The following is a 72089-nucleotide window of genomic DNA, read 5'->3' as shown; positions in this document are numbered from 1 at the left end:
AGCAGGGGTAACGGAAAGGGAAATATCTGAAAATAGGAGAAGTTGCAGTTGGTGTGGCTCAGGATTAGTTATTTATATGCAGGATGTGTAGCAGGCTTCAGCATTTGAGGCACAGGAAAACCAGTGCCATAAGTATCTTGCAGAAATGCTGAATAGAAAATTTTTAAGCATCATGTGCAGTGTTTTTTTCACAGTCTCCAATGTTCTTCATAGCTTACAGGCTCAAGACTAACAACGCTCAGCAAGCAGTGAATAGTAGGCACTGTTGTACTCTGCTCAAACAACCTGATAGCATTATCAGTCACCAACTTTTTTAGGAAGGGGAATACTATTGCAGGATCATGTCCATGACTGAATCCAAACACAGCTTCTAATGGAGAAGTTGTTTGGATCAAATTTGAATGTTTAGACCATAACTTGTTTTAAGCAAACCACTTAAGGGATTTGGCTCCAAACTGATCTGACATTTCTTCGGTCACAAGATGTATCCTAGGAGCGACTCTGAAGCTTTGCTGACTATTTCACATTTGATCATTTTTTCTTAATTCATTGAGTAAAGATGCTTGATTCTATCATTGCTGTTAGCTAGCATTGATATAAAAGTTAAATAAAGAGCCTCTGGTAATATTCCCTGTGTCTAATTTCCACATGTGAACACATTTCCACTTTTTGTGTTGTGGTACAGATCACAAAGCAATTTTGGTGTGGATTAGCAGGATGCTGGCTGGTGCCCATCCTGCTGTCCCCAGTGCAGGAATGGAGCAGCTGAGGAGTAGAGAGGGACATCTGAGGGCAGCCTCAGCCACCATGGCAAGACAAGGCTGTGGTAAAAAGGCCAGAGACAGGCTGGGCCTCCTGGGGACACAGTAGGGAATTCAGGTGCTTAAACGGTAAAAAATCCATTCCTTGAATAAAATACACATGTTCAGAAACATATTTTGCATTTTCTGGTTATCATGTAGCATGATCCTGGGTTTGTAATCATAATATACAGATTTTTTTATTTATAGTTGATGATTTTTTCATGCTGTATATATTTTATTTAATTGCATTTTCATGTTGGTAGTCATATACATTATAAACTGTTTCCAATAGAAAAAAATTCATTATTCCTGTAAGTATTTTCTTTTGCTTTTCAAAAAAGGGAAGAATGTGTTCATATGTCTTGAGTATAAAACCAGTATTTTTTAAACAAAAAGTATCACTTAGTTGTTGGGGTTATTTACCTGACATTATGCATAGCCATGGTGCATATGTACTGTTTTTCTTAGGAGATGCTCAGTTTATGCCCTGCAGCAGAGCCATAGCAGCAGCTCCTTTCAGGAATTGTAGATGTCAGGCCTGACTTCATTTGTTTCATCATTTAGAGATACCTGATGTTGCTCAGCCCCAGTCTGTGCATCATGGGAAAGTGAACTAAAGAGAACAAGAGAGAATCAGAAGTAGTAACTGTTTTCTTAGGAGAAGGGGTGTATTTTGAAATGAAACATTTAGATCTAAAATTGGTTGACGTATGTGGCTAATATGACAGATTTTGTTTCAATGTTCATGGTTTTATGTATTTTGTTTAAAATGTCAGTGCCACCATAGTTTGTGTAGAAAAATATTTGCTTTTATATTTTTAAGTACTTCTAACAAAATTATTTCTTTTAAATAGCTATGTCTCCCACATACTAATATAAGTAAAAAAGTAATGATTTACAAAAAAATTACTAAATAATGTGAATAAAATACTGTGAAAAGCAGAAACTCTTCTTTTCCCAGTATTTTAATAATAATGTTTCAGAATAAACCTGAGACAAAGGCTATTTTTTCAGTGCTATTTTAATAAAATCCCTAAATGTGGATACCTCTGCACTTATCTGGAGAGCAACAATGAATATCAGTTAGGGTTCACAGTCACAGGCATTTTTGAAGAAAAAGTGCCAGTGTAGGTGAGAGCAAACAAATGTACCTCTCTAGAAGAATGATGTGATGGCCTGTAGGAGTTTCTTATTTGAATGTTTAACTGAGGTACTTCTGCAGCAGAATAGACACCATGTACACAGAGCTCAAACCTAGTTGCAGTGGCTGTATGGAGACATAAGCTAGACAGAGTTCTTAATCTCACCACTTGCTGGAAAATATATTGAAAAAGTTCTCTAAACCCATATTAATCCTGTCCTTTAATACTGGCAAGGCTTGTGGCTTTTTAGGTTCTGTTTTCTTTGTGTTTCCCTTTAAGAGCAACATTCCCCTTTGAAGCAGGCTGACATCCACCACAACAACTCCTGTTGTCAATGTCATACCAGTTTTAATTTCAAATGGCTGAAATTCTGATCCCCTAATAGAATAGTTACCACATGAATGAGCAGATGCTGACATGAGGAGCATCTGATGCTTTATAAATGAATGCCATCCAAGCAAAACATCAGAGGGATTAGATATGTTTAGGAAGTTAAACATCTGCAAAGGTGACTTGTTTGCAAATTGTTAAGAATAAAAGCTTGTTAATTGTCAGAGGACCTTGGCATACACATGACCACTCTAGGTCTAGGCCTCCTTGGGATTGTGTGTTAGCATCAGAGATATGTACTCCCAAACACTTTTGGCAAGGAGAACTCCCTGAAGTTTATGTTCAAACAATGGATCTAAGCAGAACTCCAACATCAAAACACACACTGTGAATATCTCAGCCTAGATGCCTCTAATTGCCAGGAGGTAGTTTGAAAAAGTTCAGGTCTCCATGTTTATACCACCATGTCTTAGAATGAGGGATTGTGGAAATGCCCCCTCTATGCAGGACAATGCAATAACCTCCTGACAAATAAAAACACTTGTTATAAAGCAAACATGATGTTATGGAGGTAAACATTTGGAAAGTTTGTATGTAGGTTATGCTTCCTGATTGCATTATTCTGTTTCTCTCTCTCTCCCTAGACCAGTACAATTATTTCTAAGCTGTTATAGACATCTGGAGACCCCTCACACCTCTTCCTGAGTGAGCTGTGACAGACCCCACATAATATTTTCTTGTTCAGCATAGGGAAAATAATGGCTATGGGCAGAAACCAGATCTGAGAATTTTAGATGGAGACTTGGAACTGAGGTAAAACAGAAGGTACTGCAGATTTCTGTTTCTAATAACTACTAAGTAAAAGTTGAAGACCAACCAAACTCAAACTGGAATAATTAACCCAGGAAATTCTCAGTGGGAAGATGGTACACTGACTAATGTGTGAGCAAGCTTTGTAAATAAAAGGCTTTAAAACTGCCTGATGTTGACTATAAAGAGTGAGGCATTGCCCTTTTTCAAAGAAACCAATTTGCTGAGGGTTGCTTCGTGAGGTTGAAGGGGTGCTTCTTTTAGGTTACACATCACAAATTAGAGTTGCCATTTGAGAAATAGAAGGTGTATTGATAGTAAACAGGTGGCTGCTGTTCCAAGGAGATTTGTTTAGTACCATTTTATGACTGAGCTGATGCTGTGACACATTAAGTGGAACTTGTCACTCTCCCATCTGGTCTACACAACTGCTGGAGGCGGAATCCATTTAGGAAGTTGTACATTTCTTGCAGCTGTTCCTGAATGTTTCATAAATAACTAACAGAAACCACTGATTCATTTGGCTTTAATAAACCTATCTTAGGGGAATCATGTCATTGTTCATGGAGAAAATTGTACACGTTGCATGGCATTTAAGGGACTTGTTACGAAATTATAGTGCTTTACAGCCATACTTAGTGCTAATGGGAAAATTGTCAAGTACAGATCAGAACTTCTTTTGGCCTGATTATAATTTATCTAAATGACTGCACTTGATAAAGAGTCCTTCATGCTAAGTAAAATGCTTTTTTGCCTGTGGAACCCAATGGTGTCTTGTTTTCATCCCCCTGTGGATGCAGTTTATCCTTGGGTCTTATCTGGAGGAAGCAGTTGTTGCAGAATGCTGTGTTCACTTCATACATCATTTAAACTGGTTTTGTTATTGATGAATTGCTTTTTTAATTCACAGATGAAAGTGAACATTATAAACAAGGCATTCCCATATTAGCTTTTCAGTGCTTTGCCCAATGGGCAATTTAATGCGACATCAAACGCGATAATAGCTGAATGACAAAAAGAACCTTTCCCATGCTTGTTGGCTTCTAATAGCTTGATTTCATTTTTAATAGGCTGTTAATCTTCAGCTAGTGTTTTGCTCTGTATCAAACATTTTGCTGCAGTAAGCTGGGTTGTTTGTCTACTTTAGGTTTGTGTTGTGTTCAGTTAACACTCCCTTTGGAAGGCATTTGGTGCACATAAAATGCCTGAGATTGACTTTGCAGTAGGAAATTTTGACTCCCCTTGACAAAACTTTCCTATCTGTCATGATGTGACAGACTAATAAAACTACTCATGTGCTAAGTTATAATGATATCTAATATGTTGACAATAAAAGAGTATCACCTACTGAATTCAAAGTAAGCAGTGTGCTGCATAGAAAAAGAGAGACACCATTGAGTGTAAAGGAGGTCTTAAAATGTATTGCTGTCTATCTTAGGGAGAAAAATTAAATACACTGTAGTGAGCTGTATGACCTGAAGGAGACACACATTTCAGGTACAGTTACTGTCCAGCTAGCCTGTTACATCCACAGTACATATGGAAAGGCTGTAAAAACTGTGGAGAGCTTTGTGAAGTTTATGCAGATTCTTTTTCTAGACAAAGGAAGAATGTCACTGATGGGTTTGTACCATGTTAACAGATGGAACTTTTATTTTTGCTCATCTGGAGTCTGATTTATTTTGGATACTCACTTGATATTTGTAGGGTACTAAGCTCAATTTCCTCTCAGAACTGTCACTAGCTAGAGATACCCAAGTTTGAACAAGCTTCCATTCTGTGATGTGAGTATTTTCTTGACTGACAAATGACTGTCAGAGGGATAGGAGAAGTTCTTTGGTACCTCCTGTGCTGCTCAGTGAGAGTCATCAAAGCATCCAGAAACCTTGTCTGGTGTGCCAGTGGGTAATGTTCTCTTTCTTCCTCATCAGGTACTGCTCTTCATATTTCCAAGGATTATTTAAAAGTTTTGAAAGGTTCCTACAGACTACAGAGGGAGACACCTGCTGATTTACTGGACCCTGTCCCACTCGACTGCATAACTGACAATCAAAAATGGATCAATTCCCCTATGAAAAGCACCTGTTTGAGGGAGGGGGAAATAATCAGCTAGTGTAAAAAAAATGCTCCAAAACATCTGCTGTTCCCAACTTCCCTGATGGATAATTTCAAGTCCGCAGTTATTAAATAATAACTTATGCCTGTTTGTGTCCTCATTTGAAATAATTCCTCCTCCTGCCTGGTGCTTACCTAGTTAGTGTTAAGTAATCAATTAATTTGCCTTGCCTCAGGCTTTCATTGTGAAATGTGTGAGCACTTAGCCTAGTGGTCAGCTGAAATGGGAAGGTAACAGATCTGTTTTACAGTTCAGATCTGTGATCAGTGTTGGATGAATTCATTATGTTGCTTTGGACCCAAGCTGAAAGCATGAACCAAAGGTATAGATGTTTCTCCAATATATATCTGTATGGCTGATGTCTTCCATTACCATCCAGTTCCTAGCAGTATTTATTTCTCAAACACTATTACAACAATATCTGCTGCTAGATGACTGTAGGAGACCTCTAGCTCTGCTATGATGGACTTTCTTCTAGTTTTAAAGTTTTTAAAACAAAGCAGTTAATCTTGATACATGCTAGCTCTGTTTTTTTTTCCAATTGAAGCACTCCATTCAGTGTTTCCTGTACCTTTTCTTCCTAATCAATATACCTCCAGTATATATTCCAGTCTTCTGTGTTTTTGCTGTCACTGCACAGTTAGCTAGCTCTTGGGCACCATTAACATTTCCATTTTGTTATTATCTTTTCATTATATAGATAAACTTCACATTTCTTTCAAAGCTAACACATATTACTGAACCAGAATACTTGGAATACTTGTTTCAGCTCACTTGCCTAGTATTACTGTATTTTTATCCCTTGTTTTTCACCTCTAGCATTTCTTTATTCATATATATATTAATATATATGTATATATATGTTGATCCCTATTTCCCCTGTCTTCTCCTTTTACTATATTTAAAACTTTTAATTATTGGGGTTTCCACCTTTTCTCTTCTTTTTTAGTATAATAACTCTTATACTCTTATCTCATTATATCCCTACCTTTCAAAATGTCTCAACATCCAAGAAACATTTAAATATCTTCCTCTGGGTCTCATTAATTAGTGTTCTTTTCTAAAAGTGTTTACATAGAAGACAAGATTTCCTCGTCTTTCTGTTGTGTGGTGGGACTATTGGTAAGAGAAATCTACTTTGCTGGATATGAAGATTAATTTTACACATTCAATTTACAAAGAAGCTACATAAAAGTAGTTACTAATTTTCCTGATGGAACCTTAAGGGACCTTAAAAACTTGTCTTCTTACATAGTTAATCTAAGGAATATACTAAATCTTACAGAAAAATTGGGACAGATCATACACCTCAGTTTCTGTACAAGCAGTCAATTTGAACAGGTTATCATCAGTGTCAGAAACAGCAGCTGTTTTTCTCCTACTTCTTAGTTTAGAAACTGGTATAATTTGATAGGTCCCTAAGTTCTGTGATGAATGGACTAAGTGTAATGATGAAAATGTAGGTATTTATTCTTCCCTTGGCAATGAGTTAATTCCAGAATCCACATGTCAAACTGCAAGATTTTTCTTCTACTTGGGGCCATTTTAGACTTCACTTTAAATCATGTATGGCATTTCAATGGGTCATAAAGAGTAATAGTTTTCCTTGTCAAAGCATCTTTCAAACAAGTCTGAAAAAGATAGAGGGCTTTGAAATGGAAAAATGCAGAGCTGATTTACAGATGCTTGAAGAACCACTTATCACAGATGGAATAAAATCTGCAGTGCAGACACATATATGTTCTCCAGAATATATTAATCACTGATAATTCCTGCTTTATCATTTCAGACTATTTCCTTGCAAAAATGCAACTCAGTTAATACTTGGTTTCTGTCTGAGGGCTAGGCTAAGCATGGTTTTTTCATATGCTCTAACCAAATATGTCAGGGATGATTATCATCAGTTTTGTGTGTAGTTGCCTGTGTATGGGGACAGGACTCAGCAAATGGCTTTCCATAACATCTTCTGAAAAAGAAACTGAACCTGAGCATGTTTCCTTATAATCCTTCTTTTACTAGGTAGCTTGTGTTTAATTTACAAAATCATTGCTTTTTCTGTTTACATTTCACATGTGGTTGTCTGTTTTGATTTCATTGATTTCTGCTAGATTTCGTCTTCATTCTGCTGTTTAATTATTGTCCTAATGAATGTTCTCTTTCTCTTTTTTCACTCATTTTCTAAGTTTTTTTTCTGATTGCTTTGATGGGCAGAAAATGACAAGTCAGATTTTAATTCAATTATTGACTTTGTGCGCAAAAGATAATCAGATCACGTCACATCTAAAAATATAGATATATCTTGATTTCCACCTGATGGATCTGCAATTCTATGTCACTTATGATTTGCTTAGCCAATTCTGGGTCCTCTTTTTCAGTATTTTTCAATATGCAAGCATAAACAGTATGACGAAACATTTAATGTGCAGAATCAAAAATGAAAAAAAACAAATGTGTCCTTTTCATGTGCTCTCCAATTAAACGTATCCTACCTAAATATTATCTAAAATGCTATGTAGAAAGCTACTTTTAAAATGGAAAATATTGCCATTTTATATGATAAAATGTTCTCCCAAAATGTAACATGCAAAAGCATTTAATTTCTTTGAGTGAGGTGAACAACTCTTGTCTTTGCGGTGCTAACCTTACAGCTGCAGCAGATTTCAAGGGCTATGATTCTTTCCATTAGAATATATTTGCTTTGTATTGATTACACAAAAAAGTAATGTATTCATTAGTAGAAGCATGGCATCACAAATAATACTTGTCTTAAAATCATTAAATATAAACAAAAGGTTAAATCTTCTGTAATATCAAGCTAAAAAATCAAATCAGGTTTCTTGCTGTGTAATCCTAAAGGAAAAGCTCTCAAGTTATAACACAGTTTTAGTAAAAGCAGTGTTTCTTATCAGTGGCACAGCTATTGGAAAAATGCCTGATCTTGCATTAAAGGCATTCCAGAAACAGAGTCAAGGTAGTTCAGCTGGTTTCGCTCAAGCTGTGTGGATGAATATTGTGAGCTAGAATGTGATCTTTCTTGTACCAATGTAGTAACTTATCAGGGTTTTGGAAGAGCTATCTCAATTTGACTGCAATCACATGCAGCTGCTCTATTTCAAGAGATCCCTTGTTAAGGTGGCCTTCACTAATAGATGTTGATGACTTTCTCTGGGACTTAATTTTCTTCCTAGACTTCTTTCTATAAATATTATATCCTGTCCAATTACGCTTTGCAGACAACTCTAACTGGGGTGGCAGTGTTGATCTCCTGGAGACTAGGAGAGCCGGCTGGATTCATGGGCTGAGACCAGCAGTATGAGCTTCAATGAGGCAAAGTGCTGGGTCCTGCCCTTGGGTCACAAAAAGTCCCTGCAGCGTTACAGACTGGGGGCAGAGTGGCTGGAAAGCTGCCCAGCAGAAAAGGACCTGGAGATGCTGGTCAACAGCAGCTGATCATGAGCCAGCTGTGGCCAGGTGGCCAAGAAGGCCAATGACATCTTGGCCTAGAGCAAAACCAAAGTTGCCAGTAGGACTAGAGAAGGGATTTTGCCTCTGCACTTGATACTGGTGATGCCACATGTTGAGTGCTGTGCTCAGTTCTGTGCCACTCACTGCAGGAAAGACATTTAGGTGCTGGAGAATGTCCAGAGGAGGGCAATGGAGCTGGTGAATGATCTGGAGAGTCAGGAGCAGCTGAGGGTCCTGTGATTGTTTAGCCTGGGGACAAGGAGCCTTGGGGTGACCTTGTCATTCTCTCTAACCACCTGAAAGGAGGTTGTCACATAATAGGGGTCAGTATGTCATGCTACAACCTCCCCAAGCCACTAGTAATGGGTCATGAGGAAGTGGCCTCAAGCTGTGTCAGAGGAGGTTCAAGTTGGGCATCAGGAGGAATTTCTTCACGGAAAGAGTGGTGAAGCACTGGAATGGGTTGCACAGGGAAGTGGAGTCACAGTCTCAGGAGGTGCTCAAGAAATGACTGATGTGACACCTGGTGCTAGGGTTTAGTTGACAGGTGGTGTTTGGTCAACATGTGGCCTTTAATCTTTTACCCAGATATTTCTATGATCCTTTCTGTATGAAACCAGCTGTTTAACAGGCTTCAGGTGTATATCTCATAAATACCTTGCATGTGCCCAAGAGCGGAGTAGCTGTTGTGCTATGACACTTTTAGAGGAGGAAGAAATGATTTTTTTCTATTCTACTGTTTACCATTCCTTTATAAAGATGTAGTTGCTTCTGAAAAATACACAGCTTTTTTTGGCTTTCCAATACAACATTAGACTGCATAGTATCTTGTGGGTTGACCCTGGTTGGGCGCCAAGTGCCCACCAGAACTGCTCTATCACTCTCCTCCTCAAAATGGACAGAATATAATGAAAGGCTCATGAGTTGAGATGAGGACAGGGAGAGATCACAAACTGATTACTATCATGAGCAAAAAAGCCTAGACATGGGAAAGTTAATTTAATTTATAACCAATCAAAATCAGAGCAGTATAATGAAAAGTAAACCAAATCTAAAACCACTTTCCCCTCAGCCCCTGATCCTTCCCAGCTCTAACTCCTCCTGCTCAGCAGTTCAGAAAGACAGAGGGTGGAGGCTATGGTCAGTTCATCACAGGTTGTTTATCTCGCAGCTTCCTCCAGGGAGAGGAGTCTTTCCCCTACTCCAGCATGGGATTCTTCTGAAGAAAAAAGTCCTTCATGAACTTATCCAATGTGAGTCCTTCCCATGGGCTGCAGTTCTTCAGGAACTACTCCAATGTCAGTACCTCCCATGGGGTACAGTTCTTCAAGGACAGGCTGCTCCAGTATGGGGTCCCCATGGGGTCACAAGACCTTCCAGGAAACCACTTCATGGGCTCCTCTCTCCATGGGTCTGCAGGTCCCTGACAGGAGTGCTTTTCCAGTGCTTTTCCCAGCACTGGCTTACCATGGGACCACATCCTTCTTTTGGGCATCCACCTGCTCCAGTGTGGGTGTCCTCCCCATGGACCTTCATGGGCTACACGGGTACAGTTGCTTCACCATGATCTTCTGGTGCCTGAAGAACGTTCTTCCTCTTCTTCCTCACTGTCCTTAGTGTCTACAAAGTTGTTCCTCATATATTCTCAGACCTCTTTTCTATGAAAGCTGAATTACTTCTGCACAACAACTTTTGTTTTTTTCTTTCGTAAGTATCACAGAGGCTTTACCACCATCTCTGGTGGGCTCAGCCTTGGTCAATGGTGGGTCCATTTTGGAGCAGTCTGGCATTGGCTCTGTTGGACATGGGGGAAACTTCTGGGAGCTTCTCACAGAAGCCACCCCTGTAGCCCCCCCCACACTACCAAACCTGGCCACACAGTTCCAGCATATGTTTCTTTTAATGTGAATTTTTTTGGATGTGTGAACTTTGGTACCATACTCCTGGCATGTTTGATTTTCACAATAGATTTATAGTTGTAGAGCAGATGATATTTTGACCTGCAAGTAGGTGTTGATGTGAAATATTTTTTTCCACTTCTCATCAGATGAAACCCTAGACTTTTCAAATTACAAGCCAAATATAAAGGCTCCTAGGTTACATTGTCAGGAATAAACTGTTGTCATTGCACTTGAATATATCACTAGAATACTAATGGTCATTGAAATTGTTTAAGCTATTAAAGCTCAGAGAATTTTCGGTTATTATGGATTAGTGAAGGAGCAATAGACTACATAGATCTTTGGCCTAGATGTCTGCTAATGTCTTTTATAGAGACCTTTACCACTGTCATATTTCACATGAATGTTTAATGGCACTTTTTTTTTTGTAAAATCTCCTATGCATGATTTAAGCAGTGCTAATTGTGGTGTTCTTGGTCACTGTCCAGTCACAACCAAGACTGTTTCTTTCCAGTTGCTGTATCCCATATGGCTTATGCCTTCTTGATTATGCACCTTAATGTCTTCTGTTGTGTTGTGCAAATGTCATTAATCACAACCAGCAATAAGAGTATCATCATGCGAATTAATTAAGTCCTAATAACCTGCAGCTTGGCCACAGATGACTCAAACCCCAAAGCAATTTTTACATTTCTGACTATTGTCATCAGACTATTCTGGCATCTGGCATGAGCTACTCTGTTAGCCAAGATCTGAGGAATATTGGCTCTGTTAGCACTTTTGACCCTTATTTGAGGGTGTAGCTACTCAATGTTCATGGGTGAGTGCATGAGGATATGTTCTGAGTATCACCTCTTGCAGGGACAAAACCTGCTCAGCCCTTACACACATCTTGACCGGGTGCTGTGTTTTTCAGGTACATTTAAATATAGAAAATAGCAAACCTGGCACTTCCTGACCTGGCAACACCTGGTGGAGTCCAACCTGGTGGAGTTTAATAAGCAAGGCCCAAAGCTGTTAATCTGCAATATATCTTGGATTTAATCTTTTTTTTGATGAAAATTAATTTTAGTTGATTATCCTGTGTTTGCCATTCATTTTCACTTAACTACTTTATCCATATTTAAAGCATATTCTCAGACTCTTGCAATTAGCTGTGCCATATGTTCGCTTCCTGCTATACAACATTAGGCTGTGTTTCACCACTTTTGGGTCTAGGTATCTTCATTGTACAATACCACAGCTGCAATCTGTAGGCATTTGTTAGTCCTTTTGTGGACTACAGACAGTTCATTAGTCTTGTATACAGTCACTGACCAGTCACACTAGTGAGTCACTTCAGCTGTGCAACTACAGCTGCTCGATTTTATCCCATGAGCTTCAAATGCCCTAATGAGTGTAAGATAGTAAAAAAGAGGACTAGGTTTTACAGAGAAAGGTCTGCTTTAATAAGCACTGAAAAAAAAAAAAAAGAAATAAAAAAGAAAAGCTAGTGTTTAACAGTAGACTATTATAAGACAGAAAGAAACAGAGTGCTCATAAAATCAAACAGAAATTCTGAAGAGGGAAAAAAATCCTCCAGATCTTCTCAGAAGTGCTTTGGGAATACATTTGTCAATGATTAAAGGTTTCAGATTAATAACAGAATACAGTGCATGCGACAATTCATGAATGCAAATGGCTTTACATTATGTGATGTCTGAAACTTTTTCTTCATGCATCTCTCTAAACTTTGTGATTTTCTGTTTATTCTACAGTGCTTGATGAGCTCTCCCTTAAACCAATGGCAGGTGAATATTTTCTTGATCAAGTTTTAAGATCATTAGTGACCATGCAGCAGATGGAGAAAGCACTAAACCTTTCCACCCATCTTTGGTTAACATTAATTAGATACTTTATGCTTTATAGGATGCTAAAATACATGCAGTGGACTGCAGTGCAATGGGAAGAGAAATGCAAGATTAACTGTGCATGAGGGCACTCCAATGTGCTGAGAGAGTATGTTCAATGTTTGCTGACAAAGACCTGTCCTGGTTTCAACTGTGACAGAAGTAGGTTTTTTTTCCTTAGTAGCTGGTATAGGGCTGTGTTTTGAATTTAGAATAATGTTCATAACACACTGATGTTTTAGATATTGCTAAGTAGTGCTTGTCCTAACTCATGGGCTTCTCAGTGTCCCATGCTCCGCCAGCAAGGATGTGCAGAAGAAGCTATAGCTGGCCAGCTGATTCCAGCTGGGCACGGGGATATTCCATGGGATGTCCAGGATATAAATTGAGGGGGTTTGGCTGGGAGCTGATGATCACTGCAGGTCATCAGTCAGTGGATAGTGAGCAGTTGTATTTTGCATAATTTATTTCTCTTGGGTTTCATTCCAATCTCTCCCTTCTTGTTATGACTTAACCCCAGTCAGCAACCATGCACCACCCAGTGGCTTTCTCACTCCAACAATTTGGAGTAAAATGGAAGGGTGAAAGTAAAAACTCAGGGAAAATTTAATAGTGAAAGCAAAAGCCTTACACATTCACAAAGCAAAACAAGGAATCCATTCACAGCTTCCCATGGGGTGACGTTCAGCCATCTTCAGGAAAGCAGGGTTCCATCATGCATAATAGTGACTTGGGAAGACAAACTCCATCACTCCAAATGTGTCCCAAATCCTCCTGCTTTCCTCTCCTTTATATGCTGTTCATGATGACATAAGGTCTGGAATATCCCTTTGGTCATTTGGGGTCATCTGTTCTGGCTGTGTCCTTTCCCAGCCTCTTGAGCACCTCCAGCATCCTTGATGGTGGGGTGAACAGCAGGACAGTCCTTGACACTTTGCAAGCCCATTTAGCAATACCAAAAACATTTATTATCTCTTCAGTACCAATCCAAAACACAACTCCACACCACTTCTTGTGAAGAAAATTAACTCTACCGCAGGCCAAACCAGCCCAATTCTTCTCATTGTGATTATTGTGATTATTATTATTATTATCATCATCATTATATTTTTCTTGTTTCAATTGTTAAAATGTTCTTATCTCAACCCCAGGGTTTTACCTTTTTTTTTTTTTTTTTTCTATTCTCCTCCCCATCCCACCACAGAGGGAAGGTGAGGGGTGGGAGAGTAAGCAGCTGCATGGCATTCAGTTGCTGGCTGGGGTTAAGTATGACAAGTCCTTAATTCAGAACTTTCACTCAGAGTGAGAAGGGTCAACAGGTGCCATTCTGTTAAAAGTGTGTGACAGCTGTAGTGCAGCTTAGAGTTGCCCATAAGTTGCAAGACTGAATTCTGGTCTAATTATCTCATATATTTGGCCTGTAAGATTCGAGCCCATTAGGCCTTTGAACAATAAATTTTGTCCTTAGGAATTTACTATTGAAAAATGTCTCATTATGTTCTTATTTGAAGATCCTATGCAATAATGAGACAATAGTTAGAGCTCATCATCAGCTTTAATTATATTGTATTTCATGGTCTGAATTCCTAGAAGAACAGGAATAACACTGGAGTTTTAGGACTCTTTTGGATGCTTTTGTGATGTTTAGGGAGTCACAAAACATTTGCAGATTATTTTCATGGGACTTGAGACTGGCTGATATGAATTGGACAGAAGGAAAATACCACCTAGATCAAGGTTTCATGACCACTGGCTGATATGGGCTGGTTTATTTACTGAGAAGGAAGTTTTGATGTAAAAACACTAAAATACTCATCTGAAAGTATTTTGATCTGTTCCCAAGGAGTTTCAAAAAGAGGACTAAATCTGTGCAGCAGAGAAATCTGCTTTGTTCTTTTCTAGTTATGGAACCTAGTCAGTCAAAACAATGATTGTCTCAAGCTAAACAGTTACTGTATCCCCATGTATGCTTTAGGCAAATACTGTGTTTCTTAAAAAATGCTAACAGTATATTCATTTGGTGAACATCAGTTTTATGCCAGGAACTAAACTGAAGGGAATTTCATGATGAAATATATGACAGAAGGCTTCTCAGCGCTGAATTTTATACGATTATGTGGTTCTGTAGTTGCATAATCATGTTTCTAGTATATGAGAAATATATATATTTCCCATATATATAAAAGTCTCAGCTGGGGAATTGATTGCACCTTAAATTACAGTTCCTACTGCATTTCGGAAGGCCACAGGTTTAAGTACATTATTCTGCCATGGGTTTGATTTAAGCTAGTGCAATAGCTTTTGCAATTTTCATTATGCTCTTTGCCCTGAAAAAAAGATTTGTCAAGAGAACAGATTCATGTCATGTTAGTTTGTGTCCCTACTACAAATTGTGATAGGAATAAATGACCAGATTTTAACTACCCAATATGTTATGTGCAGTGTGCCATTTTAGCTTCTATCATGGCTTTTCATTGGATAGACACTTTACTGTCACATACCTATCAATTAATGCTTGTATAAGGATTAATGGTGTGGTTATCAAATCAGAAGGAAGCACACTGAAAAGGTTGTGCCATAGAACACAAAATTTTAATTCAGAGAATAGGACTCATTATCTTTTAACAAGAAGGAAATGACATGATCAATCCATTTTTCAAAATTAAGCTTGCTTAAAATTGGTGCTGAATGGTAATTCATATAAGAGATGACTAGCTGATGGCAGGCTCTCCCCAAAACTCTTAGCTGCTCATGTCTAAATACCTGGGAATGACTGGGATGAGCAAATCGCTCTGCTATTAATATTCATAATTAACACGATATAGTCAAGGGCACAGTCAGAGTGAGAAAGAGTGTCTGAGAAATATGCATAGGTAACAAGTAAAATGAGATAAATTTGATACCTGAACAGCCAAATGTAGAGGCAAAGGTAAATGCTGGTCACTGTTGCTGAAGTCTGGAGCAGTAGAAGTGGGGTTGTAGTTTACTTACCTGTGGACAAATATGGGGGTTCAAATCTGTTTTTCTGGAATACGTGTACATTTGACTTTAGGATCTGTCCAGATAAATATTTAACCCTAAGCTGATGCTTTCTGTCAATTTAACAAATGCCTGAAATGTTGGCAGTTGCAAAATGGTTCAGCTTTAACTGGAATGATGAAAATTGTACTTCAGGCTATGTCTAGCGTAGTAAAGATGATACTTCTCTGGTTTATGCTTGATGTAGCTCCATGAGTCTAGACATGAAGAGACCCCTCAGTGGGAGAGTCCTATGATGTTGTATGGCAGAATTAGATTTAAACTCACATGGACGGATTGTTGTAACTCACACTGAACTCTTAAACTCTGATGAGGAATTTTGAGAGCATATAGCTATAAAATGAATAAATACATGTATGCGTAGCCTTTGCCTTCTTGCTGTCAATAGGCCTATTGTATGGAATTTTTCAGGAGCGCACTTACAGAACTGAAGTAGAAATGAACAGCTATGCTGTCTAGTTATTTAAAAGTTATATAAACATTTGTCTGAGCTTCTTCTCCTACCTACCTACCTACCTACCTACCTACCTACCTACCTACTTTTCTCCAAAGGATTAAACTCCTCTAGAGTTTTTTCTGCCTCTTTCTGATCACAGTTGAAGTGTACAGGATGTGCTGCCAGTCTCCCTGATTCTGTATTACCTGAGATCTGTAGACAGGGTTTGGCATCTGAGATTTGACAGACGAGCTCTTCAGTCTCGTATAGATTCATGATGCGTGTGATAGGTTATAATTACTGCCACCTTACACATTTCTGCTGAAACTGATCCTTCCTGTCTCGCACAGCTCTTGCTCCTAAAGCCTCACCCAAAAAGCCATCTGTGATAAGGTACCACTAAATAGGTAATGCTCATTTGCAGCTCTAGCCACAAACCCATCTGCTTCTCAGGAAGCAGTCCATATCTTTTGGGATTTTTAGGTGCTTATGTCACTACTGCAGAGTCAGATAGAGAAAAAGTTATGAAGCAGAGTTATGATAGTTTTTTTATTTCTTAGACTTGTTTTGAAAGCCTGATGTTTGGGTTCAAGAGAAAGGGTATGGCCATATTAGTACCTAATGAGTAGTAATTGCAGGATTTATGGTAGTTATTATAATCCGAATGGAATTTTTGCACACTTAGTAATTAACCATTTGAAAAAAAAATAGTAATTAGCCGTTTGTAAATAACACATTTGAAATAAAACAGAAGATGTGCAATTATTTGGCCTGCAAATGTTTTGTTTTGGATTATCCTTATAATTCAGTATCACTGAGATATTATGAAAACATGTAAGTAAGCCAGAGAATCCTGTTTTATTAAGCACAGGTGGACATGTAAAGGAAAACTGAACTGTAGCATAATTGTCTGAAAAATGTAAGTGTAAATAATTAGAAAATAATATTAATTTTACAATTTTTAAACTTCAGTGTAGATGGAACACAAAATACTGCTGAAAAATGTATAGGAAAGATTTAATGATTAGGTAAAATATGAAATATATGTTCCTAACTGAATCACAGAATATCTTGCAAAGTGGAAAAGCCCTACCAGAGGTGACACCATATAGATATTAATTGCATTTAAAATTTTTAGGTAATTTCTTGTAAATGAAAGGCCTGCTAAAGTGGCTAATATCTACATCTATCTGAGGTAAGCCTGTATAATACCTGAAAATGGATCAGCCTGAAATGCCTATTTTTGAGAAGTAATGTGGAACCAGTAACAGCAGCATATCCTGGAAAGGAAGCAGTGGAGATTTTAAACCCAGGTTCAGTGCTTGTCTCACTTCAATACATATCTGCGAGACACATGTGAAACATTCCTTTCAATTTATATCTATCTGTCACTCTCCAATTTATACATATTGAGGAGAAAAGCACCTACTTTAACTGCTCTTATCTGATTCCAACTGCATGGAATCTTTTCTGTCTGAACATCAGAATGAAGTATACCCAGATAATCTTTCTGTGGATGGCTGAATGCGTGTGTCTTAGAACAGAACTTTACCCTATGAGCTAAATAAATCCCTTCATTAAAAAATAGAATTACATCAGGGTGTAATTTGCTCTGTGCACACTATTCAGGTCTATTTTAGATTAAGTGTGATTTCTAACATCATTCTAACATGAATATGAATGCAGTCTTAAAACTTCTCATAACATGAGATGTGAGTCAGAAATCAGATGCAGATGATTAGATGATGCATCCAAAAGCAATTAAGCTGCACCTTCAGTGCACCTGGACTGGGTTGGAGTCACCTGTGGTCCCATCAGCTGGCAGCACGCTGGACTCAGATAATGTGCTTTTTCCTCCTTCACTTCCTCCTTCACTCCCAAGCTTGTTATGAACACCCTTAATGGACATATCTCACACATAGTAACAAATTTCTTAAACTGCTACATATGGTTGTGAGATTTACCCTCTTTCTCCCCGGTTACTATGTAGTTCATCATCATAAAAACAGCTTTTTATCCTTGATATTAAAACAACAAAAAAAAGCAGCCATGTTGATCTAAACATAGCTGTAGATCAAGATCTACTCATTATAGAAGAATATTTTCATAGGAAACTGACATTCATTTTGATTTAGAATAGTAGATCAAGGTTAAATTTCTATCGAAAATAATTCCAGTGTGTATGAAGTAGGAGGATGATTTCTGTCTCCTTTGCTAACAACTCGCTTTCAGATCCTGGGTGAGGGTCTTCGTGAATTGCTGTACTGAAGTCTTCAGTGTATCAAAGTTTGGGATGACATCTCTCAACATACTGTAGACCTTGCCCATTAATGCCAGACATGGGAAGGAAGAGAAAAGAAATACCTCAGAATTTTTACAGAAATTGCCTGCCAATTCTTGGGATGTTTTAACTTATTCCTTAATATTCTCATTTAACTGGCTTAATTTTGTTTTGAATATGTGCTTTTATGTTTATTTTTTTGCTCAGTGTGCAGCCTTTCCATTAATTTTAATGGGAGTTAAATGTGTACAGTCAAAAGAAAATTGCAATCTGGAAGCATCTAAAAACAAACAAGGTGTTAGCAGCCTTTTCAGCACCAAGTATGTTTTCATGTTAATAAATTGGCTACAAGAAAAAAAATCCCATTTCAAGGGATTCACACTGTCAAACAATTAAATCACAGCATAACATATTAAAGCTGATTCACAATGATGGGAAAACTTCTATCAGCTCATCTAGCAATTTTGGTAGTATAAAAGCAGCAAGTAAAGGAGCATCTCGGTCTGTCTCATTTCCTGTTAGCAATCAAGTTCAGAGTGTTCAAACAGAAGGCCAGATATACCTTTGCAGTAGTAAAGCTGAATGATGGGAGGTTTTTTTACTGTTGACAAAAGAGCAAGTATTGTGACTGTTTCAAGATTAAAGAGAAAATCTCTAAAGATGTACTCAATTTGAAGGGAATGACACCGACTCATAGGGATACTTTGAAAAAAATAATGGCCATATAATGTGATTTTAGTGTGCAAAGTTCAAAGAAAGATGGAAGTGAAACAGCCAAAAAAAGGTAATGGGAATAAAATTTAAATAATTATTGCTTTTGCAGAATCCCTTCTAGTAGAAAATTTTTATTAGGCATAATTAGTTTCGATTAAATATTTGTCCTCTCTAATGTCTACAAAATTTGCAGGCATTTTTTACAGCTTTTATAGAAGGATTTTGAAAATCATATTGCACACAGCATGAACAGAGATGTATCTATCCCTTTGGTGTCTACTTGAGAAAGGGCCAATGTGTCTGGGTCCATCAAGAAGGCAAAGCATGGCTTTGTGGTCTTGTTGCCTGATCGATGCTGCAACATACCAGACTTTTTTCCCCCTCACCTTGATGTGATTTGAATTCCACCAACTCATTCTTCTGGGGAGAGAAACTTTTGAAATAGGAGCTGGGCAAAATATTTTGCTGAGTGCTCTGTCCTGCTGCACATGGAGAGAGGAGTTGGTTAAGGAAAAGGAAGAAACATTGTCTCATGCACCATATTTACAGGGTATGACTTTTTAATTGATGGGAAATTGTGACATAGTACGGCTGCACTAAAAACATCTCGCTTTTCAAAATTATGAGTATTCTTCATCATTTTTCAATTATGATGATATTAAAACACTGATATGTAATTATATCTATGTTTTGTCAGTGGCAGTGTTGACCTTAATGGTACATTATGCCAGTAAATTACCATGAAATGCCAATTTGCTGTGCTAACACTGGGCAGTATTCCCTTTTCAAAAAGGTTTGCACATATTGCATTATTCATAAAATGTATTGTGAAAAACAACTAAACCTGAGTTAAGCTGTTGGCTCAATATAGCATAAATACATAAAAATGTCAAAGTCCTGGAAAATTTGATTTATGTTTTGCACCTCAGGCAAATACCAGCTAAACATATAGTTTTCAAATTTTTGTCTTTTTCTGCAGGGAGTATTTTTTCAGTTGCTAAGGAACAACTAGCTGAGAATATATGGCACTGATGAAGATTTAGCTAGTTCTTATTAGCTCATAAAAGCAATCATGTTATTTTGGTCCTTGTGCTGCAGTGGGAATCTTGAAAACTAGTTAATTTTATTTAAGTAATTACACTGACAGTTCTATGAAATCTGCATGAATTTTTGCAAGAAGAGGGTAGAAATCAGAAATAAGGATCACAAATTTTAATATTTATGAAAGCCTTGAAACCGGCGTGGCTTTACATTTACAAAATGCTGTTATGATACTGTTAAAAAATAGTTGATTTTTAATAACCTACCTACTAAAATCCTTTCTCTAATAAATAGACCAAGTTCATTTTCTGTGTTTTTCTTTCTGAAAATAGCTGCATCTTGAGACAGGGCTGAGATAAACACCCCTGGGGCTTCCCTGCACCCCAGGGACTCTGTGCTGGGCAGTGTGGGGCCGTGGCCAGGGGTCTTCCTCAGCTCACCTCTGCTGGGGGTACAGCCCTGCACCCAGGCTCACCTGCCACCTCTTTTCTGGGGAGAGAAACTGAGAGATGAATGGGGGTGGGAGGTAGAAATATGTGAACTTGTGAATGTACTAGGCAGGTCGATTTAAAATTACATTTTCTATAATACACCCACTGGGGCACAAATGTGGTTAGATGGAAAAGGAATATATTTTTTACACTGTGTATATAAATCCTGAAACTATTGTCCTAGGATAATGGCTTGAAATATAATCCAGAAAACATCATTAAACAAAAAGGCAGAGATACAGTTTTTGACACTGCATGTTTCTGAGTAGTTTTTTAAAGGTAGAGGGAGCAATATTAAGAGAAATATGATTTCAGCTTGCTTTATCGTTTTCCTAAGTGGTTGCAATTGGCCACTTGTAGTCACAACTGCCGTGGTCTGCTCAGTATGTTGTACCTTATGTTCCTACTGTGAGATGATGCTAAAAACCAAACATTTAAATGTTTTCCCATCATTTTCTATAAAAAGACCAACTATAGTCAAATGGTTTGTGACATTAGTAAAAAGTGAGGACAGGGAAAATATTATCCCCTTGAATGAAGGAGTGCTTAGATAATTTGCATATCAGCTCTGGTAAGACACACCGCAAATAACAAATAAATAAACGGACAGATAAATAGAAGATAACTGGATTTCAGCACACAGGATTAAGGTTAGATATTGGAACAAAACTCAACATTTAGAAGAACAAATGGATTAGAGTGGTCTACCAGTATCACTGGTGACAGTAAGGGATCACCATGCCTGAAGAAATTTTAGAATAGCTTAGATAAACATCTATCAGCACTGACACTGTGCAGTGGTTTATGCATTTAGGCAAGAAGCTGTTTTGATCAATCAGCCTGTAGTCTTTAAAATATGAAAAGCTGATAAGTGTAATGTTTGTAGCATAACAGCAAACCCCATACAAATCTATCTTATAAAACATGAGAAAACCTAAGTAGAAATTTGACTGCTATTCATATTTTGATTTAAGTTTTTCTTCCCACAGATTAAAAAGTACAAGATGTTCCATAGATTTATTCTACTCTTCAAAATGTTTCAGCTAAAAGTGTTATTAGGTGAGCTAAATAGTATCTGAAGTCCTTAACAAATGTGTGGTTCTGTAAGCAATGCCCCCAGTATCTGAATAGTTGATGGAGACACATGGTCAAACCCAGCAGCCTACCCCTAACTCTTTTGTAACTGTCATTCTCCATTAACTATAAAATGAGACAGAATTAATGGTATTTAGAGCTTTGGAATGAAGGTACATCTAAGGTTTTCACACAGGGGCTCTGTGAGGAATGCTATGGGTTGATCTACACCTATTTTGGTGGATAGAGGGGTCTGCGATTTTGATGCATTATATAGCTTGACCAGAATAGTTTTTTTCCAAAGAGAAGAAAATCTATAGGCATTAATATTTATGTTGTACTATGAGCATTTTGTTAGTAATTTAAAATCACACATAAATTGTTTAGACATCTGATGAAATGGAGGGACTAACTTAGTCAAAGTAATTAAGCAAGCACACCCAACGAAAAGCTGTATTCTTGGTAAGATTGCAATGTGCAGAGAATTTACAAAAAGAAAAAGCCAAGCAAAAAGAAAAAGCTAATAAGCAAAAGTGAGAACACTCAGGTAGATCTTGCTGGGGAAAAAAAAAAATCCATAAAATAATAAGGGTAAAAGAGTTTCTTTCAGCAACCTATTCCAGTCTTGTATATGTGAGATGCGAAACAAAAAATCCTATTGGGAATATAAAGAAAAGCTTCTAGAAAATAAGGGACTAACTTCCTCTTTTCCTTTTTGTTGAAGTTTTACTTTATTTCAACCAATCTATATGTGTTACCAGGTTCAATTCATACACTGATAATGGCAACAGACATCAGCTTTATAAAGGACAGTTGTGAGCTTTTGATTTTGCTGAGAGTTTATACCTCTTCTGAGCTCAGTGCTGGAGTTACTAATATGCTGTTCCCACCATAGCTTAATTCACAGTCCCCTCTAAAGAAGACAAAAGTAGGTTTTTCAGAAATACAAGTAGAAAAGCATGTACAATTTCTGGGAAGATAGTTTTGCAAAGTCTTTCAGAAAATTTTGCACTGTGGCAATGCAGTCTCCAAAATTCCTATCTCACATTTTCTCTCAGTAAGTTAGAAATTGTTCCCAAATTTCAGTCTCTCCCGCACCTCTCTGGGCTTCTTGGGACAGAGAAGAATGGATGGGCTGCACCAATCCATTAAATACCCATGCTTGGAGAATGTCCCTGTTAGCCATATCCAGTGTTTTTTATAGTGGCTTTTATACCATGTGACTCAAAAAACAGATAATGGAAAACCTGACAGTTTGACAGTTATGTTTTTATTTGAGATTCAGATCCCTTAAGCTACATTTGGGACTATTAAGAAAAATTTTCACATTCAACTCAAAGACTAAACCAGCAGGCGCTCTGGAATATAACAGGAGTAGTATACTCCATAGCAAAAAAAAATGCTTTCATAATGATTTACATGTTTACAATATAACAGTGGCTAATGTGCAGTAAAGTCAAATCTCAGTAAAAATGAGCTAATTAAGTCTGATTTTAATGCTGAGAAAAAGAAATAAGCATCATGCATGGCTGATATAAATATTAATTGCCAGCAAGATGACATATAAAAGCATAATATTCTGTTATAATAATGAAGCAAACCCTGAAGTAGCAGACTGCTGTCACCACTGCATATACACTGTCTATACACTGTCAGGCCATGGGAAACAGTTGCAAATCTTGTAAATAAGGTCTTATTAACTGGGGAAAAAGACCCCTTTTCTATTTCACAGTTCTAAAATGTGTCATAGCACTGGAAATGCCTTTGTAATTTACTCTCTGTGTGTTTGCTTGTACATGAGTGGAATGAAAGAAAACAGTTTCTCAGCATCTGTATTAAACCACTAATTTATGGTCAGGTTTTTTTTTTGATAATGAGATAAAATTACCCTCAAGAAAAAAAAAGGCTTCTAGAAAAAATATAAATATTAAATAATTCTTAGGTTCTTTCTATCAGACACATATTTCTGTGACATAATGTCAAGTGAGCGACACATTCTGTGCATTAGTTGTCTTGCAGTTTCATTCATATTTCTTTTTATTCAGAGTGCCAAAATCAGTACTTTTGAATGCTGCTGGAAAACAAGAGCATTACAAAGTTAGCTTCAGAGTTTCACTGCTTGCCTTTATCTGACACGAGTTGATATTGATCGTTGAAAAATCATAGCATTTCTTTGTACTGCCACAGTGATGTGCTTGCATGCCTAATGCCAGAGGGTGCTGGGCTAAATGCAAACCACATGCTCTCTCTGTAAGACACAGGGAAAGGCTTTTTCTTTTATTGCCCTACACACCTAATTAAATACTCTAGCTCTGCTTCTCAGCTGATGTAAATTGAAGTTTTGTTGAAGTCGACCTAGTGACTTAGTGAAGCTCTTCCTACTCATAACGGCCCATGATAATGTTCCTAAAATATTTACCAAAGTATTGCACCAGCTTTGACATTCTAGATGTGGTAGGAATGCCATACACCAAATGTTGCAGAGTAACTTCTTTCCAGAGCAGTTCTACTGATTTCTGAGGGTCTGCTTGAAGAGTTAAGTATTCTTATCTATGTAAGATAGTCCTGATTCAACTCTTAAGCCATTCAGATAAAAACAGAAGTACATGGCTGCAAAGAAAAAAACATATAAAATCTTGGCAATTGACTCCTGCCTGCATGCCACTGGTGGATTCTCATGTGCAAATGAAAATATCAGGTAGGTGATTAAACAGACTTTGTTATGGTGTTTCTACACAACACAAATGATGCTCCTGCAATTGCATTCCTTAGAGGGTGATTCTTATTCTACTGAAAGTATTAGCTGTGCCTTTGATATACTAATTTCTTCTGCAAACATGTCCAAATTATTGTTGCCTGATGGATCCTCTGTATAGTATAATTTGAATCACTTTACTTCCCAGTGAATACAAACTATAATAATGAAAAGCACTTACTGATAAAGTTTAATATTTATAGTTAAAAATGTATTTTTATCAATCAATCTAATAAAAATTCACATTTTATTAGATCTGATAGAATGAAAAAAATCTAGAGTGTTTTAAGATAGAAAGTTGATTCTAATAAACTACATTCAGATAGGTTTTTTTCTTAACAAGACAATCTAAAACATATACATTATCAGGGTTGTTTTTAACATTCTCTAGCTTCTTGCTTTTAAGATCATTCTGTCTATGAGGGTTTTTTGCTGGGCTTGGTGTCCAGCAAAAAATTGGCTTGGACTTTTTGATAGCCTAGGGATGAGTTAAGTATAGCTTTACTGCTTTTGAGTTCTCTGCCAGAAAATATTATTTTATTTTTTTTTCCTGGGTGCTTCATTAGACTGTGACTTTTGCAGATTTACGAAGGTGTGTGCGTGACTTTCATCAATAGAGCACCCACACACACAAAATCTATAACATTGATGAGACTGGAATGATTAAATAAGTATGGGGAAGAGAAGTACATCTGGATGGCTCCCACATTAGACATCTGAATGACAACAAATACATGATGACAGCAGAAGGAAAAGAAAGTGGAGTGTGGGTTGTTGCAGCCTGCAACCTCAGGATCTTGTCCAGGGAAGCAGCAGGGTTCTGGGGACCAGCATGAAACACCAACGAGACGGGCTCCCGTTCATGAAACCATTTATTCAGCATGAGAACAAACTCAGGTCCAGAACAGAGCCCCGAACAGAGGCACAGCAGGGGTTTTTGAGGGACAGAACCGAGGGTTTACACCTTTGAGGGTGGAGTTCAGGGTCAGGGACCATTAGAAACACAGCAAGGGAGAACCCCCCAGGGACTCAAACCCAATCAGAACTCCTGGGCCGCCCTTCACAAGGGGTTTGGGGTGGAACAATGTTAACTCTTTGCCTCCCTGAGGCCGCTGCAACATCTGCTCCTTTTTTATTTTTTTTTTTTTTTTTTTTTTTCAAATTTTAATTAGGAGCTTAAAATGTTTCCAAACATACACCTTAAAATCTCACTTCTTCCACAGAGCACCCACTTTGCTTTGTGGGACACCAATAGCTCAATCACAAAACACATTAGGCAAACAGAAAAAAAACAAAATTAAAAAGAAACACTTAAACCTTGGACCACGCCGGGCAAATTAAACGGTGATGGTACTTAATACAAACATAATATTTTTTTTGTTCAGTCTCTTCCAGTTTAGGATTCTTTGTTAGGAAGGGTGCAGCTCTTAGATCTCCTCTCACGAGGGGCAGAATTCTTCGATCTCCAGCTTCGGCTCCGGCTCCCATGTGGGCGTCGCCCCTTTAGATGATCTCGGTGTAACACTGGCTTTCGGAGCTCGGTTACAGTTTCGATTTCCCCAGAGGAGGTGTTGCCCACGATAGAAAAGCACAGCCCCCAGGGGTGGAGCACCGAACAAAGGGATGGGGCCAAGCAGGAGTTACTGGGAGGTTCGGGAAGGGAAGGTTTGGGACCGGAAAAGAAGGAGCAAGGCGGGAAACCAGGGATCCCAGACCGCGTGGCCGGCGCCATCTTGGGATGGGGGGGGAGGCCGGGACGGACTTTCCCGGACAGGGAACGGGAATATGGAAAGACAGGGGGTGAAGGAGGACACGGAACGGCGGGCAGACGGCAGCAACCCCGAGCCATCTTAGCTTTTTTCACCCTTTGTCCTGCCCTTAGGAACAGAGGAAAGGGGAAGGTACAGGAAGGTATACACCAAAAAAGGAACTCCACAGAAGACAAAAACAGCCCACCGGAAGATCCATACCGTCCATAATCGTCCATAATGTTGATATAATCGTCCATAATGTTGATATAATCGTCCATAATCGTCCATAGTGTTAATAGAATCGTCCATAATGTTGATATCGTCCATAATACGTCTCGTTGGGTGATGTTGGGTGCTTGTCTCAGCGTCTGGTCTCGGCTCCCCCACCTCCGTAATCCCTTTTCTTCCCCCATGCCCGAGGCACTCTCAACCCAGTCTCCCTGCCAGGTACTCTCGAGTCCTCCTTTCCAAGGCGGGGGTCTCGCCGGCTCTCAAGCCATCAGCCGGGGACTTACGAGGTGTCCATGGAGCCGCTCCTGCTGTTCTCCTGGATGCCACGCATTCTCTCACCATTTGTTGCAGCCTGCAACCTCAGGATCTTGTCCAGGGAAGCAGCAGGGTTCTGGGGACCAGCATGAAACACCAACGAGACGGGCTCCCGTTCATGAAACCATTTATTCAGCATGAGAACAAACTCAGGTCCAGAACAGAGAGCCCCGAACAGAGGCACAGCAGGGGTTTTTGAGGGACAGAACCGAGGGTTTACACCTTTGAGGGTGGAGTTCAGGGTCAGGGACCATTAGAAACACAGCAAGGGAGAACCCCCCAGGGACTCAAACCCAATCAGAACTCCTGGGCCGCCCTTCACAAGGGGTTTGGGGTGGAACAATGTTAACTCTTTGCCTCCCTGAGGCCGCTGCAACAGTGGGTGAGAAAAATCTGGAGGCAAAGAATTAAGTTTAAATGCACCAGTCTGTCAGATCATGTGTCTTCTGCAATATTTTTCCTCTTCTCTTCTTAACCATGTGACAAAGATAAAGAAAGTTGCCTTCATCTAATACTGAAATTTGTTAAGATAAGGATATCAGTGCTCTTAGATAAGGATATCTCTGTACTCCCTCCCCCATGCACTCCCCAGCACCATCCTCTCCCCTCCCCTCCGGGTTTCAAAGCTTAATTCATTGTACAGCTTTTACTCAGCAGCTTTTCCAACCAAGCCTGGCTTCTGGAGGCAGATGAAAAGCAGCAGCACACACATACAAGTCTAGTGGGCTTGCCAGAAAGTTTGTTGAAAAAAACTAAACTTTGAAGTTGAAGGCACTAGTGCTGGTGTGATTTTGCAGCTCAGGCTCACAGCTAGCCTCACTCTTTGTAAATTCAAAGGCTACTAAAGAGACAGAGAAGGTTTCTGTGAAAAGTAAACACAGTGCAGATATGCTGTTTAGTCGACCTACGGTCAAAGACAATCAATGTGTGGCTTTCTTTTCCCTTAAATTTATTTCTTTTCTAACAGCAGCAAAAGCAAGGGTTTCAAATATGCAAATATTATAGTTTTGTATATTCTTAGATTAATCAAGAGGGCCTTCTCTGTTAGACATGAAAGATCCATAATAATGAAATAGTAGCAACAAAAATGTTTGTCCTGTGATCTGTTTCAAATCTAAAATATTTGAGAACAAACTGCTCTGAATAAATATAATAAGCAAGGGATTAAGCTGGAGTTCTTGGGACTAAGGGATCCTGGAAAATGACAACCTCAGTTTCTTCCATTATAGAATATATAAATTCGCAAGGAGGTACAGGAGTGAACAGGAATCTGTGTGCCAGTGATGGGTTGCTGTTCATTGTACTTTCAGAAATCCCTTTTCAAATGCTGATAAACTGTAGTCTGCTGCTATTGCTCGTGGCATTGGCAGTGTTACACACCAATTACCTGTCAAAGGTATTTTCAAAGCAAATATGCAGCTTCTTGATTTTTGGCTTTATTCCTCCTACAAGCCAGAAAAAGGAAAGTAATAACAGGGTATGTCTGAACCAAAGTGCATTTTTTTTTTCAAATGAAGAAAGATCGTATTTGTTATTTTTCACATTGAGAAGAAAGTTTAACTGTGATTACTTGAAATGTTTATTCTCCAGCATTTGTACAGGGAGCCAAATGGTTAGAGCATTTTTTCATCATCCCCCCCATTCCCAAGGAGACACTGGGGACCTGTGCCTCTCCCATGCAGCTGGGTGACAGTAGTATCCTGCCTCTCCTCTTCACTGCTTTGGAAATCTGCCCATGGAGAAAAAAAAATCTGAGCCAGAGCTGACAGTGTATTTAACATAAAATAATTATTTTTATTATTGAGGTCAGCTGAAGCCACATTCTTGGGTACCATGGCATTCACCAGAAATGCTGTGCCTGGCTCTAACTATCCTGCAGCTGTCACAACTATTGGTAGCATTTTGCTGTAGAGACAAAGGACCATTCACTTGCCTGCTGCTTTGATGCCCACTTCTAATGAGAGCAGAAGTCAGCCAAGAACAGACAGTGTTTGGGTACCACCAGCATGTTCCACTGGATGCTTCAATGGGCCAGAGAAGACAACAATGTCTCACAGCATCATGGGTGAACAGCTGTGTCCACTGACTTGTGCTGGGTTTATTCCAGCCTCTGCAATGGTGACCATCTTCTGGAAAGAGGGGAAAGGTGGCCCAATGTTTTCAGCTTCTATTCAGGCTGGCCAGATAGGGGTGGAGTAATTTTGGTTCTCTATATTCCTCCAGTTCTGCATGTGCAAAACAGCTAATCATAATCTTAAGGCATGTTATTGAGCCAGGAGGAGGACAAATTATACTGTTGACATTAGGATCCTAAAGCTGAATTTTGTGTAAAATTTTCCTTTGTATGAAATTAATATGCCTCCTGGGGAAGTGTAGCTGGAAATTTCTACATGGAAAACTGTTCAAGACACACAGAGCTGTGATATGCTAATCTAATTCAGAATTTAAGACTGAAATATAGATAAATTGATAATTATAGCTATATAAATAACACAGCTTTAATTGTGTGTGAATGTCCTAACTGGCATGTAAGATGCAGACTACTGCCAATTTTTAATTTCCAGTAGAATCAGTTACAGCTATGATTCCTACTGTGAAAATTTGTGTGTTACTGAATATGTATTTTTAATGAACCCACTAGTCATTCAGTCAACAAAAAATCATAAGCTTAATCCTGTTGCTTGAGGTTTGTGAAGAACTGAATTTGGCATCCTGCTTGTTGTATTAAAGGAAACAACTGCGAGTTTGGAAACATTTGTCTGTTTGCTATATCACAGTTTGGTGGTTTCTGCCTTTTTAGACAGATAATGTGGCAAAAGCCCCAGTTCTGCTACCAGACCAATGTGGCTGGATGTGCCTGGTCAAAGACACTTTGAAGTGCTCAGTGTACATCTGATTAATATACTCAGCACAGCACAAAGTTACTGCTAAGTGGCCAAACTTTGACTTGTTTTCAGACTTCTAGTGGTATATTTTGATATGAATCAGTCCTAAAAAAGGTCTTTAATAAAAGTTGGGGGTCACATGCAAATTAGATGCCTCTTTTCATATGTCTAGTGTCCTGCTGAATTTGAGAGTTTTGGAAATCCCAATAACTATCTGTGCTTTGATCTGTGTACCTGATTTTACGTATATTACCCAAAAATGAAGGAAAAAAAATCCAACACAGATACTGGAGAATGAATTTTTTTAACAGAAATACCTTGAAAAATTTCTGTTCTTAGCAGACTGCAGGAAATTTACCACATATGGTGGCTGTTATCTAGCTCAAAAATGGTTATTCATCTTGTTTCTTTCAGGCACACACCCCAATATTCTCTAGGCTGGGATGCCCAAGGACATGATGTATGATATCTTTTGATGAGTTGAAGAGAAAGAGGTTCTGGGACTGGTGCACAGGCAGTGAATGACAGTGTAACTTCAGCGACTCTGTTTTGGCAGGTTGATGGCTGGATGTGAACGAGGTGCTAGAGCACCCAGCCTCTCTAGTCAGAACTGTCTATTTCTTTGCCATGTCTAACAACCTTGGATTGTTACATCTCTTTTACTGCTTGCTTGGGGTGCTTTTCTCACAGGAGCTACACCTGAACTGCCTTGCTGTGGCTCCATTTCTTTAAGGTTCAATTTACCCTAAGACTACATTATATACTCCAGGGAGCCCAAGATTATGTTGAATGTTCCATTCTTCCTTCTGCTGCTGTTTTGCAAGTCTTTTTCACTTTTATTAGCTTTATTTTGCCTTCTAACTGTTTGGTTTTTGGTTTTTTTTTGGGGGGGGTGGGTTTTGTTGTTTTTTGCTTCATTTGGACATTAATTGGATTAGAGAGAGAAATGTTACAATGAAAGTATTTTTATTATCTAGCTATTAATAAGGTTTCTTTGCTGAGTTAGTTACAAAATTTTTTGTAAAGAGCCCAGACTATAGCAGGAGAAAGGAACAGCAGCAGAAATGACATACACACAGGAATAAAGTGTCAGTGCCCCATAAAAAAGAAATACCTCCTGGAAACTGAAAGGGAAATCATGAAGCTTCAGAGTAAAGGAAATTGTACCAGATTTCCTGAAACATGGCATTTTGTCTAAAGTGCAGGAAGATGTGAAGTACTTTTTGACCTTAAAGTCTGCTTCTGAAGCAGCTATATAACAATGTCATCATAAAGGGCCCTCTTCATTCACTGCTAATGACTTTGTTATCAAAATTGTGCAGTTTACAATCCAGAGGATGATTTTTGTAGCTGCTTGCACTCCTAACTGCTCTTGGGATCTAGGAATTGAGCTGCTTTTTGTGCCTTTTACATTACCACCGGTAATAAAATCCTGCAATTCGACACAATAAAATTCATTCCACTCTGGGAGCCCTTTGCAGGGCTAACTGAGGCAAAAGTCTTGGTTTTATCAGAAAGTTGATAGGACTCTGAGGCTTAGATGGTACTGATGTGCAAGAATGTGAGAACTTTCTTGTTTTAAAATATTGGCATTACCTTCATTATCCTTCTATTTATAATTTTAATTCTGTTTATAATTTCTCGCTTATTTAAGATAATTGCCTTCTTTGGAAAGGGAAAAATTTATATTATCCTAACCAATAATCCTGCTTCTTTGGGAGGAGGGGGTTTTATAGCAGAAGTCTTTACTGTGTGTTGGCTGTTTTGTACCAGCTGTTTCTGCTTAGGAGCTGTTGCATTGTCATGTATGAACCTGTGTCCTGGATTCAGGATGTTTCTTGTGTTTCAGTTTCTGAAAAGGAACTTGGGAGGCAGTTATCATTTAAAAGAAATATTCAGTGAATAGACATCAAATGGATTTATTCAAATGTACGTGTAAGGGTTCCTTTGGTAATAAAGCCACTTAGCTTCATATGGAAACTACTTTCAACATAAGACCTCTGATGTTTCCTTGTCTTCGTACATTTTCTAAGGATTTAAAAGTTGTATAGGAGATAGGTAGTTGAGAATAGACAACACAGCTTGGCTCCAGGGAGTAAGGAGACACCCAGTCTGGCCTATGTATTTCAGTATCCACCTAGATCTAGAGACCATTCCTTCTGACAGAGTGGAAGGACAAACAACTCCCACTGCAAGAATGGAGCAGAGCTACCACGAGAATTATTATGACTGCAGCATTGCTGGGCAATATTGCTATGTAAGATGACTTTTTTTGGTTTTTAGGGGTCATCCCAAAATTCTGTACATCATCTTTATGATTCCCATGCTCCAGGAGACATTGTAGTCTTTCAACAATGGTAAGCTTTGCTCTCTTCTTGCATTCCCATTATGTTGTACCTGCAATAAAAGGTCATCAGAATGTCTGCAGAGTGACCTGCCTTATGAGCAGATAAAATATGTTTTGCAAACAAGGTTAATGACTTCAGTAGTTGGGGACTAATTGTTCCTAGCTTTTCTGTAAGTTTTCTGATAAACAGAAGTAGATAAAATGCTTTAGAATTACCCAAGATATCCAAATAAATACATTAAACAGATCCTCATATACCCCACACATTTTTTGGAAGAGCTTTGTCTGGTGGCTTTGGTAACCTTCTCATTTCATGATATAGAAATTGATATTACTAAATGTTTGTATTGTTTGTGTAGTTATAAATCTGAACTAGATAAAAATTCTTGTATGTTGTCACAGGAAAATAATTCTCTTTTGCATATCACAAACTTTTTATGAAGTCTAAATGTAACGGAGGACATGATGTACTTATTGTTCTCTGACCTTGATCACAAGGTACTTTTTGCTTTACAGCACATCAGGAAGATAAAGATGATATATTTTTGCACAAGGTGTTTATATATGTATATATATGTAGTCATTGTGTAGTTGCCATGAAATTTGTCCAGTGGTAAATGGTAAAATTTAACAGTAAACGGTTCATTTCCTTACCTGAGCAAAACTAACATTTGGTGTGTGTATGAGGAAAGATAATCTGAACTTTCAATAAAATTTCAGTTCCATCTTCCAGTATTAAAGATTTTCTCTGTCACTGAAAAAAATTCACTCCTTTTGAAAACAAAAAATGGATTTCACTGTGGGTGAGACAATTATTTCTAGTTAAAGTGAGTACTTCAGAAATATAAATTGGTTTTGAAAGGTGTAGTAAAAATTTTTTTCTAAAGTGTCTCCCTCTGGTTTAATTGTAATTATGGCTGGATTTTCTGTCCAGTTTATGTTCATGTTTTCTGCCAGTAGATGAGTGTCCTGTCATAGGTTTATATTAACTATTCTGCTGGCTGGTAAAGGTTGTGTTTGCTTTTACATACTGGGAGGTGATGGCCTGAAATGATGCCTTGGTGTAATGGGTTCCCTGCATTAGAGTCAAATACCAGAGGCAGTGTTAAGTATCTGAACCATAAAGATCTTATTCTTCTGAGTACTTGAGGAGCAGAGTTGGAAAAGATAATGTGATGCATATATAACACCTGTCATTTTGAGAAATGTGAAAGTGCTTTAGAAACAAGTATAGGTCTAGACTTTGACTTACACTCTATGAAATGCAGTTTACTTAGGGCAGGAATTTGGAGGGAAAAAATAACTGCTTGATAATGCACAACATTGTTAGACAATGTTTTAGGAAATTAAGATTCACGTAATTAAACATGAGTGTTGTACTGGCTCAAATCAATATGAGCAAAATCATTTTTAATCAGCTTTTTTTCTGGATGGTTGTCCTTTTTATTGTTCCATTTTGATTTTGCAAATGCCCCTGATGAAGTGAGGATAAACCAAACAATCCTAATTCCTGAAATGAGGTAGTAAAGGACCGACTCATTATTTTGGGCCTGTCTCAACACCATAAAGCTTTGGAATATCCTGAGACCTATTGCCACAGTTACACATTTCTCAGTAAGGTTCAAGGAAGGTAACTGCATGCCCTGTGCCACACACCTAAGCATTTGGATGATGCTGTAGAGGCTTCTGTTGATCTGTGCTACTTATCCCTGGCCATCAGTACACAAAAGTTTATGTGCTTTTATGCCACTGGTTCTTAAAATCTGCTGGAGCTGAGCTAAGCCATTTGCCCAGACTGTGACCTTGAGTATACAAGGACTTCTAACCCCTCTTAGACACTGCTGTTTACTTGTTCTGTTTATGACAACCAGATAGAAAATTGCTTCATTGTACTACTGAAGAACGGATTGGTTTCAAATTACTCTGAAAGGCAGCCAACAGAACAGCTAACACCATGGGGCCAAGTTTTTAATGGCCTTCAGTTTGGCTCTTTAGTTTGTGTTCCCAGGTTTGCACTCTCAATCAATTGTAGAAAAAAGTAATTTCAGGCCCAATTAGATGTGACTTGCCATCTACCAGGTTCAGAGAAAACTGAATATATTTATGATTGAAAAGACAGCGGAAAAAATAGACAGCACTTGAACTTTCCCTAGTGCGATTGGTTTTACTGTTTTGTTTTACTCAGGTTGTGTAGTCTTTTCTTCTTAAGTTACAAGAGCACTGCATGCTGGTTGCAGCTCTCATCACTGCCTCTTTAAATATGGGAAGCATCAATATTGAATGTAGTAATGGAGCAAACTTTTTCATAGACTGAATGTTCCAGAAACTTCCCTGTTCTGACCATCCAGGAGCAACTGTTGGTCATTCTCGCACCATCTGAGCTGGGACTGAAGCCCTTTCACAGCAACACAACACACACTCACACAGTCAGACCAGGTTTTCTTACTGGCTTGACCTCAGGGGTCCCATAGCAGAGCCTAATTGTGGATTATCAGGATCCTTTAAATAATTTAATCATGGTGCAACAACAGAATAAGCACTTGAGCTGGTGCCTCTGAGGAGGGACTCTGAACAGAAGAATCCCTGGGCTTTTGTACCGTTCTGGTCTAAGCATTTGGGGGTCCTTGGCTCCTGCCGTGTCTCTGAGTGTCTAGTACCTTGGCTGGCATCACAGGTGCCTGTGCAAATGTTGGTTCCAGTTCATGGCCTCTTGTCTGGGGCTTTCACCACCAAAGCTCAGCCTGGAGCTGGCACTGCTGCTGCTCACTCAACTACCAGCACTGAGTGTATTCCTCAACATAAGCATGTTTCTTCCTTTTCTGCATCTGTAGTTATATCATGGGTTGAAAACCAGGTGTCTTCAGGTAATCTGCCATTTACTTGAGCCAAGATTTCAATTCCAGACAGAGTAGATGGGGAAAAATGTTGGGTGTGTCACAAAAAATTCCTATTGCCATAACAGGTGTTAGAATGCTGCTTCATTCTGCAGGCTGCTTCAGGAATGGGACCAGAGAACAACATGCCAACAAGAGAAATGATTTGGTTCAGAGTGTGACTAGTTTAGTTTCTAGGATTTTGTGATCCCCTGACAACAGCAAGATTAATTTTCTTGCCCTTTTCTGTGCATGTCAAGATCTTGCAGCCTCTTCCACTAGAAGAAGAGAAAAAGACTGAGCACAGAAGGAATTGAAAACAGCATGATTTTCAATACCGTCTGTCACCTAAAATAATTTTCCTCCTGGGGATCAATACTGTCCTAATTAAGGTCATCTTAAGGACTGATGTTCTTGGCAAATTTCCTTTTATAAAGACAGCTTTTTTAAATGCACTTTTTCATGGATCTGTTTTGTCATGATTACCAGTACTGAGTTTCTCCCTTTCTATTATGATAACAACTATGGAAACTCGTGCTTTCTGATAGAATAAGCATACAAATAAAACTAGTATACTCTAGAAGTGATCAAGCTGCTATAGCAAAAAGTGCCTGAGAAGTGCTGCATGTTTCTTCTTTTTTTTACTTTGACACACTGTTGTTTATAGTGAGTCAATATCTCATGTGAGGAAACGGTATTTGCTCAATATCAGGAAAAGGAAGGTGCAGTCGGATAGTTTGCTGCTCCCCAGAAAATCATGTGAAAGTCATCCAGAAAAGCTTTTACTGTATGGAGTTGTTTAATTCTCTTTGGAACAGATTGGCTTCAAATAATGCTGTCTTGAGGGCTGCTGTGAAAAGAAAGATGTGTCTGAAACCTTGAAGGTAGAAATCACATGCTTGGCATTGTATTTCTACCCCTCATCTATGGAGAGGGGCAAATGTACTTTGCATAGAGCAGATTCCTGCTCTCAGGACAGTTGGCTACCTTTTTAAATTGCTGCATTTCAAAACTAGTGGAGGAGGCTGCTGTACCCTATCTTTCTCATAAAACTGAAATCAGAGGCTGCCTTCAGGGAATCTCACTACTGTTTTCTTAAAATACACCTGAATCTTTAATTATGTGTGACATAAGACATTTAATTTGCAAGAAATGTTCTTTGATTTGTTTTTTGGTTTTCTTCTGTAAATGTTTCTTAGGATTTATAAAAAATCAGCAAGCAAACAAAAGCATTTCCTTTCTTAGAGAAACTTTTTCCATTGGAGGAAATGTACCACCAACTTACTGTAAAACAAAGAAAAAAGATATAGAGAGTAAAGTTTACCTTTGACACCTGAGTCTTTATGCAGGTGCTTCAAAAGGGTGTGATCTACATTTAATGCATCCCTAATGTACATAATGAGTCTTTTCTGTATCCCAGTGTTCTATGTTGAAGGTTTTTCAGTCTCTCACAGTCAAGATCTTAAAGCATACAAGTCAAATGAGCTGCTTCTTTCATGGTGGGTGTGATGTTTTTGCACAAGACAATGATTGCCCTCAAATTCCCAGTGCAAAGTCTTGATTAGAGCATCAGGAAACACTTCAAGTGGCCTATAAACATCTCTGCATCCTTAGTTTGGCAGGAGCTTTTTTGGCAGTGGCTGCTACTGGCCTTGCATTGGTCACTTCAGTCCTGAGCTGCTATCTGACAGATGTCCTGGAGGGAACAGTATCAGGCTGTTCATGCTCCTGATCTCTGTGGTAGGCTGTCATCTACCAGATGTGTGATGGAACTCACAATCTCTTTAAGTCAGAAGAGCCTAATAAATAAAAATGAAGTTCTTCCAGTCTCTGATTAGTTTACTATATAGGCAGAAGTAGAAAACAAGCCTTTTTTTGTAGTGATATTTAAGGTATGAAAGAACAGTTAAAAGCAGGCTTACATAAACACAAAGTAGATAAAAAGTTGGAGCTCCTTGGAACTCTCATGGGAAGAAAAAGAAATACCCTTCCTTTTGAATGTAGCTCCTTTAGGTTGCCTTTGGTCAGTCCTGCACTGCAGCTGTAAAGGATTCTATCTCCCCAGCTCCAAGATGCAATTACTCACAGCTTAAGAGCCACACAGCGCACAGGACTGAGCCATGTCCCCGTATCCAGGACACATTAGGGGAATGCAGTTAACCCTGGTTCCCTAGACAAGTTAGAAACAATCCTGTAATTGTATCTGGGGATAGGCAGGTTGGACTGGAGTTCCCTGACCCAATTATAGCTGTAACTCTGACAAAGCTTAGCTCTCAAGGCAGGTTAATAAGCTAAAGGGATAGATTCATGTTATGTGCAGAGCATGAAAGTTTCTTTGAAGCTGTTCCACAGTGCTCTAACCTGAAGTTCAACAGGCGCTGCGCCAGTCTCTCTGCTGTATCCCATGTGAACTTTACATTGCTGTGCTTATTAGTGACATTCAGAATGCTTGATGTATTTTTCATCATTCTGACAGTCTTGTGGTATAATGTAAATCACATAGTCCCTTTCTTTCGCAGAGGGGCTGCTTTTTCCAATGGTAAAAAACATTTACAAAATACTTTTACCAGTGAAGGCTAAATTTTCTTTTGTAACAAATAAGTTTAGTTTTTCCTGTTTACTTATATGTCTATTGCTCATTCCATTTAGATGGGAAATTGGGTAAAAGCCAAAGCTTTTGAAGATACGCCATGTTGAAGGAGAGGACTTAGGACTAAAGTGTGGAATAGATCTGTCTGTAAAAGACTCAGTCACCCTTGTCATAAGAAAACGTGGGATCTGCTTCAGGAGCATTTCTGTAAGTAGGTACATGTACATACACTTAATATTTTGCAGCTGAGGAGAGGAGGTGTTGAATTTTCAAATTACAGGGCTCTAATGGTTCCTTAAAAGCCCTATGTTTCATTTTGTCTTCATCATGTGAACCTTCAGACTAGTCCTAGAATGAGACCTCAGGTTTCCTTAGGAAGAATTTGGGCTCCACTGGTGTTTTTCAAGAGTTTTGCCATTGTCTTCAGTGTAACAATTACACACCTGCAGCTCAACAGCCTGACTTTAATGTCCCATACTTTCATGCAAAGCTTTGTGGAGATGTTAATGCTGCTTCAGTGAATTTCAGTGATGTTAAGTCACTTCTGGTTTTCAATTTTTAAAAGTGTTAAATTCTTTAATAATATGGATTAATTTAATGTACTTAATAGTATGTACTCATACAGTTAAAAGAAATAAAAAGTGGGAAGACTGGAGACAGGTACTGCAAAGATATTCCTTGGTGAAAGACTATCACTTGCACTAAAGATCTCCTAAGAACATGCTTAATTCCAGATGCTGTCATTGATACTGCACATTGCTAGTGGACAGCTGGGCTAAATGGGCTTAAAGAAAAAGGCCAGCATGGTAGTAACACCTTAAGGCATGTTTTGAATGAAAACTTGGGATACTGCAGTCATGAATATGCTTATATGGCTGGTCTAACTTAAGAGCTGTATTCAAATTGATATAGCTAACTTGTGTATCAATTACAACAAAAATATGGACTTTAGGGGAATGCCAAAACTTCTTGGTACCTGGAGCACTCATCTGTTGTTTGGGTTAATGCACTGTAATTGATACCTGAGCTAAGTAGGTTAAAGACAAGAGAGCATCTATGTAAGAGATTGCACTGTTGTGTGCAGATAGTGCTGTCGTGTGATCTGGAAACAGCCCAGGAATGTTATATAGAACTCAGGGTGGGCTAACTTAAAGGACTAGGAAAAAAAATACGTGTCAGTTGAGAAAATAGAAAGCAGTGGTGAAAAAAACGATGTCCTAGCACATAGATGAAATCTTGAAGAGATCACAGTGTGCTAAGTTAAGGGACTGAGAAAAGGATACATGTTTGAGAAAAAAAAAATAGTGGGGAAACAAAGTTTAACAAGCACATGGCTGAAATCTTATAGAAATGAATGAGGAAAAAAGTAGAAAAAAGAACAGTAGAAAAAGAAGCAAAGATTGAAAAGAACAATTGTATCTACAAGAAACAAAACCAGGGAACTAAAAAATCCTGAAGGTATCAGAAATGTGCTACAGAACAATTATTGAAATGGCTGAAAGTAAATAGACGACAGAAAGTGAGAAATATGGAAAGTCTACACAAAATGAAGGAAAATAAAGAGATTTCCAGAACCTTGTGAATAGCATTTTCTTGTGAATGTTCTTTTCTTCAGGACCTCAATTTTGTAACTTATTTTCTGCCTCTGTTGCTGGAGGAGCCAAAGCTTAAGGGCAGGAAAACAGGAAAGCATTCCATTGAAATCAAATCTAAATCCAGACACGAGCCTGGTTTTCAACTTACAACCTAAGTCTAAATCCCTTTAAAGTTTTCTTGTCACTTAATTGCACTACAAGGCCTTGGCAGCCTCCTCACATCACAATTCTAAGCTGTCAAAGTAAATTAAAGTAGATATAAAACCTGTCTAGTGTCTGTCAACTTTTAGAAACCATTTTCTAGCTGCAATTATGTACCAAGCAATAAGTTTATTGTGTCAGGTCATAAAGCCCAACCTACAAATTATGGTTCATCAAACTTATTTCGGCCTTGCTTTTTTAGGTGGCCTTTCTGGGACAATAAAATCCACCTTTATCATATCTGGAGCTGGAGTCTTTGATCTCAAGTTTTACATATTGGATTGGTTTGTTTGAACTGACATAGGAAGAAGAAAGATAAAACAAGTAAAAATGCTTTCACTTCTCTGTTAAGTGGTAGAAATGCTCTCAATTACATGCATAGGCAATGGAAAACTTTATAACCGAGGTAATTCCTAGGGACCTCTGGGGTATATATAGCAACATGTAGCATTATGGTAGCCTCACATTACCCTTCTGGCAAGCTATTGTAACCACTGGACCTCATGAAGAAGTATTAAGGCCCCAGTTGTCTCTTATGACAGTGCATGGAATAATGTGGTCTATATTACCTTGTGGATGTAGTGCATCCCTGTGTGACAACTGCACAAAACCTCAAAGCTATTTTTTAGCATAAAATTGAAATTTTGTAGCATAAACAATGCTTAGATACTTTTCTGTTAATTAAGGAGGTCAGGGGGTTAAAAGAAGGGAAGTTTTTGTAGTTTTGATAAAAATGGAATTGAGATTCAGGCTGGCCACAATAATGCCACATATCAATAAAATGTGGATTCAAATCAAAGTGTTTAATCAATCATCACCGTAATTAGTGAACAGCAGAGTGGATGGATTTAGGTTTCACTTACTTGCACGGTACCAACAGCACTCACTGATTTTAATGACATTATTTCTGCTTTGGACTGCTCCTTATGAGACTTGCACTATGACATTTACCCATACATAACATAAAGCACTCTTGAACCACAACAGTCAATAGTCTTAAAATCATATATTAGCAGTTTGCTGGGAATAGACATGCTTGGCATATGTGCCCATAAAGACCACAGGTCTGATTGTTATAGTAGAAGAGAGCGCAGTTCAGCTGGATTTCTAGCTGAGTTATTTTTAAAGTGTAGTTTTTTGAACATGGAGAAATGCAGTGCTGAAAATAAAAATTTATATTTAAAATCTTAATGTTTTCATAGAAATAATGGTTTTCTTCCTTGTGAGCTTTTGGAAAGAAATATTTACAGGTACTTATATGGGTTGTGTGTTGCTATGGAAATGTCAGGGAGGGATAAACAGAGGAAGAATTCTGTTTATAAAGAAAACAGAAAACAGGTGAGAGGTAGAAAATATAATTATCCACATTTTACAGTGGAGAAATTTGAAGACAACAAAGAGCCCAACTCTTATGGAAAACTATCAACCCTTTTAGGTTCACCTGTCATTTAGGCATTGTTCTGCCTGCAGGGTATTCACAGAACACCAACAAATCATTATGCTCCTCTCACACTCTACTTTTTACCTGCTTCTGCATTCAGATGCAACCCTTCATCATAGCTGTTAAAACAATATTTTGTAAAGAGACTCAAGTCACCCCACTACCCCAGCTTCTAAAGAAATATTGGCAAGGCCCAGTGATCAATAAGAGCTCAGAACAGAAATAAAAGAACCGGCACTACCAGCAATGAGACATTGCTTTCTGTCCCACTGAATGTCACAGTGTGGATGTGGGCCCTCTATTCATAATATGTCACAGTAGCTTTGCAGTCTGATCATCTTTCTTTGTTTCAGAACTGATGTTGGAGGAAGTGGGTGGGTCATTCAGTATCTGCTCAGACTTGACAATAAGTTCTGCGCTTTCTGATTGTGAATGGTGAGGGTCAGAAACATCCCCAAGCTTACAAGAAGAATTTATAATTGAAAACAGCTGCAAATTTAAATATGCAAACTATCTTAGTGACTACAGCCTTCCCACCTCTTCCTTCTGTTGGGCATTTCTGATCCTTGCACTCCACAAGTGACTGAGTCTGGATTCAAGCTCCTGTTCAGGGTCAGCAGAAGCTGCCTTGGAGACAGCTAAGAAATGCACCAGGAGAGGTGAGTGGAGGAGATACAGGAGATACAGCCCCATTATATGTGCAAGAAATCAAGTACTTAAAGTACTGAAAGATAGTCTGATTCCACAGTTCTTTGTCAGAGCAAGGAGCCTGAAAATTAAAATCCCACTAAAAAAGCCATCTGTGTTAGAATCCAGTCCCAGTAGGTAAACAAGAAAATTTTTCCTCAAGAACAGAGTAAAAGGAACAGAAATTGTTCCTCAGGAACAGAGTAGAAAACGACTTCCTGCACATGATTTTTTCAGCTTTTTTGCCAGACAGCCTGATAGAGAATACAAGCTGAAGAATTTATATTCTGATCTAGAACTTGCTGGGTGTAACTGTGGCCATAAAAACTGTAACTTTGGCATAACCACACCACACCATACCATAACTATGCCTGTATATCCTCTGAACTTTTAGAGTATTAGCTCCTGGTGAAAAAGCTGGTAGGAATAAACCAGCCAACTGAGGATTCTGGACTCGTGCTACATAATGGGCTACTTCTCTCTTTGGCCACAGAGCTGGATGTCAAGAAATGTCTAGGAAGAGGGTCACACTGACTCCTCAGTAAAGAGCTGATTCTTGCATGCATCTCACTTCCACCGCACTTCCTCACCTCCACAAGACAGGCAGCACCTGGTATTCTTGGACCTCAGCTCTGAACTCCATTATTCTCTATGTGTTGTATATTTCTTTTGTAATAAATCTTTTCTTCTTCTTGAGCTTCACTTTGTCTTGATATGTCTTTCTGACTACAGTTGTGTTCATCTTAGGTGAAAGAGGATGGAATAGTCATCTTGTGATAGGAATTGCCCAGAAACTGAAGCCAGATATCATTTAAATAACTCAGACTGTGGGACAGATTCAGCCTGGACTAAGACCAAAAGAATACTTAGAGACTTTTTCACCTGAAACTTGAGACATGTCTGGATTTTTTACATATTCAGTGAGGAGTGCATCACAGAAAAAATGTCAGTGTTCATATGCGAAGTCTAGGAAGCTGGAGTTGGTAGAAGGTTTTTTGCTTTTCTCCTAGAACTTGTTAGGTGACATACTTCACTAGTGTATTGGCTTGCCTCAGAGGCTATCTCTCATCTTTTGCTACATTTTTGGATAGAAATCCACAGTACTGTCATATTCTCTGTTCAAGTTCTGCCCCTACTGAAATCAGAAATCACTATTGCTTCCTTTCTTAATCATACAACTATCTATAGCCTTGCTTTTAGACATGGTCACCTACAACTTTTGCCATCCATTTCTATTCTTAGACCCACTCCACGCTAATCTCATTTGGAAAAATCCTGCACTTGTTAAATCATGTCTCTCACTCTTTCCTAATCCATCAACCGAGACAAGACCTGAAGGAATCAGTGTTATCATCTGGTGTTCAAGGCTCCTGTCTGCTTCAAGCCTCTGCTTCGCTTCAGGAATGCTGGCTCTAACCTGGTAGGCTAGAGTAACAGTAATCAAGTATAATGAAAATGAGGACTTTAAGAATAGCAGTGGAGGAATGTAAATATCTTGAAAGTAGGGAAAGACCATGATAGGGCTTAAATGTAAATCTGAATTGTGAAGGTTGTCAGAGTTTTATGAGCTGAGCATGTGTACAGGGTCATCTAAGAGGTGCAAGGAACTTTAGACTTCTAAATGTAAATGACAACATAAAATAAATGCCAAATGTCTGATAGGATTATAGAGGCAAACAAAGTTTAGATGCCAGCACAACCTGAGATGTGTAACAGGGCTAAATCTCATTTGAGATAAAAAACCTGTAATGCCCTCAATAACTGAATCTCTCCTGAATTCCAATCCTTCATCTTCTACAGCTGCAGCCTAACCCTACTTCAAAGTCATCTTTAGACTGTAAGGCCTCTTAAACAAGCCACTACAGCTGATAATTTCTAACAAATGCTAGTCTAAGGCTGTTACTTAAAACAGCTGCTTGTGTGATGTATTTTTTCAATGTTGTCCTTGAAAAAAAAAAAATTATTTCAGCAACAGAACATGTCTATGCAGCAAGGTGAAGCCTGTTTAATTTTCTGATTCAGATAAAAAGAAAATGTCCTTGGAACTGCCGTAACCTTGTTGTCTTGGCTGACGTTGTGCCTGTCTGTTCTGTTTTGGGGAGGCAGGAGGAAACAGCTCAGACCCGCAGCAGCGTGGCTTCTGAGCTTGTTTGAGTGATGTGCCGCTAGCAGGTGTGCATGGCTGCCTACATCTGAATAAATAGAATAAATAGTCTAGCATCACTGAAAGAAAGGATGTAAGGCTGTAAGGCTTTGCTGAATAAATTCTGAAGGTGGGTCTGACTCCTAATTCAAAACCTAATCTAATTTTCTCCATGTGCTAAATTCTTATATCCGAATACTCCATAATACTGAAATTAATTATGGCTGCTGCATTTATACACTTCCTCTAAGAATACAGTGATTTAAAATCCAGTTGGAAATTTTCAGGACGTTTATAAATCTTTTCTAAACTCTTGTGTGTGTTATGCTTTCTGGTTATTACAAGATAGAGGAGAAAAGAATAAAAAATAAAAATGATGAATAATACCTTGAAAATAATTTTAAGGTATTCTTGAATGTAAAAAAAAAAAAATCAGTATTTTATTACATTTAATAGGCAATACAAACAACATGCTGTTCAATACTTCAGCTACATACAGAATTTTCCAGGTTTTGACAATCACTGAATTTAAGAAGAAATACTGTTTTGTGGTACTTTTTCCTTTTGAGATTGTTGATAAAATACAGGGACTGGCCCAACATCGCTGGTTTGTTAACAGTACTAGGAAATATAACATGGATCAACTGCTTGAACAACTAATGCTGTCACTCTAGCCAATGATAGAAAATGGACTAATCTTGGAAGTGTATTTATGTACATGTATGTGCTTCCACACCTAGATGGGGCAGTTGGAATGCAACTCAGTTTGGCAGAGTTTTTTTGCAACTCAATTAGGCAGGGGAGGGGAGATGGCTCATCTCAGATTTGTTGATTTGTTGCAGGCAAAAGGTATTCTAACTATCATGTTTAGTTTTGAGCAAAACAGGGGATCTTGACAGTTAAGAATCTTTGATGTGGGTTTGAAGCTTGTGTAAAATATCAATAAATTGGTAAGAGCCACTAGACATATCAGGTCTAGTGACCCTTGCTTTCCTATTGGAAAGGTATCTGTATGAATTTAAATGCTTTGTTTGCAGAAATGGTGTACACCGCTTTGCACTATGACTAAAGATGTAGCTTCTTTGGAAAAGCTTACCTGGGCTAGTTCTACTCTCTGAGGGAAAACCCAGATAGAGTAGGAGTTTTTCTGCTAACTCTGCATACCAAGGTCTGCTAAGGAATTTCCAGGCACAGGCACATTAGGAGGAATTTTGGGGTTCTTCACTTATGAAAACTTGAGGATCAGATCTGCTATGCTCTTATATAGAGGAAAAGAAGTCAGGTACAGGAGTCTACTTTGACTTTAGAACTGAGGAAAAATGATCAAGGAGACAAACCAAAGTAAAAAATTATATGGTCATGTCTGCTTACAGTTAAAAAAAGTCCTCCTCATCCACCCCTTCCTCTTTGTTATCATTCATCTGTGACATAAAAGAAAAGACTGCCAGTTAAAGGAAGTATCTTTGGAAAAGCAGGGGGAGTGCAGATATGAGTATTTTCTTTTCTACTGCAAAGGAGAGTTGAACCAAGTTCTAATATTAAAACAGATAGCAAGGAAAATAAATATTTTACTTACATGTTTGCTGAGAGGAGAGAAAAGACTCCCTTTTAGCATTAGACTAGTTAAGGGAAGTTGAAAGGTTAAATAAATTCCTGAAAGGTAACAGTGTGATACTGGTCTAGAAAGAGGATAGAAACATGAAGCTAGAGTATTCTCAGCAGTGCTGTTATAGAGCATTTGCTGTGCTAACATTACCTTATACTATAAATTGATGTATCTTTTTCTCTATTTTACTAGGTATTATAGTTTGTGTTTGTGTTGTATGTTTCCACTGTGTTTTTCTATTGTATATTATAATATGTCATTCTGCCACAACAAAAGCAGATGCAATAAAGCTTGACTGATTGATGCTGCTTGTATATTTTAGACTGTCATTTGAAATCAGCCTGAATTTTCAAGTTGACAGTAAATGAATATTGATACAAAAACTATTAATGTAACACAAATCTTTTTATTCTATGTTTTAGTAGTGTTTTTTACTTGACTGGCTGGGTTTGAGGTGTCTTTTAACATATCTTACTGGGAGAATAGGAATAAACATATTTTTATTTCTGAAAGTTGCATGATACAACGATTCTGATTAAAAATAGAACAAGCACTGGAAAAAGTAGTCTTTGGAAGTTAGATATTTTTGCTGTTTCTGCTTTAAGTCCTTTTGATATTCAATGCCATGTGCAAATTCTACTTGACTAGAGAAGACAAAAATTTTCTGGAAAATAAATATCTTCATTCTCTTTTGCCATCTGTGAGAGAGCAGTGGATTCTACTGAGCTTTGAAAAGTGTCTGTGTTGGGGAGGGGAACATAGATAATTTCCTGTTAATAGCAACTGCCTGCTTTGGAACTCCTCTGCTTCTCTTCCTTTCTTGCCCATGTTGAAGCTTTCATCAGTTGAGTGCTGAATGAGTAAAATGACTGAAATGAATAGTACTCCATGATGTACCAGATTTCAGGTTGTTAGGAAAAAGTAGACTGGAGATACAGATAATATTCTTTAAAGGCATTCTGGCTAAAAGTCGTTACAAACATTGTTGTGTCCTCAATCAGTAAAAGATCTATGAACAAAAAGATTGGCTATTCCTGAAAGGTGTTCAGTTACTGCTTCAGCTGATATAAATAAAACTAGCACAGCTGTAACAGTTCTTCTTCATCCATGATTTGAATGAAATATTCATTTCATTCATCTAATTTCTCCCTCCTAAATTAGAAATGCCCAAAGAAGTTTCAGGGAAATATTGCAGTATTTGAAAAGAAAAAAAAAAAAAAAGCATAAGATGCTTTCAAGAATAGTTAAAGATCCACAGAGCACTACATCCACTTTTAGAGATCTTTGGAGCACTTCTAGGTTGCATATCTTGCTCATGTCTCAATTTCTTATTTAGCAGAGGCCCAAGGCACCTAGGTGCCAGTATCACACCTTCTGCATGAAAATCAGACTTTGATGGGACACATTCCTGTGATACCTTTATAGGCTATATTTTCCCATTAGGGCCTCAATCTGTGTTATGGGACCAACAAAACATGTTGTGCCCCAGTTACTTATTTAAGCAGTTAAAGAGACAGAGAGAATTTGATCACGTTTTATCTTTCCAAAACTTACGATTTTGCTCAAGGACCAAGAGGAACAGCAAGAGAGGCTCAATAACCTTACTCAGATGTTTGCTTAAAAATGACAGAAAGAGGAAAGAGATTATAATTGATGAAATTATAGTCCAGAGATCAAATAATTGAAGAAAATATAGTTAATTTCTGGCACCTGAAATAGAAGGACTGGAGACTGGTGATGGTGACCATAATATGTCAGAAGGTGACCGATCTTGATTTTCTTAGCTTCTTTTGTGGTTGGTAGCAAAAAAAGATTCCTAAATAAATATTAAAATGAATACAAATACTTTGATTATTAGAAACTATTTGCAAATTACCTTGAGAGATGGAAATACTAGATAATCTGAAGTACCATACTTGTATCACTAAAAAAACCAACAAAAAAACAAGCAAAACCCAAAAAAGAAGAACCAAAACAAGAAGGTTGTAAATTTCCTTTAAGCATGATGTGATATCAAATGCACACTCATCTAGTAAAATATTTTTATTGGAGAAAAGAAATCACTGGTAACTTCATAAATTTTAATGGGGCAATTACACACTGGTCAATAATGCTACATGTAATGATTTCTCTTTCACCTACACTTTAGTGTTGTCAGTTGACCTTTAATAGAGATTCAGTGATGTAAAACAGCTCTCCCATAGAATCCAAAGTAATGACACTTGGCCTTCTGAAAACTCAAATGACATCCTCAAGTTCAGCTAATTAAAAATAATCCTGAATTATCTAGGATCATGCAAATATCAGAAGAGATTTTTTTTTTTTGCCTGCAAAAACCCTAGCTGTTTGCTGTGATTGGCAGTTTCTAATCAGTATTGTCCTTATTAATTATCCTCACATTTTCTTGTAGCAAAATGAGCCAAGAAAACATTTGAAGTTTTAACAATGTCCCTGATTGTCATGGTAGGAATAATAGACCTGAAAGCTAGATGCTATCAAGATAGAGATTTACAAACTCGATTTTTCACAATGAAGCAAAGAAGCTAATGTGAAGACTGATAAGTGTGGGGTCAAGGATGTGGGCTGCATTTTAATTTTCCTTATCTCATTTAATCTGCTGCCTTAATGTTGCCAAGCTAACATACTACATATTACAAGTTATGGTTTATGTCACATTTTAGGAAACATTAAGCTGCAAAATTACCTCAGTGTAGGATATCCCCCTCATGCAAGGTGGTCTCTATATGCCTATGCCCTGGGGTGAACTCCAGCTCACTGCCCAATTCACATTAACAGAGAGTGAAACTGTGTTTTTGCAGCTCAGTTTGTGCAACTGATCGCAAACATAGCTCACTTTGCATAAAATGATACACTTTTGAGTGGCCCAGAAATGGCTGAACACTGGGTTGTTCTGTAGCATGTTGTCTCCTTTTCCTTTTGCTTTACGATTCACCTTTTGAGGTACAAAAGAGGCCAGAACTGCACAAGACTCTCTCCCACTGACAGGCAGCAGGCCCTGCTATGATAACTTGAGGTATCTGCAGAATCTGCTCACAGATCTATAGAGATCTTCAGAAACCACCCCCAGAATATGTGACAGTTTTACAATACTGCAGCTGAGTGAGTGACAGATACATGTCAGACTGCAGGGTTCTGAACTGTATGTGCACTGTTTGAAATACTTCTTTCTCGGGATGCTAACAAAGACTTTAATACACTGGAAAAATGGTTTTGAGAAAAGAAAATGGTTATACACATAGACTAAAGCAATGTTTTTACCATCTGTGGTCCATTTAATTATAAAAGCTACGTTAGAAAGTGGAAGATCAATATAGGGAATAGTTGTCCTGGTGTCCACACAGTCAGTGTTGTCTGGACTAGCTTTTGTCTGAATGAGTAGATTGAGCATCTTCAGCAGTAGCAATGCTTTAGATACTCTGCTTCTACTCATCTTCTCCTTCATCTTGGAGGAATCTGATCTGGAAGGATTCTGTGATCCCAGAGGTGTGACAAGTTGGAGTTAGTGGAGAGAGTTGCTCCAAAACTACTGATTAACATGCATCTGAGACCATAGAAAAGTAGATATGATCCCATTAACTTCTTGAATAACTGCAGGACGGTTGAATTAAAATCTAAGCCAAAACATCTGTGGATATTGAGTTAATGTTAAATATTTTTCCTTTTGACAGCATAAAAGCTATGAAATTTTTCTTTTTTTAAAGATGCAAGGACTTAGGGTATTGAACTAAGTGTTTTTGCAATAAAATGTTTTCTAGGTGCAATTCTGCATATATTTAAATTAGCAACCAAATGTGAGGACAGTACATGGGGTGTTGAATGAGTGCATACACTGTATTATGAAAAAAATTACACAAATTAAACCTTTAGATTTCTTCTTTAAAGGAAAAAAGAATTTTTTTCTTGACTTTGGGATAAATAATACTCCACAACTTGGTATCACATTATTGTGATCATTATTATGCATAATGTTTTGTTAACACTGCTTTTACTAGAGCACACACATCTAAAGGCAATACTTGTGCTCAGAGTTGTGGAGACAGTTCCAAGATCAATCATAAGGCTTTTTTCATGTGTGGTGGGGAAATTATGTGCTTTTCTGACTTGTCTCAAGTCCCTAATCAGAACTCTCATTTCTCTCCACTTTAGGCAGATGTAATCTCATATTGGAGAAATATGAACATTCCCCCTCTAATTATCTCCTGTCTGCTAACAGATGGAAGATTGGTGATTTCTTTTACTTTTAAGCAAATATATTCACTCAAACTGCTAGACATGGGGAATTTTGGTGCCATAAGGACCCGGAATATACCTATGAGGTTCTAAGTGACAGCAGAGTCTACATTGCTGTATAAATTAGCAGGTTTCAGTGGCACCAGTCAAATTAGGCCAACATGCTCAGTTGAGCATCTGCAATGGAAAAAAAACATCGTGTGCTTTGTACTGGGGTTATCTGATGTGAAATCTTTGTTGCACTCTGACTTTTTTGCCAATAGTAACACATGAGCCCATTGAAATCTTTCACAACAGTGAGTTTTTAGAAGGTTTAGAGGCAAACCATTCTAAATAATGCAGACTGGTTTCCCCCCATCGTGAGTTTACATATGATGAAGACACTGAAAGCTTAGAATATTCTGGATTTTTAATGAGTGGAATGAATAAAAAGAATATATAGAAATGAAGGTTTCTATAAAAACAGAGGCCACCAACTAAAACAAATATTAATCACTTTTTGCACGAAATACTTTAACACTTCCAGTTACAGGAACACAATACGATAGAGCATAATACTGCTGTGAAATTATATTGACCTTTTCTATCTTTGAAAAATAATATTAAATATGAGCTGGGACAGAGAGCTAGTGGCTGTTGTATTTTTGTATACTTATAACACTTTTGGCTTAATGAAGAGGCATTGGTATCATACATCCTAGTATTCTATAGAGGGTCAAAATAGTTTTGCTCAGAAACCACAGAATCCTATAACAGTAAGTCTGTTTGGTTCTGAAGGAAGGATTTTATTTTTACTGGGTCATGGTTAGTGACTGAAACTGTGTTAGGGTTGTGCTGCAAGAAAGAGATCAAATTGCTCAACATAATTTCTTTCAAGATTTTACTTAGACATGTCCTTACTTTTCTGTTAACTTGGGAAAGAAACTGATACTGTGCAAACCTTTACTGGATCTGTCTCTGTGTGCCAAAAATGGCTTACTTAGATTCATCTTTTTCTGGTGCTTCTAATGCTAACTTCCATCCTGCTATCATAGCCAGCTTTCCTCTTTGGAGACATGTTCCTCAATTATATGATAAATTCCTCAAAGCTGTGAAACTAATCCCTGCCAGAGGACAGTGAGCTGCAATTTTCATCGTCCTTCAAGAAGTATTGCTGCCAGTGTTTCAGTTTCCCAATGTTTATTATTGAAATAATACTCATGTATTTACAGACAGGCTGCATACAAATGCTGTGGCTTGGCCAGCCTTCCAAAATGGTTTCTGACTTTGATGTGTCACTGAAAACCCAAGGAAAGGATTAGGCCTCTAAAACACTTTCATACTGTATTTTGACTGGACTGAAGTAAAGGATTTGTGAAGTATCTGAATGTTGCTGATAGAAACAGCCTATTTCTGGTTTGTTACTCATTCAGCCACAGTTTAAATAATTTCGTTTTGGGCCTTTGGTTATGTTTCTTGGGTGATTTGGCTAACAAATTCTAATGTATTTTTTAAAAAAAATAAAATGGAACTCCTTTAGAATAAATGGTCTTTCCATTTAATAGGATGGAAAAGAAAACCAAAATCAATTCCCTAAGACCAAACTACACCCCTACCCCCACCCCACCTTGCAAGCCCCATAGAGGATGTAATTCTGCTATTTCAGCAGTCATACTATGGAGCATCCTGTACTGCCCTGGAACAGATCTGCTGATTAGAAGGATTAACCTTGCTGATTCCCAGTCTTTCCAAATTCTTCCACCCCTACTTTGCAAGATAGAGGCTTGTTTGATTGCAGTGGCTGTAGCAAGAATATTTAACATGTCAGCTGATCTTCCTTAATGAAGAACCTGTCTTGGATTAGCTAAAAAAGCTGTTATGGCCCTTTGAGAGGTAATATTGGGAATTTATGAGTATGAAGGCAAGTTACAAGTTGGATGTATGTCAGAGTCTGCTGAGGTCTAGATTTTCAAGTGCAAGTTTCATAGGGGAAAGAAGACATCTACAGCTTTTATTGTCTGGTTTTTGTTCCTTGGGTTTCTTTCCCCTTGGTGTTTGTGATGTGTTGGGGGTTTTTTGTGTATTTTGGGGGTTTTGGGAGTGCTAGTGAGGTGGGACACTAGGTTGGTATGCTGTTATTTTGCTTATTCTTTGATATCCTGAAAAATTCCTGTAGCCAAATTTGGAGTTAGTCAGCTCCCCAGATCTGGGTGTTGAAGATTTCTTTGAATCACCTTGGCAGTTTCTGTCAGGTATGCATTAGTAAATTACTTTAATAAAGTTTATATAAAATATTGTTAATTATAATAAACAAACAAATACTACTACTACTACTACTACTACTACTACTACTACTAATTAATCACATTGTCAAGTTATTTTCTTTCTGTGTACTCTGGATGAGAAATTAAGTGGTTAAAAATGAAGAATAGAAAGTACTGCTACCACATAGGAGGCACATGCCCAGCTTTTATATACTGAGTTATTTACAGTAAGAAAAGGAACCTGACAGTTTCTAGACCACACTAGCAGTGGTTTTCTTACTTTCTAATGGGCTTGCTATTTAGTCTTTTACAGAAGGTAGGAAACCCTCAGGGAGAACCATTTGCTAGTTAGATGACACTGCTGAGTGATTAGTACAAGCCACATTTTTCTTTTTTTAATGAGGTAAGTAGTTAACTCAGGATGAAGACTCACCACTGTATGAAAGATTTTGAGGTCTTCCCCTGCCCCCCCCCCCCCCCCCCCCCCATCTCCCATTCTAGTTCAGCATCAAATATGCAACTCTTTCTGAGGACCCACAACATCTAGTTTCCTGGGGGATTTCTACAGGGAAAGTGGGTACACATAAAACAGGTCTGGAAATCACAGAATTTCTCTGAAATTTTTGTCAAAGTATTTTCCTCCGAAAATGGTGTAGGAGTTAGTCCTTTTATGTAAGTGACAGCAGACTTTTCCTAGCTACAGCACTCAATCTTGGTGGTAGGAGGCCTTACTGTCCCAAAGGAAGTCCCAGCCAACTGGCTGCTGTCAGCCCTCAGCTGTGTTGATCCCATGCCAATTTGCATTAGGTTTCAATATTTACTAGGAGTGAGAAAGCACTTGACAATATCCCAGTCAATACAATCAGTCACATGGAATTAAAAAAATTATGCCTAAATTCCTACTTCAGAGGCTATTTATACATTTTATATTCTATAGTTGCTAGATAAGCATATAGCAAGCACATAACTAGTCCTTGACACAGGGTCAGAACTCAGGTATTTGTCCAAATTTAAAACAGTTGGCTCATATTTATATTTCTGGTCGACCCCAATGAAATTCTAAGTCTCTTCTATAAAAATATCCTACACAAGGAAAGAAAAAATTGTTCCCTGTGTCTCTTTTGGTTCCCAAGTGTCTACAGTTCACAGTAGCTAGACTACAGATACCTTGGTAAGGGAAAGATGGAATTAGATGTCACTAGAGATGTAGTTCAAGATAACAGTGTATTGGAGGTTTTTACATTTTAGATGAGGCTGTAAACATTTGGTAGGGGAATGTAAAATTATGGTAGGGGAAATGGTAGCATTTCCCCTACCATAATTTTTGGATGCCCATTCTAATTATCATGTACTCCTTTCATATGCTCCTTAATTTGAGCACTGTGATTCATTCTAACTTTAAAATTTATTCCATTTCTCACACATTTTGTTGTTAACTTTTCATTATGTATGTCAGAACTTAAGAAGCACTTAAAGAATTAAAGACAGCCATAGATTGCAATGAAATGTGTTTACAAGGAAGAAACATGAAGCAGTTTTCTGAGAACAGTTTATTGGTGAGTTATTTGCTCGTCCTTGATTTTGTTCTGCCTCAAGTATTGCATTATGCATTTTATGCCTTTGAGTGTAGGGTTCTGGGAACATCTGTGTGCATGTGTATGAACACATCTTCAATTGAGAATCACACTCTGTAGAAACCAAGATGACAAAAATCTATAAAACATCCTGTCTGATTCAGAGTGGATGACAACAGCTGTTTGACAATGCACAAGAGAAGTTAACAAGTGTTAAGTGCAGAAAGATACTTGTGTTTGATAGAATATATTTTGGTTCTGCTATGTATAACTCACATTGCCTCATTCAGTGCTAGATGTCAAAATATATATTTTAAGTCTTCATTCTTTAAAATAAGTAGCACAAACCATTTGTTACTCTTCTCTAAAAGAAATTGTGAATTACTAGTAACAAAAGTAAGGTCCTAGTGTTTATTGTAAAGTGTAGGGTTAAAATTTACTTTGGAAATGTTTTGCTCCCATGATAATTTAACAGGTAAGACAATGGCTCCCACTGATATTTACCATTTTTATGGTAATAATACTTATCAGAATGTTCCTGAAGCAGTGGCTGTGTAAGTATTTCCTAGGAAATGATGTGAGGGAGGATTTTGTTCAGGCTTTGGTCTGTAGAATGCATAAAGCTCATGAATCAGAAGCACGGTGTTCTTTCATACTACTGTTGAAGCAACAGTGACACAGTGAAATTCAAGACCTGCTCCAAGGGGAGCAGTTTCCATTTTAATCTCCTATACATGTTAATTCATTCTTGGAAAAAAAAAACCCAAAAAACTTCGCAATAATTTAGGTTTAGATTTAGATTGAAGGAAAAAAAAAAAAAAAAGCTACCTAATGATTTACTGTTGGTCAGTGAGTGCACAATCCAAACACAATTTAATGGCAAGCACCAGTTCCTGAAAAATTCCAAAGGGTATGGATAGCCCTTGGGCTATCATTAAGATGGTCTCTTGGTCACATTAATGAACTACAGAGATATGTTATTCAGTACCATATATTTTTAAACAAGCCAGGGTTCAGTACCCTGATACCATCATGATATGCTTCTATCAATTTTGAATGAAAAATATGTTTGCAATTAGACAAGGGGCCATAATAAAAATGAAATCTAAATAGAACAGTTTCACATGATTTAAAAAAAAGTCTCCACATATTATTGAATGAACTTCTCATAGGATCTGGAAAATAAGAATTGTTGTTTCATTATTATATTAACTACTTGTTATTTATCAAAACAGTATCATCATGCTATTTATTTCAGGCCTGGTACAAATGTGTAATATAAGCAGTTAACATTAGTCCCACCAAAAACCCACAGTACCTGTACAGGTTTTCTCCCTGAAAACTCTGCTGCCATCTAGAAATTTGTATTCTAGAAAGCTGCCCAAATTCTAAAGGTTAGTTTTGAATCATCTTAGCACTTTTCAGAAGCTATGAGTCATAAAACCATAGAATGGTTTGCGTTGGAAGGGACCTTAAACCTTGTCTTGCTCCAGCCTGTCGTCATGGGCACCAGATCAGGTTGCTTTGAGCCCCATCCAACCTGGCCTTGAACACTTCCAGGGATGGGACATCTGGGAAAATTGTCCCAGTGTCTGACCACTTTCACAGTAAGCAGTTTCTTCCTAACATGTAAACTTGACCTTTGTGCCATGGAGAGTGTCAAAATACTGTGCAATTGCTCAACATGGTGTAGACAAGTAGAGGCTGAATACAGCAGCCTGAGAATTGTGTCTGTAGTGCTACTGCTGAACAAAATATTGCCACTCATAAAGACATGTCTCTCCATGTCTCCTGCTTCATTTTGGATTAACAATAAACTTCTAAGTAGATGATGAGAGAAAGACAAAAGAAGGATTAGGAAAGAGGAGTAAAAGGTAAAGAGTATTTGTGCAGTTTAATTGTCAGAACATCTGAAACACATATTTAGATCTAATTACAAACCAAGTGGAATAGGCTATCAGGCTTACTACTTATAAATGCATGCTGCTGTAATTTGAATATTATTTAGATATTAAAAACATGTTTCTAGAAACGTTTTTGTTTCTGAAAAAGGATGTTCTGGTTTAGGAGGGTAATCCTAGGAGAGAGTTCAATCTTGGAAATCTGAAAGAGATTTAATTTCTTTATTACATCTGGGTAAGGAGATAATTTTATTTTTAATTTTCACTTCCCGATGGTGGTTTGCAAATCAGCTTGTTGAATGCTTTGAATACTGCTGCTGGGTGCCTAATTTTCTAGGTGTTTAAAAATTAAACATGGCTGAGCTAGTGTCTCCTTCATAAATTTATCCCTATATACTCCTAAGAAGTACTGCTATTCCACATTAACTAAAATCCAGTTAAAATACTTTTGAAAGAAATGTCTGACTTCTGCCTGTATTTCTATTTTATTTTCCTTCAACAGCACACTGGGTTTATGAATACTGGTTAGAATTCATCTCTCCATATATTTTTAATATCAACTTCAAGTTCTTCACTGAAACCAGTTATAAGTGCATATATTTCAGGATTATACATTAGGCCAGCAATCTACATATATAAATTACTCACTTGGCAATTTGAATTACTTCTCAGTTTCTGAACAATTCCCATCTCTAGCCCATTTCTATAAGTGGTTTTTAACTGATCTGGCTTAGCACTTTTCATTTATGCTTTTACCTTTTTGTTGTGTATTTGTGAAACAAATTACATCGGTGCTTTTTCCTGGAAATGTGCTATCTCCAGAGATTAGGGGACTGTAGTTTATTTGCACTTTCAGCCATTTCTTTCCTTGTCTGCTAGATATTTTCATAACTGATACAAAGACTTTCTGACTAATCTAATTCAATATAAACACACAGAGAAATTCAGAGATATCTAAGACTTTCTCTTACCAAATAGGGTACATAAGGTCTGGGGGATTTACTGAAAAAAAGAGAGAACACTTAATCCATAAGTACAAAAACCCCCACAGAACATATGTTTGAGCTGCTTGCAAAGAGAAGGGAATATGGGCCCTGGGCTGTGTTCTGACTTTTCTGTTTGTTTATTTTCCTTCTGAGTGTTTGTTTACTGGGTAGTGTCCTCTTCCTACAGGTGAGAGACAGGCCTTCTATGCATGCAGTCAAATGCCTTCAGAACATTTCCTTGTAGTCTTAGTTTATCTAATTTTTCTTAATTTACTGTATGGCTTTGCTTATGAAGAAGAAGCTGTCTTCAGACAAAAGTTTCTTCAGCTGCAGCATTTTTTGTTTGGCATGGCTGGACTGTCACAGCATTATCGTGGTATCCCACAATTACATTGTCATTTCACTCTGAACAGAGCCTGGAGGAGTTACAAATGCATTTCACTATTACTAATACTTCTTTAAATTTTTATAATTCAGAAGACTTTCAGGGCAAATAGGCCTTTTTTGCCATAGCAAACAATTATCAGGAAATCTTTAATAGTGTTGTTCTTGCAGTGGTCTTAGATACAGGATAAAGCACACAGCAGTGGTGGCCAATTTCTTGATCTGAATTATGTCCCATAAAAAGAACTCAGGGAAAAAAGTGAATGGCTATGTTACTTTGGCTCTTATTTTCTTTTATAAAGATAAAACTCTGCAGTCTTCTGAGATAATGTTCACACTGTTGTAATTTGTTTTTAGTGAAAGAAAGGCAGTGGAAGAGTGTGTTTCTGCATACAATTTGTTTGATTCTGCTGAGCTGTGGCTTAAAAAAGGACTGCAGTTCCTCATGAGCCACTGTATGTACAGAACTTTGAACCAGACTGCTTGGACTGATATATCTACATGGCTGCTCATGATCTTTTGTCTGGTTAATCAGAGTTAGTGAATCACAGTCTTCTAAAACTAAACTTCCATGGATTTTTTTGTGATAGCATGGTTAAATCTTTTCTTTCTGTTTCATGGTACAGTGTGTCTATTTTGTTGTTGCCTCCCATTGTTTTTCTTCATCTACTCTAAAATCTCTACCATTTCTGTAACATGATAAGAAGCTGGTCGTGCTATTACCTTCATTGTAAGCATTGTAGGACAGCAGGAAAAATAATCACCACTACAGATAGAAATCCTAAAATCTATACTATGATCATTATTTTTCTTGGAAAGAGACACAGAACCTACTAGGCCATCTTGATAAACTGGTGAGAAAAAGAAATGTTAAAGATGAAAGAAAAATTGTACAAAATATTAAAAATATACAGACTCCTGAATCAGAAAGAAACAGGAAATCATTGAAGTATAAAACAGAGCTTCTAAAAATGAAAAGGAAAAAAATGTACTGATGCCATAGGGAGATATTGCTAAAAGTGAAATTAATTCTAGGAAAGATGCCAATAACATATACCACTTCATGAGGGGAATAAATAATCCTGGAGAACATAATAATTTCCTGGAACAAGTGACCAGTAAATTAAGAAAAATCATAAGGGTGATAAGACTAGAAATAGACGGGAGATAGCTGAGAAAGAAAGAAAAATGTATCTCTTACCTAACTATTCATATTGAAAATGCACAGCATCTAGGGTTGCTGGGAATAGACAATATACAAACTGTCTTAGTACTGTAAGGATTCCTGAGCACTTAGGGAAATTCAGAGTGCCAGAATGGTTTTTGTTTTGTCAGGAAAATTGTGAATTAAATTAGAACCTATTTTTGTTATAAGTCTGTCTTTCTATGAACATGGGTTCCAACTTGTAGATTTCTAGCAATGATCTCTGGCTATTGCATCAATGTGATTGCTAAACCCTGAGAAACAGAGTTGATTTAATTTGGTGTTTGTGCTGTTGGCTATCCTAACACCATGAACATTTTGTGATGTACAAGGTTTTCTGTTTAGAAGTAATTACAAAGCTTCAACTACGAAGCACTCAGTCCATTGGATAACACTGACCTATCTCTCATAACCTGCATCTTATTCTGTGTAATCTCAAATATTTTAATAACATAGACAACTTTGCATTCTGTCTGCCCCTCTTCCATTTTAGTCCATTAAAATGAGCCTAAAAGAATAGATAGAGGATACCATGAGCTTCAGTGTGTATGAATCGGGTATTTTGTTCATGAACATACCCCCATTAGGCTAATTTTTACTGATTTTATACTGAAAAGTGGAGCTCTGTTTGACAAAATACTCCTTGCTGAAGGTCTGCTCACTCTTATTACAACAGAAAGGAGTGGAACTAGGAACTTTCTAGTTTCTACTGTGTAGTAGTACTCTATGAATCAGGTCTTACTGTCCAAGAACTTTTTAGCATCTAATTGCTTTTCTATATAAAATCTGATTGAATTTGGCATTTAACTCTACATATAGTGACTGAATGTTTGGTCTTGTGGATTGAAATAAATGGTATAGGAATTCCTTGGACCAACAGAACATTTAGCAATTTAGCAATTTGTGTCTAATTAAGCAGGTATATATCCATGAAACAAGAATCACTGAATCATTTAGGCTTGAAAAGACCATTGAGCCCAACCATTAAACTGCTGCCAAGTCCACCACTGAACCATGCCCTTAAGTGCCACATCTACATGTTTAAATACCTCCAGGGATGGTGACTCAGCCACTTCCCTGGGCAGCTTGTTCCAGTGCTTGACAACCCTTTCCATGAAGAATTTTTTCCTAATAGCCAATCTAAACCTCCCCTGGCAAAACTTGAGGCCATTTCCTCTCATGCTATTGCTTGTTGCCAGGGAGGACAGACCAGCACGCTCCAGTGCCTCAAATTTTTCTTGTACTGAGGGGCCCAATACCTTTAATTTCTCTTAATACAAGCCTTAAAAAAACCCCAAAAACCTCTTATCTCTTACATTACTGATATAATCTGTTAGTACTTTTAGGTCACAAACTTTCACATCTCCATCTTATGTGACTTAATTAATAATAGTATCTCTGCTGATTGTTAGCCGTAACAAGGTGATGAACAGATTTTAATTATCTGAAAGTAGTCTGAATTAAACGTATTCTAAAATTTGCTTCAAGGTGACGAAGGGCCAACTTCAGAGATGGAATAAAAAAGCACTAAAGGCAGAACTACTAAAGGCAATAGAAAGTTCATACCACATGAATATTGAACCAATGGTCTTCAGTGTTTTTTCTATAGTCCTGTACAATTCAGCAGTAAACAAGCAGATTCTACAGGAAACCAAATACTTTTAGGACTTATTAAAAGTATTTTGGAATATTATGCTGTTTACAGGAGAGTCAGGTCATTTCAAGTATATTGATTTGTGTTCAAATCATTGTCACAGTGTCACAACTGATTCATGTCTGATGGCATTTCCATTTAAAAATCCTTATTTTTTAAAAAAGTGTCTAGACCTTTCTATCTACAAATAATTCACAATTACTTCCACACCTGTCCTGAATATAGAACAGCAATGAGTAGATTTTCCTTTTGCATGCCATTACTTAATTTGACCTATGTCTCCACAGCACTCCACTAAGGAACACTTGTTTCATAGTCTCTAAAAATTGTTCAAAAAAATTCTGGAATGTCTTACCTAATGCCAAGATTTATTTAATTGTATTTTTTACAGAAAATGTGAGCTTGAAAATTAAAAGTAATCTGCCTTCTGAATCTCTAAATACAAACACTTTAGAATGTATATTAGGATATCAGGTGTTGTTACACACTTCTAAGAAATCCTCCAAAACGAGGATAGTCTTTAGGTAAGAGCAATAGATCTTCACTAAGACTGTTGTGCTGTAATAATTAATTAAAATTTTACTATGCTTCTCTTTTTCATTAACCTTTAAGGAATGTAAATACAGCTATTACTAGTTTCTCTGGTAGATATATTGGGCTACTTTTGTCTGATTTTGAAGAAAATCTGTTCTAGTTTCTCTGGTAGATATATTGGGCTACTTTTGTCTGATTTTGAAGAAAATGTGTTCATGGGATAATGTAAAAAAATTAGTAAAGTGTTTCTTCATGGAAGAAAATGGTTTTGGGAAGTTAAATCCCAAAACTTACTGAGCAATGAAATATCAATAAAAGAATGTATGACCAGAGAAGCACACAGACAAACAGTGAACAAAAAATAGTACGGTATAGATACAAACCTTAGCAGTATTTTAAAATTCCATGTGGATATATTTGAAGCCTTCACATATTTCAGCTTTTATAATTCATAGCTTTTCCATCCAGATAGAGATCGTATGGAACATTAGTTGCCTTCAGTGGAAACTGTGGGCATGAATGTTAGAACAAACGTTTTCCCTTGTTATAGCAAGAACTCAGTGTATTAAACTTCTTGACATATAGTATTTTACTGAGATACAGAATATAAGTTAAGTTCCCTATAATTTATTATCAGCATATATCTCATATTTTAAAGATTTTTTTTTGAACATCCATCCTAATTCATATTCTCTTTTTGTTTATCCTTAGAGCAAATAACAGTAATTCGACTGCAGTGACCCAACTTTTAAAAATTATCAATTAAAACAAATCTTCTTTATGTAATCGCCAAAATATCCAGAAAAGGGTCTCCTTGAAAGAAATGTGGGAAATAATTTTTTCTTTCCATACTCTTTTCCAACAGAGCTCTCACAAAATGAGGACTCTTAATTTTATTTGGCTGATTAGTAGTTGGACTAAGATTTCTGTCTCTTTCAATGTATTAAAAAATAAAAATGTAATTCTATTCACTTGAAGGATTCTTTTCTAGTGCAACATTCTGCATCCACTGGTGGCCATAAAAAAATGTACCAAAAACATTTGTGTTTTCTTCTATTTTTCTCTCCTTCCCAGATTGTCTGTGCCTTTAAAAGTTTTCTTCTTGCATTTCTAGAATATATTAGAGCTTGTTTACTGCTTCACATTATTTGCCTGGTCTTTCCTGGAATCCATGCAACCTTCTCTTCTCTCTAATTTGTTACAAGATCATCTACAGCAACATAGCTTCCATTGTAGCAGGTGTTACGTGACCCCAGACTGGAGGATATCCTACTGATATTTGCTATACTGAAATGTTCTGTGACTCCAGCAGTAAAATTTCATCAGTTTTATTCTGTACTTCAAAATAAAAGAAATATGTCTGTTAATGCTCTCTTGATTTGCTGAAAGTTTGTGTGTAAATTAGGCTCCATTGAGATGCTCTTTCCTTCTCTGTGGTTGCTTGCAAAGTCTTTCTGCAAATATCCTAATTATTTTGGAAAAAAGCGAAGGATATTTGACATTTGCACTAATTTTCAACAACCCTTCAGAGCACAGTATTAGACTGATTTGTTTCCAAATTCTCCTCTCCTACATGGGCTTTAGAATGATTAGATAACCATTGCCTTCTGAGGCTGGGAACCTTGCAGGAGTCCTGATATCTTAGAGCCATTTGAAAAGCGCAGATTTAGACCCAAAGACAAGTACAGGTGTTTTTTTTTGTATTTCTGGTAGAAGATATGACATGCAGCTCAGATGAGACAACATTTTTGCAGTTTCAATGGCTCATATTTGAACAAGGCCTGTTGATAGACAGATAATAATAGAGAGCTATAGTTTTCTGGCAAAATTATTTTACTCATTAAAGAAAAAAATACTGGCATTAAGAACAATCTAATATATGCATCAATAAAACAAACTGAAGGTCACTTATATTTTGTCTGAACTGATTGTATAGGATTTTTAGTTCTATTCCTGAATTAAAGATAAAATGGATATGCCTGCACTATATTTAAAAAAAAAAAAAAAAAAAAGCCAAACTTCTTTTGTATTTATAGTGCTGTCCTACAGAGTACTTGTTGTCTGCTTTGTGAGGAATCAACATCTATTATGTATCAGTCTAGGGACACAAACCATTTTCCAGGCTTGTACTATTCAATCCTGAAAGCAGTTTTGCAGAATTCAGCAAAAAGAAATATTTCATAATCAAATAATTGAATTTTCAAAGAACTTTTCAAAGCCCTAGGCACAGATGGTACATATCAAGAAGACTGCCAATCACATTACCCAACAGATAAACAGTATGCTATGCTCTTATGATCTACTGAAATTTTGCTTAGCAATGTAAGCTCCCCGCAAAAATTTTTGTTAAAGGAAAGGAGTCCTTCTTTCATAAAGAATTCAGAGCCTGACCATCATATTTTCAAAATGCCAGTAGCTGCTTTTGTGCTAACTTTTTTTTACATCAAGTTTTCTGCCTGCCTTTATAGTGGATGCAGATAATATCAAGTTGTTAGTCCATTACCTGCCCTCAGCTACGTAGACATTTAAAAACTTGCAGAGTGACAGGGCAGCCCAGCATGGTATCCAAGGACTAGTAGTAACCTCAGTTGTTATTTAATCCACCTCCTTGTTCTAGGGCATGATCTAATGTGCCCGTGTCCTTCCTGTCAAGCGCGTGTGAAGATTTAACTTAACATTCATGAAATCCAGTCCTTGTACTCATTTGCTGTTGAGCACCGGGGAAGAACTTGTAATTGCTACTCCATTTTCTCATTCTTCAGCTGTGAAGATGATTGCTTTTGAAGAATGTTAGAGAACTACAGCTTTTTAAAGAGACTGCGTGTTTGTTTAATTAGAGAATATTATTAGCATATTATTTTACAGATGAGGAGATACATGCATTGAACAGTCTGACCTATTATGATTTGAATTGGTCTGTCCTGAAATAAGGTGTTGCCTTATTGACAAAACAGTTTTGGGAGCCGGATTTCAGTCTGCCTCACTAGCCTCATTCACACTGGGTAGCAGCGCAGGACCCAGTGCTGAGCTCACACTTCCCAAAACAGGGCATTGGAGTCTGGGGCTGCCTCTGGCCATGGTGAGGCTCTCCTTGGCACCCTGTGTGGAGGCTGTGGCCTGTCCTGGCCATCAGAAGCTGCTTTCAGATGAGGCTCTTGCCCTGGTCCTGCTGGAACTACACCTTATGGCCTGGTGCGTGTCCTGGGTCACCGCGATGCCCACGGCTCCCACCCCCAGCACTTTTCCCGGTGGCTCCTGTGGGACACAGCCAGAGCAGGAACCTTCCCAGGCAGCAGCTTGGTCTGGGAGAGCAGGAGCATTGGGTTGTGATGCCTTGAGAGGGCTGAACTACAAGAGAGGCTAGACAGAGCTAAGAGAATAAAGTAGGTATTTATTGAAGGACCTTAAAGGATACACCTTGGGCAGTACAAGAGACTGGCCAGGGCTACACCCAAGGTGGACCCAAAATGGTCACCAAAACGGATGTCTGGACATAAGGTCTCACAATTTGTAAGTTTTGGTCCATTTGTATATTGGTGTTAATTGTCCAATTACAGCTTCAGATTATGATGTCCCATCCTTCTTTTTTTCTCTCTTCAGTCCACTGTTTATGTTTTTGGGCCTGAAACGGTTGTCCTTGATCTCAAGCTGGAAAAGGAATTGCTTTGTCTACATACTCTGTGAAGAGAGCTCAACAGCGCTTAATATGAAGCTCAGAACTATACACCTAGGCATGAAAAACACAAAAGCTCAAACTCAAGGCATCAGTTGTACGCCTGAGGCTGTTCCTGCCCGCTGTTCCCACGGCACTGCCCAGGAATGGCCACGGGCACACCTGGCTTCCAAGCCTGCCTGCAGCCCCAGGTGTCTTGTCCTAACAGCGACTTCAGCATGGCAGCGACTTCTGCCAACCCTGCACATCCAGTCAGCACCCCACAGAAATCATTGCACTTAACAGAGAAAAGAAAGTTTTGTTTAAGGGCTCAGTTTCTATCTTTCCATCTTCTTTTTGTGCTAATGAAAAACAAAATAGGCCAGCAATATTTTAGTTAAAATTTTATAACAAAATGTACAAAACTTCACAGGAGATTAACATTCAAAAGGAATTATTTGTAGAACCTGGGAGGGAATGTAGGAAAGGGTTAAAGTGCAGACTGAATTTCTGGCATACAGAATCTACTGTGATGAGAGGTATAGAAACATCTATAAATAATGAACATATCCATTAAAGACTCAAAATCTGGACTTAAACTCCTGCTTCTAAACCTTAACACAATTAAGACTTGTATCAAAAGAGGTTCTAACTGCAGATGTAATTCTAAATGAGGCTGTCAGAATAAAAGTAAATGAGATGTAAAGGATGAAAAAATTGATGTCTAACAACCTCTTTAATGGGTAAAATAAACATCTAGCAGTCATATAACACTAACTGCTGAATAAGGTTCTGGTGTTAGCAATGTTTCAAAACTATAACATTTAAATAAAACTTAATATGTAGTTTAGATTTAGTCCAATTCTGAAGTATGCCATTTTCCCTCTCTACCCACCCCCAAATTCCCATGGCACATGTTGTTAAAAAAATGCAAAAGTCCTCAGGATTAGTAAATATTATATGCACAGTATCACTCTGGTGATACTTGGCCTGAATAACAAACCTTACACTTTCTAGTGTACTTGGTCAACGTAAATAAATAATGACTTCTCTTTGATTTAAATACTACATTTTCTACTGTATAGAGGGATAATTGGGACAGTGGGATAACTGTTTGGTCCAAACCTTGTAATGTGTTGGCAGGAAAAATTAGAAAGTAGGACTTTGTTGTAGTGTAACCCATTTCTGCCTGCTGAGGAATGATCATGTCTGCTGTTGTAACTAAATTCTTTTTTTGAATTTTTTCCTGATAGTGTATAGTTCAATAGTAGAAAAATTGGAGTGCATAGTTCAAGAGCAGACACTGGTGGTAATAAATGAAGAACTTTCCCATACTGCAAGACAGATGAGCAGGTTGTGAGTTTCATTCATCTGGAATAATTGATTTACATCAGTTCTGCAGAGCTTTTGGAAATTGCTATTTCAAATCAATTTGATCCAGTTATAAAATAAAAGACACTTTAACTTATTTTAACTGTTATTTGTGAGATGGCTATGAAGATACTTAATAATCTTTGAAATTTTAATTCATTAAATTGTGAAAGTATGCAACATCTATTTTAATTATACAATGCAATCTACAGATACACTGTTTGGGTTTAGATAGCTAAATTATATTTTATATATTTTTCTACTGCAAGTAAAGCAACATGAATCAACAAAATGTGAAAGGTCACTTAAGGAATTAAAAAAATTTTCTAAGATTAGGGGAGCTATTATCAGTTGAACATCTCTCTAAAAAGGTATAGATAAAAAATTAGCAGGTTTGCAAAATAAAGTTGCTTAAAACTTTTAGCTTTTTGGAAAGTATAAAATGTAATGTAATTTTAAGAAATTCTTTCCTATGTCTTAATTATTTATTTTATTTTTTTATTCAAAGAGAAGATTAAAAATAAAAAGGAAGTGCATAAAACATGGCTTCTACAGCAGAATCTCATCACTTTTTTAACAGTCTGCTGTGTTACATTACAGATCTTTGAGCCTGTTTTTCTTCATTCTTTTTGTGCTCAGACTGTTTCTGGGTAAAATGAATGATGGCAATAAATAATTTGGGAGAAATTCCTGGCAACTCATAAAACCATATTCTCCCGATTATGTGAAACAGAAGGTCAAAGTTTGGAGCAAGATTTAAAAGGAGAGGTCAGCAATGACTTCCTACTCTCCTCTTTTAAAATCCCCAAAGCTGCTGAGTTTGCCTGCAATATGCCAAAACAGCACTAATAGTTAATAACTACTTCTGCAAATGAACTCTCCCTATGAGAGTCTCTGGGCTTTAGCTGGTTTAACCTAATCTCATATCTGTCAGGTAAGTAAGTACTAGTAACCCTCTTTAACACATAGCAAAGCTTAGTCTCTGAGAGACTAGCAACAAGGTTATGCAGGAAGCTTACAGCAGCAGAAGAAATAAAAGGCTTGATTTCCTTATTCTCATGAGCCTTAGTTATGCTGTGTTTCTTCTATCCATCAGCTGCAATGAGTCATGTGCTGGCTTTCAAAGGTTTGTTTCTCCACACCTACAGCAGCCACCCCTCTCTGACCTGAAGCCTTTGTGCTGTAATGGCCACAGGTCTCTTGGTGAGGTGGATGAATTGTGTGTTTCCTTTGCTGTATCAGTGGTGCTAGACTACCCTCTCTTACACACACACACAATTATTTATATGTAAATATTTAATGCCTTTCCATCATGGTTAGTCACATTTACACATAGATGAGTGTATGGATTTATATGTGTGCAAGGGCAGGAACGGTAGGCAAACTGGTTTGGGTTTAAAGAGATTAGACTTGAATAGTCCCCTCTGCTCCCATCTTCGTTTCTCCAGAAGGAAGAGAAGCAATGATACTGCCAACACTTAAACTAGCTTGATTAATGAGCTCTGTTCTGCCAGCTTTCCTGTAATCTCTTCTGAAGTTTTAGGTTTGGTTTAATACAGTCTAGTCTGGGGTGAGAAGTTGGCTGGGTTTAATTGTATCTGGATCATTAAACCAGAATCTAATTGGCACTCATAATTGAGGGGGAAGACTTCTTCCCCTTTGAACTGACTCAGATAACAACTAACCAAAATTAGCTAGATGCCCAGAAAAGGAGCTGACAGCAGTATATTCTTTTTTATTCAGATATGCATGAGGTTTGCATTTGGAAATGTGATACTGCCAAATGCTGCACCCAGAATTCATCTTTTGTAGTGACTTGTTAAGGAAATGCTTGTGATCAGTAAGTATTAGCAAATAAAAAGATCTGAGTGTTTCTGTGAATCTAGATGCCAGCTCTTGCTCTTAACTGAGGGATTGTTTTAACTAGAAGTTCCAGGATTTAACATTTGAGATGTTTTCTTACTTCCCTTCACATTGAGTTGGACTCCACTCTGATCCCTGTCTGTAGGTGGCACTGATCCTTCACTGTAACAGTAGCAGGGAAATTATGAATGCAATGAATTGCAAAAAGAAATCTTACCATAAAAATATAAGATATGTGTACTTGGTTGTGAATCTGGTAGTAATATGAAGAATATATGAATCTAAAAAGCTCACAACTCTGTAATAGTGAAGGAGGCATCTCCTTGTCTTTAATTTAACCTGTAGAGAATATTTTTACATAATATCAGTCTGTGTGTTTTCCTTTCAGTTTTCTTTTCTCAAGAGCATTAGATCTTGAAGCAAACAAGAACTGAAAATCTGACCAGCACCTCATGCATGCTTGATTTACTCGGAGTCAAAAACTGATTTTACTTTTTTTCTGGTTGAATAATTTCTGGAGTGGTGTAATTCTGCTAGGAACGGTGCAGGATCCAAATAGCATACAGCAAGCTTTCTGAATACCTGGTAGAAACCCATTTTTGCATTAGTGTATTTTTGGATAAATACAACAAATCTCTGGTCAGTAATATCCATTCTAACCAAAACAGGTACAGTTAAATTCAGAAAACAATCTAGATGCTGTAACATTGAAAATACTACAGGCTCGGGTTGGGCACCCTTATCTGCAATAAGATCTTGTCTGGAGACAATTAGTTGCCCAAGAGAAACAATACAGAAATTTGAAAGCTGAGTAATGTAAACTAGACAGAAAGAAACACCGAAGAGAGTGATAGGGCCTATGGCCTTTTACTCAAAGGACAGTTAGGAAATTAGTTCTGCCAGAGAAACTGAGCTCTGGAGTCTGCTCTCATGTAGTATTCTCTTTAAAACACATTTTCATGCCATCTTCATCCCATCCTAAGACAGTAAGAATTAGTTTACTTTGCTTCACTGTCATAGCAAGCCTGAAGGAATGTCATAATTGTCAGGCAAGGTATTCTGCTGCAAACACCCATTGTTTTCCAAGCTGTTCCAGTGGTATAGATTAATAAATATTTATTGAAGCAGGGATTTGAACTGAACTCTGCCACAGGAGTATCCTGACCAATTCTGTAAGCCTTTGTGTCAGTCTATCACCTGTCCCTTCTCCCACTAGCCTATAAATACATATTCGTTTGTAGACTGCAGAACATCTCTAAAAGTTCTCTCTAGAAGAATCATCAATGCCTTGGTTGTTAGGTCCTTCAGCTTACATGAAGGTGTGCTGGATTGAAGTTGAAAATGAAGAATGTGTTAGAAGAGAAATTAAAAACTAATTTAATCACTGGGCTGTTGAATGTACTTGGAACTGTGTGCTTCATTAATGTCCTATCACTAGTGTTACCAGTGAAACTGGCAAGTATGTAAAGGGGAACACCTAGCCTGAGTAAAAGAAGCAGTTTTGTCTCAAACACCTTGTCAACAGTAGCTCCTGGGTGACAATGGTGAATATTCCCAGCTGGAAAATCAGATTTCTAGATTCTACTGCTAGGAACTTTAGGATTCTATATGTATGTTCCTTAAATCTAGAAATATACTCAGAAGATTTCCTGAAGATTTTGGATGCATCAGTTCTAGTTCTTGTTCTAGGGTGCTTGTATTATGAAGTATGTCTGAAAAGACTTCCAAGTTGTTTCCAATCAGGAGGTAAACTTTGCCTCCAAGTCAGAGCAGCAGGGTTCATCACAGTGAATCCAAAATGTTGCCTCAAGCCTGACTGGTGTGCCTTAAGATTTCCCTCCATTTAACTGTAGTAAAATCTATTCCAGCACGCACACATGTTTCCTTAAATGAGGATTTGGCACTGAGGAAGCTTAGCATTTGGGTTGAATACACTTTTTATAGTCTGTTTCTTATGCCAAGACTATTACCTTTCTTTTGGAGAGGAAAGCAACTGCAAATTGTAAAAAAGTGGGAGGGGAAAACTGCAACTTGGATTAGGTTATTTCTTTCCCCAGTTTCTTGATCCAGAAATATTTGGGTGAGTTTTTTATCCTCTGTGGCCTTTATGCTTCATTCAGACCAACTTTCCAGAAGAAAATAATCTAGTTCTGCTCAAGTGAAAGGGAATTAGTAGGTGCTGTGCCCAGAAAAGTTGTCTTATGAGCAGAGACAAAGAGTTCCTGCAAATAATAGCTGTGTCACAAACAGAAAGGGGGAATCTGCCCACATGGGGTTCTCACAGTTCTCCCTAAATGGTCTTCACAATTTTAACCTAGGACGGTTTTTCCCCATGCTCAGATATTTACTCCTGTTCCTTCCAGTACCTTTCCTCATACTTTCTTTGCTTCAGTTGTGCTCTTGCTTTCCTTTTCTTTCGTGTCCTTTCCCAATACTAACTTTTCCCATTGACTTGTTTAGGTTCTTGGTAGAATCTGCCAATGACACCTCACATCTTGTGCATAACGTGGTCTTCAAGTATGAGAAAGGATAATTTTTAGGTAAGATTCACTAGGGAGAAGGAGCAGGTAGACGCAGTGAGAGGGACTGCAAGGTATAAATAATAGTTAATGTGATAATGTGATAATGGTGATGTCATCTGTGTAGGTCCCACAGACACAATTCAAAAGGAGTATTGGAAGGACAACAAAAAAGCTTTTATTCTGTCTTGCTTAGAAAGTTTTCTGAGTGGAAGCAGTTACAAGGAAAGTTTGAGAGACCCACAAGCAGGTAAGTGAACCTGGCAGAGAAGATGCAGGAAATGACAGATTGCTAGGACACAGGAGATGTAGCACCACACTATGTCTTGGCAAATGTGAAAGGGAAAAATAATAATATCCATATTCCACATACATAATTGCAGGGCAATGCAAATTTTAATAATGCTATGCCATGTTGCTGAGATTTCCTTTTCCAGAGTGTGGATGAGGCCAGGAAGTAATTTGAACATATTTTGATTTTTCCTCAGGACTTTTAATGAAGACTTTGTTTAATTTTTATTTGCACAGTTTCCATTAGAGCATGTCTTACCTGCTGTGACTGACAGCAGGATTAAGGGACACGGTTGGTGGAATAAGGATAAGGGACTAGCCCATATCTAAAAAAGTGTGCTCTCACCTCATGTTTTAGTATAAATGCATATGCTAAGAGAACATGACAGGATTAATAAAGGAGGCTTTAAAAAAACATTTTAGTGAAGGGATGACCTACTGCCTCTGAACAGCAAATGCAGGGTCTCACAGAACACAAGGTATTCCGTCTGCAAAAGCCAGATACGGAGAAGTCTTAAAGAGCAGATCAAGAGTAACAAACCTTTAATCAGCCCAAGCATCCTCTCATTGCTCCAGTTCTACCTTCAGGAGCTGATGATGCTACAGAGGCGATTCTCACACCCACTATTGTGGTCACGCACTGAAAGGTACCTTGTAGCCCTGTACAGTTTGTATCCAATACGAAAAAACACACTCAAAGGATTTCTTTTTCCCAAAAGACTGCCTTTTACCAGTTGGTTATGGCTGTTTATAATTTGTGACTAATTTATTTTCCCCTGCAGCAATGGCAGCAAAGTCCCTTCACAGCTGAGAAGTGAGCAGCTGAATTGCGCCTTATGTTTGCACATCAGGCAAAGTCATATGGGGAAAAACTGAAGCATATTTTTCTACACAGTCAAGAATGACTGTGGAAGCACAGCTTTTCAGAGGCAGACATTTTAAACACAAATGTATGATGAATGAAGACTGCTTATCTACATAAAATGCTGATTTGTATGGATAAACCGTGAATGCAAGTAGTCTCATTTTATTCCCTCCCCATTTTTTTATATTCTGGAAGCATAATTCTCTTATATCACTATTAGGCTTAGTAAGTTTTAAAATATTAAATTTATGTGAAATAATAAAACCTTGTTATTATTTTTCAAATTAGCATGAGTTCCACCTAGTGAAAATATTTCTGCAATTTGCGATACTACTCTACCAAGATAAACATCAAATTAAGTGTTTTAAAATTTCAGTAATTTCAGCAGATAGCTACACACATTATGTATTTCTTGAATTAGATACCTGAAAGTATTACTATAGTGACCTGGCTTGCTGAATAAAGTATTAATAAATTGTATCTATAATCTAGGCCTTCATTTTTAGTTTTGCCTCAAGTCTACACAGCTACCTAACTGCTCCTGATTTCACCATACCCTCTTTCTTCAATTAATTTTGATGTCAGTGAATTAAAGTTAGTAATTTACTTGTCTGTGAGCTACTCAGAAAGAGATTTTATTGAAAAGAGGTGATCTACTTTTGTGACGATATGATCTAAAAACCTGAAGTTTCCTTTATCTTTCCATTTACCTTTTTCAGTTGAAGGTTGCAGGAAGCTAATAGGGAGCCTTATGCATTTCTAAACTACTAATTCTGTTAAATGTACCATAGAGAATCACCTTATTATGAACTTGATAGTAAAAGTCCAGTTAAGTTCATTTGCTTACCACTTGCATGACAGTAAATTAGCTAAGGGAAAACAAAACTGCTAAGCACACAGATGGTCGAACCCTTGTTTTCCCATTCAGTTTAAAAGTCTTCTTTGAGCTGGTGGAGAACAGTCAGAACATACAACAGAACTACTTAGCAGCAATCTGTTACTATTTTGAGTAAATTAATTGAATAATTATCCCCAAGTTAATTTCTCATCTGACACCTCCCTTGATTCAAGTTAGAAGGTGAAAGGGAAATAGTACCTGGTGAGGTTAATGATTTCACATTCCAGGTGTACAGAAAATGAAGATTTGTATTTGTTTTAATCTCTGTGGATCTCTAGATACAGCTTGTCTACTGTGGGCAAATATAATGAGATAAAGCTTTGTCTTCAGATCTACTAAGGTTTGAAGACATATACAGTGTCCATGCCAACTTTCAGGTCAGCTAGACTCAGAATTATTGTTTGGAAACATAGGCATATTCCTGGAAAATATAAAATATTAGCCCACAGTGTTATATTTTATTTTCTTATTTTTAAGGCTAGTGATGCTGTTATTTAAAGACTTAGAGACTTTTTGAATTCTGTACTCCCAGAAAAAGAGGCTCTAGTTTTCATAACTTCAGTAGGACTCAGAGAAGAGGGAAGCAGAGAGAAGCATTGCTGGAACACAGGGAAGGTATGGATTATGTTTTCATTTATATTGAAGCTAATAGTGGCAAAACCAGGAGTGTCTAACCTAGGGAATACTGTGCCTGACAGTATGTGAAGAACAGTTACCACATTATATAGAAGGAATGGTGACATGAGCATTAGGAATGCATATCTGTGTTTTCCCTCAAGAATTTCTCCCATCTAGACGTTAGTTAGAAAACTTGTCTTAAAACTTTCTGGAGTGCTAACCAAAGGAAAGAGATCTCATAGCAAAGGGAGGGAATTCTCTAAGAGAGTGGTGCTCAGCCTTGTGAAAAGTCCAGTATAAGATTAAAGCAAGACTTAAATTATACTTAT

The sequence above is a fragment of the Poecile atricapillus genome, chromosome 4 (assembly GCF_030490865.1).
Source record: "Poecile atricapillus isolate bPoeAtr1 chromosome 4, bPoeAtr1.hap1, whole genome shotgun sequence".
Taxonomy (NCBI): Eukaryota; Metazoa; Chordata; class Aves; order Passeriformes; family Paridae; genus Poecile; species Poecile atricapillus.
The sequence above is the reverse complement of the archived record's forward strand: the minus strand, read 5'-3'. Positions refer to the sequence as shown.